This window comes from Manihot esculenta, chromosome 17 (genome assembly GCF_001659605.2).
Source record: "Manihot esculenta cultivar AM560-2 chromosome 17, M.esculenta_v8, whole genome shotgun sequence".
NCBI classification, from domain to species: Eukaryota; Viridiplantae; Streptophyta; class Magnoliopsida; order Malpighiales; family Euphorbiaceae; genus Manihot; species Manihot esculenta.
In genome coordinates, this window is record NC_035177.2 from 29,213,997 (window position 1) to 29,282,739 (window position 68,743).

The following is a 68,743-nucleotide window of genomic DNA, read 5'->3' on the forward strand; positions in this document are numbered from 1 at the left end:
TCGCACCAGCCTCGGTTTGGACTCCTTTTTCTTGATTAAATACCTTAGTGCAGCATGATCTGAGTATATAATCACCTTTGTCCCAAGTAAATAGGACCTAAACTTCTCCAATGCAAACACAACAGCCAGCAATTCTTTTTCCGTGGTTGAATAATTACATTGTGCAACATCTAGGGTGCGTGAGGCATAGTGAATGACATGAGGAGAGTTACCTTTACGTTGTCCCAATACCGCACCTACAGCAAAGTTGTTGGCATCACACATGATCTCAAATGGGAGGGTCCAATCTGGTGGCTGGATGACTGGGGGCAGAAATCAGCAGTGATTTGATCAAATCAAAAGCTGTTTTGCAGCTGTCATCAAAGTTGAATGGTATATCCTGCTTTAACAACCTGCACAAAGGCTGAGTTATTTTGGAAAAATCCTTGATGAACCTCCTATAAAAACCAGCATGTCCAAGGAATGATCGAATCTCCCTAATGCTGGTTGGGTAGGGAAGATTTTTGATGGTATTAATTTTAGCTTTGTCTACCTCAATCCCTTTTGCTGAAACAATACGGCCTAAGATTAAGCCATGGCTGACTATGAAGTGGCACTTTACATAATTGAGAACCAAATTTGTCTCTAAACACCTTTGAAGTATCTTCTCCAAGTTGGCTAGGCATTCATGGAATGAGTTGCCATACACCGTAAAGTCATCCATGAAGACTTCAATGATCTTCTCCACATAGTCAGAAAAAATGCTCATCATGCACCTTTGGAAAGTGGCTGGTGCATTGCAAAGACCCAAGGGCATCCTCCTAAATGCGAAAGTGCCAAATGGACATGTGAAAGTTGTCTTCTCTTGATCTTCAGGTGCAACGGGGATTTGATAAAATCCTGAATATCCATCAAGGAGGCAGTAATGGCTTTTTCCAGCAAGTCTCTCAAGCATTTGGTCCATGAAGGGCAAGGGAAAGTGATCCTTCCTTGTGGCTGTGTTGAGCTTCCTGTAGTCCATGCAAACTCTCCAACCATTTTGCACACGAGTGGGTACTAGCTCTCCTTCAGAATTAGGGACAGTGGTAATCGCGGTCTTCTTTGGTACCACATGGATGGGACTCACCCACTTACTGTCAGAAATGGGGTAGATTACCCTAATGTCTAGGAGCTTCACTATCTCCTTCTTCACAACCTCCATCATTGGTGGATTCAGCCTTCTTTGTGCCTCACGAACAGGTTTGCACTCATCTTCCATAAGTATTCGATGCATGCATGTTGAGGGTGAGATACCTTTTATGTCCTCTAAGGTCCACCCAATTGCTTTCTTGTGCTTCCTCAACACATCAAGGAGCTTTTCCTCTTCTTCTTGGCTAAGCTGGTTAGAAATAATTACTGGAAGTGTATTTCCAGCTCCCAAGTAGGCATATTTGAGGTGGCTAGGCAAGGGTTTCAGTTCTGGTGTAACTGCTGTCTGCTCTGATTTCTGCTATTTGTTGTTTGATTTGGCCAGTGATTTGGGCAAATCACTGGTCAAATCACTTTCTGTTAAGTCTGTTTGCTCACTGATTTGGGCAGATTGTCTGGGTGATTTGGGCAAATCACTGGGCAAATCACCTGTAACCAGCTGTGAACAGTGCTCCATCTGGTCTGTCTTGGTGTTGCTGTCCACTTCTTCTCTCCTGCAAAGACCTTCATAAAGTAAGTTTTCTTGATCAAAATCAAAAATTTCTTGACTTAAATTATCAATTATATTAAGGCCATAAACAGGAGAAACATCATTGGGGAATTTCATGGCATCATAAACATTAAATTTGATAATTTCCCCTTCAAACTCCATGGTCAATGTGCCATCATGCAATCAATTTTTGTTCTTGCTGTACTCAAGAATGGTCTCCCAAGTAAGATATCAGAGGTGGTGTTGCTCTTATCTTCCTCCATGTCAATGACTGATCAAGCATAATTTAGCCACATTTTTATTATCTTTATTATTGTTTATTTACACATTATTTAGCTTAATTTATGGTTTTTACCTTGTTTTTACAGAAAAGGAAGAAATTGGAAAAAATGGAGAAAGAGTGCAGAAAACGACAGAAAAGTGATTGGGTCAGTGATTTGCCCAAATCACTGCTCAAATCAAGCTGAAGCAGAAATCTGGAGGCAACAGGCAGAAGTGATTGGGTCAGTGATTTGTCCAAATCACTCGTAGAAACTGGTCAAATCACTCGCAGAGACAGAGACAGAAACTAGAATGAATTCCAGAGAACGATTGGGGCAGATTGGGCGAGTGATTTGCCCAAATCACTCACAGAAACTGCCCAAATCACCTTGACAGCAGAATTTACAGCAGAGGCGGGAAAAGAGCAGAAAATCTAAATTCAAAGAAAAGAAGTCCAAATCCACTTCAAACACCACAAGATCAGTCCCAAGAGCCACGCCCTTCACTTAGAGAGTTCCATTCTCAATCAAATACAAAATCCAAAGAGGAATCAAAGACTACAAAGAAGACCAAATCAAATTGAGATTCCAAAACCCTAATCAAATTGGAATTGGGATTCTCCAGCTATATAAGGGCATCATCCAAACCAGCATATCATCATCCCATCTTCAGCAATACTGTAGAAAATTACAGCAGCTTTCTTCCTTTCTTTTCTTTTCTTTCTTTTGAGATTTTGTCCACCATGAGTGGCTAAATTCCATCCTTTCCTAGTTGAAGTTGGTGAATTTCAGATTTTGTGATGAATTGGGAGATTTAAATCTCCATTGTTAAACTTCTATTTATTTTCAATATTTATACAATTTGAGCTTTCCATAATTATTACTTTGCTTTTAGTGTCAATTCCATGTGGTTCAACCCTATTGCCACTATCTACAAGTTTATTTGTTGATTGATAATAGGTTATTTTTGACGGCTTCGACAACCGCCTATCAATGACATAAAAATCAGCTGGGAAGACTAGTTGGTCCACTTGCACCAACACATCTTCAAGCACTCCTTTGGGGTAGACAATGGATCGGTCAGCCAATTGGATTATGATGCTGGTGCCCTTGAGTGTACCTGCATTCAACAAGTTAAAAATAGAAAGGGGCATTGTAATACCCGGCTAGATTCCAGCATCAGAATCCCTACTTTCCGGCGGAATCTCCGTTGGAATCGGGAGTTCTGAAGATGCCAGAGGCTTCTAGAGGGGTAAAATGTGTTTTCTAAAATGTTTTTACTGATTTCATGGTTTTAAATGGAAAAGAATTGAGTTTTAAAAGAAAAGACCAAGGAGGCGTTTGCCAGGTTCGACCGCCGAAAGTGATGTTCCGCCGCCGAACATGGGAAGTTTTCGGGAGCGCTTTTAGCCTCCGAAAGTCTTATTTTAACGAGCCAAGGTTCGGCCGCCGAACATGCATGAGTTTAGGGGGCACGTTAGGCTGCTGAAGGTCTTCGACCAGGCCACCTATAAAGAGCCCTCAGATCGGAAATGGGCGAGTTTTCTCTCCATTCTCGAGCTCAGGTGAGTTTTGGCCCTCCCTTGGTCGTTTTCATGTTTTCTCTACCCATCCCTCAAGTTTTTCATAAGTTCCACCATTGTTTTGAAGATTTGAGGCTTAAAAAGGAGTTTTGGGAGCTTGGAGGCTTTTGGAGCTTGGATCCTCCACACCTCCGAGTTTGGGATCACACCACCCTCGATCTTCAAGAGGTAAGTGTAGATCCTTGCTTCCCTAGTGTTTTTATGAAGTTTTATGAAGGTTTTGATGGTTGAGTATGGGTAGATATGCATGTTTAGGTTTATGTGGGTTTTATGCCCAATGTATGTTATGTGATGCTCATGAATGTTTATATGATGCCTTGTTGAAGTTTAAGCTAGTTTATGCATGTGGGAGAGTGTATGCATGATTGGGAAAGAGTAAGTGAGGTTATGGGTTGTTTTGATGGTTTTGGCCTATGTGGGTCACAAGCTATCTATGTATGCGTTTGATGTTGTTTTTGGAGTTTAATCAAGTTGTTAAGCTCCTTTGTGCATGGTTAAGGGTTTATGCATGTTTTAGGAGGTTGAGTACTTGTTTCGGGGTGTTTGGAAAAGGTTTGGGGTCTGTTGTGCATAAGAAGATGAGTTCTGCCCTTCTGGGAAGAACTCAGGTTCGGCCGCCGAAAGGGCTTTCGGCCGCCGAACCTGCCCGTGGATGCTTGGTTTGGCCGCCTAACCTTGCCCCCGAAAGTTGAGTTTGGCTTAAAAGCAGACTTTCGGCCGCCGAAGGTAATGTTCGGCCGCCGAAAGTGCCTGACTTTTGTCTCTGGAGTGGGACTTTCGGCCGCCGAAGGTGCCGCCGAAAGTGCCCGAGTTTCGTCTCTGGAGGAAGGGTTCGGCCGCCGAAGGTGCCGCCGAAAGTGCCCTGTCCAGCCTTTTCAAGGGTGTTTTCTATGCATGTTTAAGTGATGTTTTAGGGGTTTTTGGGTAGTTGTTTATGAGTTGTTTAGAGTGTGTTTGGCACCTCATTCGAGTCCACCTGTATAGGATCGGATTCGAGGGACCGAGGAGGCCATCAGTGTTAGCTATTGCCGAGTCAGTCCAGCGTCTGCCAGAGGTGAGTAGAATTAAACTTAATCTTTTAATTTATGAAATCAAATGCTTTTAGCATGCTTCATGCATCATGATGAATAGTAGGATTGATTGCATTAGTGTACACGAATATGAGGCATTGCATTTAACCTTGTACTTGGCACTGTTCCTTGTACATTGTATGATGTGACAGATCGGACATAGTTTTGGATACATTTGCCCTCACAGTAAAGACCTGAGGAGCCCCATCGAGGGCCGGGCACAGTAAAGTCTTGAGGAGCCTCTGAGAGGGGCCGGGCACAGAGTACTTCGGTACTACTTGATTGTACAGTAAAGACCTGAGGAGCTCCTTTGCGAGCCGGGCACAGATTCGAGGGAGTTTTGATCCGTCCGTCTGAGATGATGTGATTTACTTGTGATGTGATGCATTCCATGAGATCATGTTTTATCACATGCTTTATATGTTCTACTCACTGGGCTTTTTAGCTCACCCCTCTCCCCTAACCCTAGTGTTGCAGGTATGAGGTCGATCGGGAAGTCTCAAGAGTAAAGGTTTTGCTTATGTAATAGTATTAGATTAGTGTTTTAGTGTGGACATGTATTGTAATTGAGATCATGTATTGTAAGAAAATGTAATGCTAGTAAGTAGAGTTATGTTTATGGATTAGAACTGTGCTTGGCCCTAAGACTTGGTTAGTCCCTGTTTAATACATGATGTATGTTATGACAGGTGTTGATTGAACTTGTGGCATGTGTTGGTTACCACGCTAGATTATATGATGAGGACCCTAGTGGAGGTCTTATGTTTATGGTTTGATGCATGCACCGGTTAGGTTTGGTTCTTTGGATGTGACCCCAGCTTGATGTATGTTGTGTTGACCCAGCTAGAGTTTTGATGAGGGCTCTAGTAGGGGGTTTTCTTTATGTTTCCAGTTATGTTGCATACAGGTCAAGCTCGGTTTATACATCATATGTTAAAGTTTTGATCATGTATGGGATTTGACCAGGTGATAGGATGTATGTTTGGCTTGCTACGGGTCCCGGCGGCCTTAAGCCGATCTGGATCCTAGCGCCGGTGATGGTTCGGACCGTTACAGAGGGGTATTGGTTTCTGGGCTATTACAGATGGTATCAGAGCTTTGGGCCTCGAGAGTACGGTGTGTTGCACATCGGAAAGAGGTTGGCTTAGAGGTCATAGAAGGGCAAGCACAATAGGAAGAATCATGTCCACTAGGATAGGATGTGGAGTCCTGTCTTGTATAATGATGATGTGGAATGCCATGATTTTATGCATGTGCATTAATGTTATGTATGATATGCTATGTATACTATGTATGTTGTAGGTTCATGTGTTTTCATATGGACCGTATGATGGTAATGATTGTTTGTTTGCTTGTGTGTTGTTCTTCAGAGGAGCCAGAATGCGAGGTGCTCGTCGATCTGTGGAATCGACTGGAGTCCCATCTGAGAGGGAAGGTTTGGACACCTTTCCCCCTACTCTGCCAAGAGCGCAGTCGTGGGGAGTCAGCAGATGGGAAACATCAAGGGACCCTGGAAGGTCTTTTGATGTAAGCAGAGAAGGAATGGCTCCAAGAAGGATGTCAGCTAGTATGAGGGAAGTAGAGTCGGATGTTCAAAGAAGAGATGTCAGTTTGGGAATTAGAGTACCAGAAGAAGGTATGGGAGTTTTTCTGGATGATGCTCAGACTCAGGATTCCAGAATTTCAAGTTCAGGAGGGATTGATCCCTCCACTCTGAGTACAGCCTCCACGAAAAGTAAGAAGTTGAGCAGAACCCTGAGGGGGAAGAGGAAGAAGTTATGGAAGAATTTGAAGGCTAGTCTGGGATTAGGTGGTGGTTCGAGCTCTGGCTCAGGCAGTTCAAGATGCTTGAGGTGCGGTAGGTCGCACAGGGGAGTTTGTCTGTCTGGGACTAATCTATGTTTTAGATGCGGACAGGAAGGGCACATGGTACGTGAGTGTCCCATTGCACCTTGGTTGGCACAGTCTCAGCAGGTAACTTCAGGTAGAGCGGCTCAGCCAGCAGCTCCAGCCATGTTTCAGGATAATGGTCAAGGTAGAGGAAGGGGGTCAGCCTTTCTTTCTGAAGGTTCCCGTGGAGAAGGTTCGTCAGCTCCAGTTCGGATCTTCACCCAAGCTCAGCAGGAGGCAGACACATCGAACATGGTGGTGTCAGGTACGCTCACTTTCAAATGCTCTGATGTGTATGTTTTTGTGAACCCTGGAGTTTCTCTTTCTTTACTTGCTCTAGGAGCCGTCGAGAGGTTGAGTTGATAGCTTCTGGGCTAGGGTGTTCTCTTTGGGTCAGTGGACTCACGTGTGATCCATCTGTGGCAGAGTCAGTCTGCCGGTCCAATTCAGTGTCAGTTGAGGGTAGATGCCTTCCACTCGACTTTGAGGTCCTAGACTTGACTGTCTGGACATCAACCGAGGGATGGATGGGTTTCTGCTCGTGGTGCTATCTTGGTCTGTAGAGACAAGGTAGTCAGGTTCAGAGGACAGGATGGGTCAGAGGTAGTCTTCTGAAGGAACACAGTAGGGATGCCTAGAGGTTTGATATCAGCCTGTCAGGTTCGTAGGTTATGTAGGAGGGGTTGTCAGAGGGTTCTAGCTCTTGTTTGAGAGTTTTACAGTCAGGTCAGGGAACCAGCCTCAGTAGTAATAGTTAGAGAGAGTTCTTAGTTGTTTTCCCAGGCTAGTTGTCAGGTTTACCACCTGTCAGGGAGTTAGAGTTTGGTATGGGAGTGGTGTCTGGAACCAGAACCATTTCTTTCCTTCCCTACAGGATGGCGCCTGCGTAGAGAGAGGTAGTAGTCAGAGTAGAGGCGAGACTTGGTAGACAGGGGTCTTATCCGACCTAGTACCTCACCCTGGACTGTTCCAGTGTGGTGGTGGGAAAAGAAGGATGAATCCGTGAGCCTAGGAGGGTACAGAGGCAGAAGAGAGCAAAGAAGAGTAAGAGCAGAGAAGGAGGAAAAAGAGTAAGGATCAGAGAAGCGCAGCAGAAGCCAGTGGAGTTCAGGAGAAGGTTGGGTATTGCTAAGGTATGTTTGAAAGACCTGGGAGTTCTTACTCCAGCAGTACCCGTGTGTCTCTCTTTTAGAACAGAGGTTTTTAGGTTTTGCTTGCTTGTTTATGAATGCTTGATGTTATGTTTTTGAGATGCCTGTTTGTTTGTGGAACATTCGGGGACGAATGTTCTTAAAGGGGGGAAGAATGTAATACCCGGCTAGATTTCGGCATCAGAATCCCTACTTTTCGGCGGAATCTCCGTTGGAATCGGGAGTTCTGAAGATGCCAGAGGCTTCTAGAGGGGTAAAATGTGTTTTCTAAAATGTTTTTACTGATTTCATGGTTTTAAATGGAAAAGAATTGAGTTTAAAAGAAAAGACCAAGGAGGCGTTTGCCAGGTTCGGCCGCCGAACATGGGAAGTTTTCGGGAGCGCTTTTGGCCTCCGAAAGTCTTGTTTGAACGAGCCAAGGTTCGGCCGTAGAACCTCAAGTTCGGTCGCCGAACATGCATGAGTTTAGGGGGCACGTTACGCTGCCGAAGGTCTTCGACCAGGCCACCTATAAAGAGCCCTCAGATCGGAAATGGGCGAGTTTTCTCCCCATTCTCGAGCTCAGGTGAGTTTTGGCCCTCCTTTGGTCGTTTTCATGTTTTCTCTACCCATCCCTCAAGTTTTTCATGAGTTCCACCATTGTTTTGAAGATTTGAGGCTTAAAAAGGAGTTTTAGGAGCTTGGAGGCTTTTGGAGCTTGGATCCTCCACACCTCTGAGTTAGGGATCACACCACCCTCGATCTTCAAGAGGTAAGTGTAGATCCTTGCTTCCCTAGTATTTTTATGAAGTTTTATGAAGGTTTTGATGGTTGAGTATGGGTAGATATGCATGTTTAGGTTTATGTGGGTTTTATGCCCAATGTATGTTATGTGATGCTCATGAATGTTTATATGATGCCTTGTTGAAGTTTAAGCTAGTTTATGCATGTGGGAGAGTGTATGCATGATTGGGAAAGAGTAAGTGAGGTTATGGGTTGTTTTGATGGTTTTGGCCTATGTGGGTCATAAGCTATCTATGTATGCGTTTGATGTTGTTTTTGGAGTTTAATCAAGTTGTTAAGCTCCTTTGTGCACGGTTAAGGGTTTATGCATGTTTTAGGAGGTTGAGTACTTGTTTCAGGGTGTTTGGAAAAGGTTTGGGGGCTGTTGTGCATGAGAAGCTGAGTTCTGCCCTTCTGGGAAGAACTCAGGTTCGGCCGCCGAAGGGCTTTCGGCCGTCGAACCTGCCCGTGGATGCTTGGTTTGGCCGCCTAACCTTGCCCCCGAAAGTTGAGTTTGGCTTGAAAGCAGACTTTCGGCCGCCGAAGGTAATGTTCGGCCGCCGAAAGTGCCTGACTTTCGTCTCTGGAGTGGGACTTTCGGCCGCCGAAGGTGCCACCGAAAGTGCCCGAGTTTCGTCTCTGGAGGAAGGGTTCGGCCGCCGAAGGTGCCGTCGAAAGTGCCCTGTCCAGCCTTTTCAAGGGTGTTTTCTATGCATGTTTAAGTGATGTTTTAGGGGTTTTTGGGTAGTTGTTTATGAGTTGTTTAGAGTGTGTTTGGCACCTCATTCGAGTCCACCTGTGTAGGATCGGACCCGAGGGACCGAGGAGGCCATCAGTGTTAGCTGTTGCCGAGTCAGTCCAGCGTCTGCCAGAGGTGAGTAGAACTAAACTTAATCTTTTAATTTATGAAATCAAATGCTTTTAGCATGCTTCATGCATCATGATGAATAGTAGGATTGATTGCATTAGTGTACACGAATATGAGGCATTGCATTTAACCTTGTACTTGGCACTGTTCCTTGTACATTGTATGATGTGACAGATCGGACATAGTTTTGGATACATTAGCCCTCACAGTAAAGACCTGAGGAGCCCCATCGAGGGCCAGGCACAGTAAAGTCTTGAGGAGCCTCTGAGAGGGGCCGGGCACAGAGTACTTCGGTACTACTTGATTGTACAGTAAAGACCTGAGGAGCCCCTTTGCGAGCCGGGCACAGATTCGAGGGAGTTTTGATCCGTCCGTCTGAGATGATGTGATTTACTTGTGATGTGATGCATTCCATGAGATCATGTTTTATCACATGCTTTATATGTTCTACTCACTGGGCTTTTTAGCTCACCCCTCTCCCCTAACACCAGTGTTGCAGGTATGAGGTCGATCGGGAAGTCTCAGGAGTAAAGGTTTTGCTTATGTAATAGTATTAGATTAGTGTTTTAGTGTGGACATGTATTGTAATTGAGATCATGTATTGTAAGAAAATGTAATGCTAGTAAGTAGAGTTATGTTTATGGATTAGAACTGTGCTTGGCCCTAAGACTTGGTTAGTCCCTGTTTAATACATGATGTATGTTATGACAGGTGTTTATTGAACTTGTGGCATGTGTTGGTTACCACGCTAGATTATATGATGAGGACCCTAGTGGAGGTCTTATGTTTGTGGTTTGATGCATGCACCGGTTAGGTTTGGTTCTTTGGATGTGACCCCAGCTTGATGTATGTTGTGTTGACCCAGCTAGAGTTTTGATGAGGGCTCTAGTAGGGGGTTTTCTTTATGTTTCCAGTTATGTTGCATACAGGTCAAGCTCGGTTTATACATCATATGTTAAAGTTTTGATCATGCATGGGATTTGACCAGGTGATAGGATGTATGTTTGGCTTGCTACGGGTCCCGGCGGCCTTAAGCCGATCTGGATCCTAGCGCCGGTGATGGTTCGGACCGTTACAAAGGGGTATCGATTTCCGGGCTATTATAGGCATGACATTAATTGAAGCTCCAAGCTCACACATGGCCTTCTTTATCCCCACATTGCCTATCTTGCATGAAACTGCAAACATCCCTCTATCCTTGCATTTGACTGGAAGTTTCCTTTGGATGACAGCTGAAACACACTCCCCCACACTTACCTTTTCACGTTCAGTAAGTTTTCTTCGGTTGGTGCATAGCTCTTTGAGAAACTTGGCATACCTTGGAATTTGCTTTACAGCATCAAGTAGGGGTATGTTGATTTCTACCTTGCAAAGTGTCTCCAATATCTTTTTTTCCTCTTTCTCCTTTTAGGACCTTGCAAATCTCTTTGGGAAAGGAGGAGGTACCTTGAATTTCTCCATAGGTTGTTGTTTCTGCCCTTGACTGGATTCTGCCTGATCTGTTGATTTGGGCAGATTGCCTGGTGATTTGGGCAAATCACTGCTGGGCAGCTCAGTCTGCCTAGCGATCGGGTCAGTGATTTGGGCAAATCGACTGCCCTGATCACTTTCTGGCAGAATTTCTTCCATGGCCTGTTTTTGTGATTTTTCAGCCTTGCTGTCTTGTAGCTCTTTTCCACTCCTCAATGTGATGGCACTAGCATTTTGCCTTGGATTTATCTCAGTTTGGGAAGGTAGCTTCCCTTGAGATTCATATTTGCTCATTGAAGTGGCCATTTGGCTCACTTGTTTCTCAAGATTTTGCACAATACTTGCTAAATTCTTCACAATCTCTTCAAGAGATGCATTGGAGTTCTGAGGTGCAGCTTGAGCTTGATTCCTTTGCTGGTAGCTTGGATATTGATTTCCCCTTGCATAACTAAAATTTGGATGGTCCCTCCAACCTGGATTATAAGTATTTGCATAGGGATCATACCTTCTTTGCCCATTGAAACCTCCAACAGCATTGACTTGCTGGTCCTCCTCTTGAAGGGATGGACATAGATCAGTTGGGTGGTTGTTGGCACATATTCCACATGTCTTGGGCTGCTGAATCTGCTGGACTTGTTGGGTTTGACCCACAACAAGGCTACGGACAGCATTGGTGAGTTCAGAAATTTGGGATGCTAAAATGGATGTACTCACCTCATTTACCTTTCTTGGTGGCTGCTCTTGATCTCCAAATTGCTGAGAAGCTGCAGCCATGGTGGAAATTAAGTCCCTCATCTCTCGAGGTAATTTTCTCTCAATTGATCCTCCACAGGCTGCATCAATAAATTTTCTTTCTGAGGGAAGCAGACCTCCATAGAAGTACTCAATGAGAGATTGGTCAGAAATATCATGTTGAGGGCAGCTTGTGCACAACTTTTTGAACCTCTCCCAGTACTCATACAAGCCTTCAGAGTGCTTTTGCCTTATGCCACTTATCTCTCGACGGATGCCTATGGCTTTTGAGGTTGGGAAAAATTTTCTCAAGAATGCTCTCACCATATCAGCCCATGATATGATGGATCCGGGTGGCAAGTAGAATAGCCATTCCTTGGCATAGTCGTCAAGGGAAAAAGGGAAGGCTCTAAGTTTGATATCCTCTTCTGGAATACCTTGGGGTCTCATGGTTGAGCACACAACGTGGAATGCCTTCAAATGCTTGTGAGGATCTTCATTTTCTAGGCCTCTGAATTTGGGAAGGAGATGGATCAGACCTGTCTTTAACTCAAATGGTGCTGTCAATGGGGGATATTCAATGCATAAGGGTGCTTGGTCTCCTGCTGGTTCAGCTAGCTCTCCGAGAGTTCTCTCCCGTGGCTGTGGTGCTTGGATGGGCACGTTTCTAGCTTGATTTTCAGCTTCTACATGTGCAGCAGGTGGTGCTGCCATTGCTGGATTTTCTGCCATAACCAGAAATTCAGTTTCTGGTGCAAATTCAGCAGTAGCAGGTGCAGTGATGGAAGTCTCTGTTGGTGCAGAAATTTCTTCAATAGGGGCAGTAGTTGGTCTGTAAGATGGAGTTGCTGATGAAGATGGTTTTGAGGCTAGGTTCCTCAAATTTGCTTGCTTCCTTAAGCTCTTGGCAGTTTTCTCAATTTTCGGATCGTAAAGAAGAGTGTCTTTACGGCCAGACCTGGTCATAAAGGGAAAATACATTAGTTTAAATCAATTCCCCGGCAACGGCGCCAATTTTTGATAGGCGGTTGTCGAAGCCGTCAAAAATAAACCTATTATCAATCAACAAATAAATTTGTAGATAGTGGCAATAGGGTCGAACCACAGGGAATTGACACCAATAATTTTCCTAATAATGACTAGGTCAAGTAAATAGCAAGTAATTAAAAGAGGGGGTTTTGAATTGATGGATTAACACTAAATAGCAAAAGAAAGCAATAATTTAAAGATGAGTAAATCAATAAGAGAAAAGCTTCTAGTTGAAGTATGGATCTATTTCAGATTGTTTAGAATTGATCATTGATTCTTTAACACTCCTATTTATTCCAATAAATTAGTTTAGAATGTGGAAGACGCTTCTCACAATCCAAATTCCTCCTTAGTTCTAGTTTGATTAGGAAACGTTCCCTAATCAAACACTAGTTAACAAGTTGCCAAGGAACGTTATTGGGGCCTTTGGCATCGAACAACTGTTAACTGCATTAAGACTTAGAGAAACCTAATTCTATCCTTGCCAACCGCGTGGTCAAGTTTAGATTATGCAATTTGATTAAATGTGTATTTGAACAACCTAAGCAATTACGGACCTAAATCATTCAAACAATATTACTTAAGCAATTTAAAAACAATGAGCCCTTATTGATTCTAAAAGCAAGTAATAATTATGTAAAGCTCAAATTGCATAAATATTGAAAATAAATAGAAGTTTAACAATGGAGATTTAAATCTCCCAATTCATCACAAAAATCTGAAATTCACCAACTTCAACTAGAAAAGAATGGATTTAGCCACTCATGGTGGACTAAATATACAAAAGATGAAAAGAAAGAAAAAGGAAAGAAGCTGCAGGGTTTCTGGCGAAGGGAGAAGATGTTGAGTAGCTAATCTGAAGATGCCCCTTGCTGGTTTGGAGGTTGCTCTTTTATAGCTGAAGAATTCCATCCTTCTAGGGTTTTGAAATCCCTTTTTAATTTGGCTTGTGATTCCTCTTTTGATGTTGAATTTAATTGCAACTGGAATTCCTTAGGTGAGAAACTCTTTCGTGACTCTTGGAATTGTGTTGGTAGTGATTGAGTTGGATTTGGACTTCTGAAAAATCGAAATTTGGTTCCCTTTTGTTTTTCCGCCTCTGCTGTCAATTTCTGTTGTCAATGTGATTTGGGCAGTTTCTGCGAGTGATTTGGGCGGATCACTTGCCCAATCTGCCCCAATCGCTTTCTAGGATTCAGTCCAGTTTCTGTCTCTGTCTCTGCGAGTGATTTGGCCAGTTTCCGCGAGTGATTTGGGCAAATCACTTGCCCATATCACTTCTGCCTGTTGCCTCCAAGTTTCTGCTTCAGCCTGATCTGGGCAGTGATTTGGGCAAATCACTGACCCAATCACTTTTCTGTCATTTTCTGCACTTTTTCTCCATTTTTCCAATTTCTTCCTTTTCTGTAAAAACAAGATAAAAACCATAAATTAAGCTAAAAAATGTGTAAATAAGCAATAAAAAAGATAATAAAAATGTGGCTAATTTATGCTTGATCAACTGTATATGGTGCATTCTGTCCTCAATTCTGTTAAGGCGAGCCTCTATTGTCTGGTTTGGGGCTTCTTCTTCTGGGGCCTGATTTGCTTCCTACTGGGGTGCCACTGGAGGTGGTTCCTCCGTTGGTTTATTTGCTGCCACTTCTGCTGGGGCAGGATGCTGTCTGATTAGCTGTCTTCATCCTGAACACACGCTCATGGCCAATGCAAAACATATAAAGAGAAAAATAAGAGAGAAAGGGACTCCTTGGGGTGGTGATTTGGTCAAATCAGGTGTGGTGGTGGTCTGCAGGTATGAAGTGTTGAACCAGCAACTGCAGCATTCTTTCCATGTGTAGGGTTCAGGCCTCCATTCTGTCAAGGCGAGATTCTGTAGATTGATCAGCTGCTGAAGGTTCTGCTGATTTGGACAGTGATTTGGGCAAATCACTTGGCCAAATCACCTCTGTTGTAGTTAGGTTTTGCTGATTTGCCCATCGATTTGGGCAAATTGTCTCCACTGGGTTGCCTCCCAATAGCGCCCTAGTTTAAAGTCGCGGGCTGGACTTTTCTGACTTGATCAAGGCTCAAGTAATAGGGGGAGGGAAAATGATTCCAACAAAATTAAGTAAGAAGTGCAGCACACCTTTCATTTTGGTTATAACCCATCCTATTTCTTTCATGTACTCATGAAATAACATGATTAATTTCTCCTCTTTCAAGTGAGGTGTGCCTCTAGCCCCTATGTTTGAAATTTTGAGGTGATTGGGCAGCACTTTGAACTCCAATTCATATTTCTCCATAAAAAGTGGCTGCAATCTGGTACTGAACTTGGGCAAATCGAATTCTGCTTGCACTGATGATTTGGGCAAATCAAAATCTGTCTGCATTGTTGATTTGATTTCTGTCTGTTCAAGTGATTTGGGCAAATCAGATTCTATCTGTACAAGTGATTTGGGCAAATCACCTCTGGACCAGTCTGTGCAGCATGTTGTCTCTTCCGTTTCTTTCAAATTTTTCCTGTTTTCCTCATCTTCCTGGCTGGTGTCCCTTGGTATTTGTTTGACAACATCAAGCAAAGGTATGTTGATCTCCACTTTGCGGAAGGTTGCAAGTATTTCTTTCTCTTCTTTTTCTTTTTGTGATCTTGCAAATCTCTTGGGAAAGGGAGGAGGTACCTTAAATTTTTCTTCTAGTTGCTGATCTGCCTTGGTCTGTTTGGAGTTGAATTCTGCCTGGGTCATTGATTTGGGCAGATCAAATTTTGCCTACTCTGGTGATTTGGACAGATCACTACTGCTGGGCAGCTCAGTCTGCCTAGCGATTGGGTCAGTGATTTGGGCAGATCGACTGCCCTGATCACTTTCTGGCAGATTTTCTTCCATGGCCTGTTTTTGCAATTTTTCAGTCTTGCTGTCTTGCAGCTCTTTTCCACTCCTCAATGTGATGGCACTAGCATTATGCCTTGGATTTATCTCAGTTTGGGAGGGTAGCTTTCCTTGTGACTCAAGCTTACTCAAGGATGAAGCCATTTGTCCCATTTGTTGCTCAAGATTTTGCACGGTGCTTGCTAAGGACTTCACAATCTCTTCAAAGGGTGCATTGGACTTTTGAGGTGCAGCTTGAATTGGATTTCTTTGCTGGTAGTTTGGATATTGATTGGCCCTTGCATAACTTCTTTGCCCATTAAATCCTCCTACTTGCTGGTCCTCTTCTTGAAGGGAGGGACATAGGTCAGTAGGGTGGCTCAAGTTTGCACATATTCCACATGGTTTGGGCTGTTAAATCTGCTGGATTTGTTGGGCTTGACCCACAACAAGACTGCGGACAGCATTGGTGAGATCAGAAATTTGGGATGCTAAAGTGGATGTACTCACCTCATTCACCCTTCTTGGTGGCTGTTCTTGGTCTCCAAATTGCTGTGAGGTTGCTGCCATGGTGGAAATTAAATCCCTTATAGCTTGAGGTGACTTGTCTTCAATTGATCCTCCACATGCTGCGTCTATGAACTTTCTTTTCGAAGGTAGCAAACCTCCATAGAAGTATTCAATGAGTGACTTATCAGAGATGTCATGTTGAGGGCAGCTTGTGCACAATCGATTGAATCTTTCCCAATATTCATATAGCTCTTCATAATCCTTTTGCTTGATGCAACTAATCTCTCTTACGATGCCAATAGCTTTTGAGGTTGGGAAGTATTTTCTCAAGAAGACTCTCACCATCCCATCCCATGAAGTGATGGATCCAGGTGGTAAATAGAACAACCATTCTTTGGCAAAATCATTAAGAGAATAGGGAAAAGCTCTTAATTTAACATGCTCTTTGGAAATACCTTGAGGCTGTATTGTTGAGCACACAATGTGAAATTCTTTGAGGTGCTTGTGTGGATCCTCATTTTTAAGACCTCTGAATTTTGGAAGATGAATTAATCCGATTTTGAGCTCAAAAGGGGCTGCCAAAGGTGGGTAAGTGATGTATCATAGTGCTTGATCATCCAAGGGTGTTGCTAGTTCACGAAGAGTTCTTTCTTGTGCCATTGGAGCTCTTGCTTCAACATTTTTAGCTTCAAATTCAGCAAGGACAGCAGCTGGTTCAAGAGTAGTAGCTGCTGCATCTTCTGCCTCTTCAGGTGCTGTTGTGGCTGTCTTTATAGCAGCTCGTTCAGCTACTATTTTAAGGGCTGGTTCTGGGATTTTGTTGGCAAAAATTTTTGGTTTTTGGGCTGGTTTTGGTGCAATTTTAGGGGTTGATTTTGAGTGCAGCAGCTTGTGCAGCAACATATTCAAAAAGTGCAGCATGTACAGCAGTTTCAACAATTGGTTCAGCAACTTTATTCAGCAGGTGCAGCAGCAGGTTCCTCAGTAACTTGTGCAGCAGATTGAATGGTGGACACCAGATTTGTTGCCGATGCTGATGCAGATGGTTTTGAGGCTTGGTTCCTCAAGTTTGCTTGCTTTCTCAAGCTCTTGGCAATACGTTCAATTTCTGGATCGTAAAGAAGAGCTTCTTTACGATCAGCCCTGGTCATAAAAGGAAAATACGTTAGTTAGATCAAATCCCCAGCAACGGCGCCAATTTTTGATAAGCGATTTTCGAAGCCGTAAAAAATAAACCTATTAAACAATCAATAATAAACTTGCAGATAGTGGCAATAGGGTCGAACCACAGGGATTTGATACCAAAGATTTTCCTGATAATGACTAGGTAAATAAATAGCAAGTAAATAAAAGAGGGGGGTTTTGTTTTGATGATTTAAATCTTAAAAAGCAAGAGAAAGCAATAATTTAAATGAATGAGAATTTCAATGGGAGAAGGATTCTAGTTGAAGTATGGATCTGTTTTAGTTTGTTCAGAATTGATCATTGATTATTTAGTACTCCCATTTTAATTCAATAAACTAGTTTTGGTTGTGGAAGACGCTTCTCACAACCAAATTCCTCCTTAGCTCTAGTTTGATTAGGAAACGTTCATCAATCAAACACTAGTCAACAAGTTGCCAAGGAACATCCTTAGAGCTTTTAGCATCGAACAACTGTTGACTGCATTAAGACTTAGAGAAACCTAATTCTAACATTGCCAACCGCGTGGTCAAGTTTAGATTATGCAACTGATTAAACTTGAGTTTAAATAACCTAAGCAATTACGGACTTAAATCATTCAAACAATATATTACTCAAACAATTGAAAGCAATAGGCCTAAATTGATTCCAAAAGCAAAGCAATAATTATAGAAAGATCAAGTTGCATAAATATTGAAAGCAAATAAGAGTTTAATAATGGAGTTTTAAATCTCCCAATTCATCACAAATATGAATTTCCCCAATTTCAACTAGAAAAGATGGAATTTAGCCACTCATGGTGGACTAAATCACAAAAGAAAGAAGAAAAGAAAGAAGGAGAATTTCTGCCAAGAATCTGCAGTGATCCCGAAGCTGGAGAGAGGATCCCTTTGCTGGTTTGGGCTGCCTCCTTTTATAGGTGAGGAATTCCAATCCAATTTAGAATCCAATTAGGTTTTGGAATCCTAAATTGGATTGGTCCTTGTCTTTGATCTCTTCTTTAATTGTGAATAAATCTTCTTCTTGAGGAGGTCTATCTTGAGAGTGACTCTTTGAGATGCTCTAGGATTGATCTTGAAGTGTTTGAGAGGGGTTAGGACTTCTTTATTTTAAATCTTGAATTTCTGCACTTTCCCGCTTCTGCTGTATTTTCTACTGTCAACATGATTGGGGCGGGTGATTTGGGCAGATCACTTGCCCCAATCGCTTTTCCATGAGTCAGTCCAATTTTCAGTTTCCTGTCTCTGCAAGTGATTTGGGCGGGTGATTTGGGTAGATCGCTTGCCCAAATCACTTCTGACTGTTGCCTCCAGGTTTCTGCTTCAGTTTGATCTGGGCAGTGATTTGGCCAAATCACTTTGACCCAATCACTTTTCCAGCTTTTTCTGCACTTTTTCTCCAACTTTCTATTTTCTTCCTTTTCTGTAAAAACAAGACAAAAACCATAAATTAAGCTGAAAAATGTGTAATTAAACAATAATAAAGCTAATAAAAATGTGGCTAAATTATGTTTGATCAGGTATATCCTTCACAAAATATTTGTCAGGGAAAAATTCAATTGAAGTGTTATTTTGTGAGGTAAAAGCAGAAACTGACATTAAATTGTTAGTGATAACAGGTGAATAAAGAATATCATTCAAAAGAAAATTATGACCATTAATAGAAGTAATTGAAGAACCACGAGATAAGACAGGAAGTGTTTTACCATCGGCAATTGTGAGAGCGGTGGCATCATTGACAGGAATTGGATGAGCTATAGTTTCCTGATTAGTTGCTAGATGATAATTTGCACCGGAGTCCACAGTTCAAGCCTGAAGAGGTTCAGTTTGAGTTTGGCTACATTGGCTTGAGGATTAGTGCGAGGTGAGGGACATTGTCTTGAAATATGTCTTGTTCCATTGCAATTAAAACATGTTAAAGTAGAAGTGCCACGACCAGAAGCATAACTGGACTGCCTAGAACCGCGTCCTTGATATGATGACTATCCACCACGCCCACGGTAACCACGGCCACGCTCTCTACTGCCTCGCCTAGAATTTGCATAGTGAGCAGTAGCAGGAACGGCATAATTAACAATGAGAGAATCAAACTTCAATTGGAATTCTTCACTAAGTAGTAATGCATACAACTCATCAAAAGTAATCTGAGTATTTTGTGCTTCTATAGTACGCGTAAAAGGATGATAATCCTAACCCAATCCTTCCAAAACATCGCACACAAGATTTTTCTCTGTAACAGATCCTTTTAACGCACAAAGCTGATCATAATACGATTTCGCTTTGCGCATGTAATTATCAATCGAATCATTACCTCGCTGTAGATGCTTGAGTTGTTTATGCAGCTGCTGAATCCGCGTTTTAGCACCGGTGGAATAGATTACAATGAGCTTGTCTCAGGCATCCTTGGCAATGTCACAACAAGTGATCTGATGAAGAATAGATTCAGAAACAGAACAATTGATCCAGCTACGAACGATCTGATCATGACAGAACCAATCCATAAATGCGGGATTTGGTTTGCCAGTGGATAAAAATCGATCCGGTGTAGTAACAGTACCATCGACATGAGAAGCCAATCTGTATCCATGAAGAAGAGGCATGATTTGTACATGCCATAGTAAATAATTAGCCGAAGTGAGTTTAATGGTGAGAAATTGAGTGACGTTTGGAATCTGAAGATTGAGAATAGATGATGTGGATCCAATAGTGGTTGAAACAAGAGATTGCTCAGTGTTAACCATTGGAGATTGCTCAGTGTTAGCCATTGCTGTTACGAACAGAGGGAAGAACAAGATGAGAAAAACGTAAAAGAAAAGAGAAGAATTTGTTGTAAAGCCTTTATGGCTCTGATACCATATAGAAGGTTTATGGTATTGAGAATTCTATATGTTATTTGTATTTCTGTACATAATACATTTATATAGTATATACCAGGTCTATCAACGGTTAGCTAGTAGTTGAGTTGGATGCAGATTGTATGATAACAAATATTATCTCAACCAACTCTAAACCTTATCATAACTCTAAACCTTATCACAACTCTAATCTTATCATAACTCTAAACCTTATCACAACTCTAAGCATTATCAATATAGAAGGTTTACGGTATTGAGAATTTTATATATTGTTTGTATTTCTGTATAGAATACATTTATATAGTATATGCCAGATCTATCAATAGTTAGCTAGTAGTTGAGTTGGTTACATATTATATGATAATAAATATTATCTCAAAAAACTCTAAACTTTATCATAACTCTTAACCTTATTACAACTCTAATCTTATCATAACTCTAAACCTTATCACAACTTTAAGTCTTATCGGTGGATGATTGGGACTCTGCTTGGACAGGATCGCTTGTTTGGCCATGGGGTCACAGTTCTTTTGTTCTGATGCAATATTTCTTCCATTATTAACTCTTCTGTCGGTAGTGTGTAGTTGTTATGTGCTTTATGATCACACTGCCCGATGGAAATAATATTAGTGTGGTCACGATTTTTCTGGAAGATTATCCTCTCATTATAACCGTTTTATTTGATATCTGTGAAAGATAGAGCCCATCAATATAAAAAATAAAAGAAGAGATTAGGCTAGTGAATGAATCAATGAAAGCGTCGAACCAACGGTTAGTAAATAATATATGGGACATTTGTATAGGGGATAAGAGCTCACAGCTCAGCTCCTCCCTTTCATTAAGCTCAGCTCCTCCCTTTCATTATCATGTTAATACTTAGGAAGTGAACATCTAACTTATTTTTCTTCACTCTTGGTACAGAGTTCTTGGTTCATTTTCTAGACAAAACAATTGCAAGGTACCACTCTAAATAATGCTTAATGTGATTAGAAATTTGCATACAGGCTCATCTTTTTTTATCTGGAGTCATTTGCATGAACATCTAAATGATGTCATATTATGAATGTTTAGTAGGCATTCTAGAGTTTAGCTGAAGAAGCTTTATCTTTTTGAAGCAGTTCATAGCAGAAGATATTTATAAATTTTTTATGACTATTGGCTTCTTGGTAAAAAGAAAACTGTGTTTGATATTACTGAAGTAGTTCATTGCAATTTACTTAAAATGTTGTGCAAGTTACTTTAAAGAAGAAATTGAGCAGATGATGGATTTATTTTTGAATTTTCAGAAACTCAATATTCTAAAATTCAAGTGCATGCATGTGAGAACAGCTACAAGCTGAGACTGCATAAGCATGTAGATCTAGCAATCCAAGATAATTAACTAAGTTGAGACTGCGATCCATTTACTCTTTTACAAGGATGAATCCTAGAATACAGAAACTGGTTTCTTAAGGGATGTAATTGACATTTCAGCTCATTCAAAGGAAGAGAAATAGGGAATGAGAAGTCGATTGTTATTATTGATCTGCAACAAATTACATATAGGAACATCGATGCCCGTGGCTTAATCACCGGCTTTCAACTTTTGCAGGTAAACTCTTCTATTTGTTATTTTTATAACTTTAAAATATTCTCTCTAGCAATAGATACAACATAGAGAAACAAAGGTTTCATGACGAAAAGGGCTAGTAAAACTTCATATATGTCATAGTGGAAAAATTATACAGCACCAGACTTATATACCAATTTCTGGCGAGTCTTTTGTGAGAACTAAACTCGTGGGAGCCAAACCTCGTTTATTACATCTTCAGTCAAGGTTGTATATATCTTATATCATTGTGAATTCTATTGACGCAGGCCTACTACCCTGAACGATTAGCAAAGCTCTTCATTTTAAGTATGCCATGGTTCTTTGTCAGTGTATGGAGGATGCTTTCTCGTTTCCTTGAGAAAGCGACACAGGAAAAGGTATTTATATTGATTAGAAATCTAATTCTACTGTCTGAGTCTGTTGAATATCTGATGTAAGCTACCTTATGATTGTGTCATTTTTGCAAATGCATTTGGGTCACTTTAGATTCCCTTTGGCTAAGAACTTAGCTTTAAAAATGAAATGTGATGTTAAATCTACGGTGCTAGATTAACTGGGTTTAAAGTTTGCTTTGCTTTGTGGTGATGAATGCAGATTGTTATAGTCAGCAATGAAGAAGAAAGAAAAAAATTTATCAAGGAAATTGGTGAAGAATCCTTGCCTGAAGAGTATGGTGGTCAAGCAAAGCTTGTAGCTCTCCAAGATTTTATACTGCCTGAATTGGAGGATTGAACCCAAAAATAGTTTAACAAGGTGGCTGCTAGTGCTGATAAAATTATAGAAGTCATACATATGGAAGATAGTTGCTGTCTGTATAAGACTTGTTGTATGAGTCACAATTTAAACACATGCTAATCAACGTTGACTAGTTATGTTCTCTACTGCCGTTTAAGTTCCCTTGTCATTGACATGAATGGAAATGTTCTTAATCATTTTATTTAGAATAAAAAATTTTAGAAGAATTCAAATCAATTGATTTTTTATAATTTTTTTATATAAAATAAAAAAAATTAATTTTACGATTTTGTTTGGAATGCAAGAAAAGAATTGAATTCTAAAGAATTGTTTTCATGAATAAATAATTTTGTAATAACAAATTGCAAATGGGATTATTGAAAAGTAACAACATAAATTACTGGGGCATAGAGAAATATGAATCCTTGTATAAGTTGAAGATTTGAAAAAGGCTTAGTTTGCGATGCAAGGCATACTCCAAAGTAATATTCCATCAATCATCAATCACACTTTTTGGTCAGTTATAAAGCTGATCCAACATCTACTTTAGCAACAAGCTCACCAATTCCCCTCTTCTTGGAAGTATCTCTCTCTTACTTTGTCCTCCCTAGTGTAAATTTCAGTACCCTCTCCATTAATCTTTAGCCAAGTCAATAAGAAGTAATAGTGCTAGAGACTTGCTCTTGAAGTCGAGAGTTAAATAATATAATACAGCAATAAAAGTCTCTCTTTCACAAGGAAAAGAGTAATTATACAATATAATAATTTTACTTAGTATAATAAGATAATAAAAAATTTATAGCTCCTAACAAAACTCATGAATAAACCCTTAAAACATAATAGACAACTATCTGTAAAAAACATTTTATCCGAAGTCTTTATCCTGTCAGCTTGTGGAACGGTTGTATTCTATCATTTTCTTTGAAGGCTTGTCACTTGTGAGGTGAGAGGCGGAGATTAACGAGGAATCCAAGTACGTATGCATGGCAAAATTTAGAAACGGTGAAGCTCAGAGTAAGCTTTCAACGCGTTAAATCCCATTGGTTCTGGGCACAAAAAGTTGAGATCCCATTCTGCCTTTGTTTGTTCGAAAGCAATAGCGTGTGTTTGGGGTTGTGATTTTATTTATTATATAATTATTTTTAAAAAATTTATTAATTTATTTCTATATCAAAATCAGTCGAGTAAAATATTTTTATAAAATTAAATTATTTAATAATTTATTAAAATAATTGTTAGTCACTTTGTTTAGTCTTATTCAATAAAATTAAATAGTATATATATTTAAATTTATATATATTAAATAATATGTATAGTGAAAATTATATGGAATAAATAATATAACAATAAGTATTTATAGTAGATTTTTTATAAAAAGAAAGAATTTAATTTTATAAAATATAAAGGTAATTTAATTATATAATTTTTAAATAGAGAAAAATTAATAATTTGTTTAAAAATTTAATAATAATTTTTTTTATTTATTTAAAATAAAAAAAAATACTTAAATATAGGTAAATAATCTTAAAAAGTTCAGGGTGCATGGCCCCTGCCATTCTCCTTGTTTTCAAGAGAATTGACTACAATTGACGAGCAACAGTCTTCTCTAATCTCTTCTCGGAAGTATCTCTAGTGCTAGAGACTTATTCTTGAAGTCGAGCAACAGTCTTCTCTAATCTCTTCTTTTGCTCTTCTGTATGTGGCTTTATATTGATGGCAATCGTAGAGCTTTTTCTCTGTGTAATTGACTGGTTGCTCATAAGCTCTGCAACTATCTGGTAGGAAGACTCCTCTCCTTCCCAACGCTACACATTTCTGTTAATTCCTCTATTGCTCTCTCTGTCACTCCATGGTTTCATCTATGGCTATTTCTTCTGTTTTACTTAGATTTTTCTTGTGGATATTGGGCGTTATTTAGTTTCTGGATGCTTTCATTAAATGTGCATTAACTTGGTATGTGAATCACTGCAGTTTAAATTGATTGAACACAAAATGGCCAAGACAATCAGTCTCTATGGATTTCCTTCTGTCGAGAATCCAGAAGACATAAAAGAATTTCTGGAGGAATATACAGGAGAAGGAACCGTGCACGCTGTGGAGGTTGCGCTGCCCAAAAGTTCAGGTTCAAGAACACATGCTAAAGTTCAGTTCACTGACGTAGAAGCTGCTGAAACCATCAAATCATTAGCTGAGGATTACCTGTGGTATGAGAATTCTTATCTGAAAGCTCGGGACGCCCCCCATGACATTGTTCCAATGCCAAGGAACTTTGTGCAATGCATAGATAACATTACGTTGAACTTTGGATGCCAGATTTCCAAGGAAATATTCTCTCTTCTGTGGAAACAGGAAAATGTTTCAGCTAAATTTGGGTTTGGACTCAGAAAATTCTTCTTCTTTTTCTCTTTTCTTTCCACTGATTACAAGCTTGAGCTTTCCTATGAGAATATCTGGCAGATCGATGTACATCGTCCTCATGGTGGAGCCAAGAAATTTCTTATCATTCAGGTTTGTCAATTTAACTTTTCAGACCTCATACGTCATAGTAATCTATCCAAAATTCAATGGTGTCTCTATCCTTTGACAGTTATATGGTGTTCCCAAGATTTATAAGAAAGACACATCTGCTCTGAGCTATTTTAAGGAAGCTGCTGATGACAAGTGGGTCCGAGAAGTTGATTTTACTCCATCCTGCTGCGTTGGCCAATCGTCTGCCTTGTGCTTGGAGCTTCCACTCAGGGGTAGACTTCCAAATTTTCAGCAAAATTTTGCATACTACAAAGAAAACGAAAGCCAATTCCATTTGGTGACAGGTTCAGCTTTCTCTTGCAACTCAGATCTTGTCCCCATTGTGAGTTCACCAAACGGCCTCCACTTACCATACGAAATATTGTTTAAGGTTAATTCTTTAGTTCAGCATGGCTGTCTTCCTGGGCCTGCACTCGATGCCGATTTCTTTCGGTTGGTTGATCCACACCGAGTAGAAATTGCATACATAGAACATGCACTTGAGAAACTGCGCCATTTGAATGAGTGCTGCTATGATCCTGTAAGGTGGCTCAGTGAGCAGTACATGAAATATATTACTTCTGGCAGGCTTCCAGGGCCACCTGTTGCTACCTTAGACGATGGGTTGGTGTATGTATACAGGGTTCAGATAACTCCTGCTAAAGTATATTTCTGTGGTCCAGAAGTGAACCTCTCCAATCGAGTTTTGCGCAATTATCCTGATGATATCAAGAATTTTATTCGCGTTTCATTCGTTGATGAGAATCTAGACAGACTTTATTCAACAAATTTATCTAGTAGAACATCTTCTGTAAATGACGAAAGGCGAACTGGAATTTATGATAGGATACTGTCAGTACTGAGAAATGGTGTAGTCATTGGAGATAAGAAGTTCGAGTTTCTCGGCTTTTCATCGAGTCAACTGCGAGAAAATTCTGTTTGGATGTTTGCTTCTAGGCCTGGGCTTACCGCAGAAGACATCAGAAAGTGGATGGGAGAATTTCGTGAAATAAAGAATGTGGCTAAGTATGCTGCTAGGCTTGGCCAATCTTTCAGTTCATCAAGGGAAACTTTCAATGTTTATAGACATGAAACTGAAATAATTCCTGATATAGAAGTTAATAATAATGGAGTTAACTATGTATTCTCTGATGGAATCGGAAAAATTTCTTCAGAATTGGCTCATAGCATAGCCCAAAAACTTGGCTTCAGGAACTATACTCCATCAGCTTTTCAGATTAGATATGGTGGCTATAAAGGTGTTGTAGCTGTTGATCCAACTTCACCAATGAAATTGTCACTGAGGAAGAGTATGTCCAAGTTCAAATCAAACAACACCAGCCTAGATGTTCTAGGATGGAGCAAGTATCAAGCTTGTTTCCTTAATCGAGAAGTGATCACTCTTTTGTCTACTCTTGGAGTCAGGGACCGTTATTTTGAAAGGAAGCAAAAAGAGGCTGTAGCTCAACTTGATGCTATTTTGAAAGATCCATTACAGGCAGAGGAGGTACTTAAAATGATGGCCCCTGGAGAGAACACCAACATTCTCAAGGAAATGTTCTCTTGTGGTTACAAGGCAAGCACAGAGCCATTTCTTTCAATGATGCTGCAAACATTCCGTGCTGCAAAATTATTTGATTTGAGGACCAAAACAAGGATATTTATTCCGAAAGGCAGAGTAATGATGGGATGTCTAGATGAAACTGGGACACTGGAATATGGTCAAGTATTTGTGCAGTATTCTTGTGCCAGCAATAGGCAGTTCATCAGCTGCAATGAAACAGATGAACTGCATCAGATCTTTCAGGGGAAGGTCGTGGTCGCAAAAAATCCGTGCCTACATCCTGGAGATGTTCGTGTCCTGAAGGCTGTGGATGTACCTGCTTTACATCACATGGTGGACTGTATTGTTTTTCCACAGAAAGGAAAGAGGTAAAGTTCCTCAGATATCCTGTTTATACTATATATAATCTGTCATGAGGTTTCTACTGTTTATCCAAAATTAATTGCTGAAATCTAGTTCACATCTTTAATTAGACCTCATACGAATGAATGCTCGGGAAGTGATCTTGATGGAGATGTCTACTTTGTCTGTTGGGACCCTGACCTTATTCCTCCTTTTCGTTACCCACCTATGGATTATACAGCAGCCAAAAGTATGATTCTGGATCATGATGTTACAATTCAGGTAATTAATTTTTCAATAGACCTGCCTGGTAGAATTTTAAGATCTATATATCTCTTCTGTATCTTTTCTCTCCTAGTGTTTTCAACATATTTATATATGCAGGAAGTCCAGGACTACTTTGCAGACTACATACTTAATGACAACTTAGGAATCATTTGCCATGCCCACATTGCCTTTGCAGATAAGGAGCCTTCCAAGGCTATGAGTAAAGAATGCATTGAGCTTGCCAAGCTCTCCTCAATTGCAGTTGATTTCCCCAAGACTGGTGTGCCAGCCAAAATTCCACCACATCTTCGTGTAAAAAAATATCCAGACTTCATGGAAAAGCCTGACAAACTGAAATATGAGTCGCAACGTATAATTGGAAAGCTTTTTCGAGCTGTAAAGGACATTGCACCTAGTACTAGCCCTATAAGATCCTTCACTATGCAAGTGGCAGTTCAGTGTTATGATCCTGACATGGAAGTAGAAGGATATATGAATTATATAAATGATGCATTCTACTACAAAAGTCAGTATGATAACAAGTTGGGGAATATGATGGATTATTATGGGATAAAAACCGAGGCTGAAATAATCAGTGGATGGATTGTGAGTACTTGGAAATCTTTCGACAAGAAAAGGGATTTCGACACGATAATGTTTTCTGTAAGGTCATTGAGGAATCAAGCAAGAGCCTGGTTCAATGAGACAGAAACTGATGATTTATATGCAAAAGCATCAGCTTGGTACTATGTGACATACCATCCAAGTTTTTGGGGTAGGTATAATGAAGGGTTGGATAGAGATCATTTCCTGAGTTTTCCATGGTGTGTCCATGACAAGCTTATTGAGATCAAGAGAGGCAGAGCAGGTGATGGTAGTAATAGTGTTTCTCCAGATTTGTCTTCATTGGCACACCAGTTCAGCAACTCAGTCTCATTGAATTGGTACTCAGAGATTGAAGATTAGATGGATTCTTAGATCCTTTTTATCCATCAGCTCTAAGTTGAGAAACATAGAACTAATCACCTAAGTATGTGATGATTGTAATTGTTGTAAGATAAAAACTTGTTGTTAGTGTGGAAGTATGTGATGATTGTAATAGTTGTAAGATAAAAACTTGTTGTTAGTGTGGAAGTATGTGATGATTGTAATTGTTGTAAGATAAAAACTTGTTGTTAGTGTGGAAGTGTTTGGTTTTGGATTAATGATTGCCTGCAAACAATGTGCACATATTTGTAGATCTATGAACGACCCAACTTTATTCATTACCCAGTTTGTGAAATTCACAATTCTGCATATTTACAGGGGAGATATTTCAATGGTAGCATTTGCGTTTCAGAATAACAGTCAATTGAGATCCTTCTGCGTTGCTTGATAACAAAGATGGTATCACATCATCCATTCTCTCGAGAAATCTTTCAAACAATTCATTAATAATCTCAGCACCAAAGTGTCTTTTGATGACTCCTTCCAGCCCAGCTCGGAAGTGCATCGCGATTGAATATCCAGTAACTGTGTTGTCGGGGTCAGTTCTACAATCTGCAAGCTCCATTCTTTCAATGCTAAAACACCCATTTCGTTCTACAAGCTGCCTCATCTCCCTGGGCGTCACAGAGTACATTGGAATGTTGAAAGAGTCCACAAGAGCTTCAGATACTAATCCCTGGAGCAGAAAGAGCATCAGATCTAATTGCATTGAACTGTTGCATATAAGTTCTAGCAAGACCAGTGGCAGAGCAGAGTTCAGAGTTCATATCAGGCTTACCTCTTTCGCCAAATCCACGAGGCACGACCCTAAATGATTGAACAAAACCCCCGTTGGCACGTCGGAAAATGGGATCCCATCTGGACTCGATGGCAGGATTAGCACCATCATACTTCCCTCCACAAGCTCCTTCTCTCTGGCGTCCAAGAACATCCCCAAGTCCTTCGCAAATTGGGCTGCAAAAGCTTCGACTACAACTTCTGGGGCATTGGTGTAATGAATCCTCCCTTGGTTCCATGCTGGAGAGTCCTTGTCTAGCACCTCCGGGGGCACCTCAGAAAGCCATTGTAATGAGTAAGAGGAATGTACAAAATGCAGAGAGGAGTCGGGAAACAACCGACCGTGAAATGACCCCGGTACGCCGGCTGAAAAATATCTTTTTTCAGGATGGAGAGACTTGAAAAGGGTATTGAAATCATTGAAGGGAAGATCATTAAAGAAGACTTGAAATTGAGGAATTTGATCAGGAGCGAAGCCTTCTGATATAAACTTCTTTTCTACAGCATCAAGAATATTTTGTACAGAGTAGAAGGTGTTAGGTCCAACTGAACATCCCATATCCGCAATACAAAATGCTTTAGAAGCAGATAAAAATGGCTGTATTTCAAGCTTCTCCATGATTGTCTCGTCAATCACTTCCTTTATATATTCTGCATATGATCTCTGCAAAACGATTCAGCTGAGGCCCTTAGTTTTCCAGGTTACCAAACATCATTTTAGATAACTAATTAACATAGAAAATAACAAGTGAAGGTATAAAAAATCGTATACCTGACGACAATGGATGGTGGGCAAGACACCCATCTTCAGGGATTTCAACATGAACTACAATTCTACCAGTTAAGAGAAGCAAAAATTTATAGGCCGAGTGGATGTAGCCGTCCTTCTGACAAAGATTCGTTCACGTCCAAAAGATGGATTTAGACATTTCTTGATTCGACAACTCCGATAATGAGATTTATATTTTTCATTTTTGTATTATCTGCTAAGCTTGCGTGCAGCTTCATCTCTTACAGTTTTTAATATTTATTCTTTCACATTATTTTTACATTCTGAAAATTAAGAATGTTAAATCAGACGGTTCTCTAGATTACATCTGGTCTTCTATCTTTTTGTTTGTGTTTTTTGCCGCTTGATCCAATATGCCACTTTGGAACTAATTGGCTATTTCGTGCGGTAATGACGTTCATTGCCCAGCTTGATTCCGTATGAAATCAGACGGATCAATCAATGGCCTTGTCTGGATTTGAGCTGTTGGAACCTGCGAATTTATTGGAACCTTTAGTCTTACCAAATTGCTTAAAACCATAGTTATACTGTTTGTATTTTATCTGCCATTTAAAATCTTTTAAAATAATTAAATAAATAAATAAATCACGTAAATTATACTTCCACCCTTTTATAATTTTTCCTCACTTTATTTTTTTATAAAAATTAAGAAATAATACATATTGTAGTTAAATAGTAATTTTTTAATTAATTTTTCAACAATATCCATACTTAATATAAATGGAGAATATTAAATTTTATTGAAATAATAAAATCATTACTAATAATATACTGTTTAAATTGAATATTAACATATAATTTAAATTCTCATTTAAAAAAATAAATAATTAATGAAAAATTATATTAAAAATAAAATAAAGTAAAATTATAATAATCGATTTATATATTAATAATAATGATAAACTAAAAAACGTTAACAATATTTTAGAATAATTAAAAAAATGATAAAAATTATGAAACTAAAAAAATAATAAAATATTTTTTAATATAAATAAATTACTATTTAATTATTCAAACTCCAATATGTTTTTTCAATTAATTTACCATATAATAGAGAAAAAATAGGATAATAATTAAGATATATTTTAAGAGTGTAACAAAAACAAAAATAGGATCTATAGTGAATAGAATAGCCATCAGTTTTAATTTATAAAAAACTTTGAAATGAATTCAAATTAATAACTCAAGAAAAAAATTGAGAGTTCAGTTGAAAGTCATTTTGTATTTTTAACTTAAATTTCAATCCAAAAATGAAATTAATAAAATTAATATTTTCACTCAAAACGATAAGCAATTTCTAATAAATAAATCATGGTATAGCTAAAAATTTTTTGTGTATAAAGATATAATAAATAATCCCCTCATAATAATAATATTATTATTATTATTATTATTATTATTATTATTATTATTATTATTATTATTATTATTATTGATGATTTGATATTAAAAAAAAATCGAGTTTCTGTCTGTAATCTAAAAAGAAATTAAATTTCTGCGTGTATGAGAAAATTTAGTCTGAGTGGATCGTGTTTTCTCTTTTATTTCTTTTTTCTTTGTATTCTAGTGATACATAACCGGTACCCTATTACAGTGTAACCTGTCCATTATATAGAATCGTACTGATAAAGTCGCGGCATAATTAGACTTATTCTCTTACTTTCCGTCAAGTCAGATGAGCAAGATTCCTCTTTGATGAGTCCGAACCTTTGGTCAGCCCGACCTGCTTCAACCGCGGATTGAATGGTGTGCTGATGGATTAACTTATGTAATGGACTCTAATGGGTCTTGGATCTTGAATCTTACTTTTTTTTCGATGCTCAACTCCAACCGCGGCTTGAATGTTTTACTGATAGATTAATTTATGCAGGGGTTCTAATGGATAGTGGGTTTTGATAAATTTTGAATCTGCCTCTGTTTTTGAGGCCTCAACCTCACCCTAAATTTCAATGGTCCAGCTATTATTATTATTATTATTATTATTATTATTATTATTATTATTATTATTATTATTATTATTATTATGTTGGCTAAATGATCCCATAGTTTAAAACTTAATTTTGAACAAACACCTCCCAAAACTGGGGCAAAACTGGAATTCCTTCAGACCCAAATCCACCCAACCCGGCTGAAAAAAAAAAAAAAGGAAAAAGCTTGTTAGACTATTGATTCAAAAGAAGAATGAGGTATGAATTCACATCTACTGCAAAATAAACATAATTTTAACATAAAGTACAAGCAAATTTATTTTTGACAAATGAAAATGACCAAGAAGATAGAATTTTCATTAATTATTATAAATTCCATAGTTGAGTCATCTTCTATATATATTTTTGCAAATAGAAACGCACAAATATTTAAGGATCTGTGCATGGAAGACAAAGCCCAAGTTGACATACATACAAACACACTTATTCATTTGGCAAAGGAAGTAAAAGACCCAAAGTGATTGAAGTAGCTGCCCTTAGATTGCTGGGCAATTTCCCTTCAGACATTATTTCTTGAAGGGATCAAAACGTGTGGTTGGATAACACATAAGAGGCAGTGCCATAGCTCCACTATACCCAGTGGTCAATTTAATATCAAACTTATCTCCATCTTTTAACTTCCAATCAAAGCATTGTATTAGAGACGCAATCGTCACATTTACCACAATCAAGCCATGTGATATTCCAATGCAAGCTCTTCTTCCGCTACCAAATGGAAGGAAATGAAAATCCTGGCCATGAAAATCCATCTCTCGATGATCCACTATGAATCTCTCTGGCATGAACTTGTCAGGTTCATTGTAGACGTCAGGATCCTGCATGATGGCGTAAGCATTGACGAGGATCTTAGTGCCTGCTTTGATTTCATAGTTATTGAGCTTGGTATCTGTGTTGCATTCTCTGCGGAGCAAGGGTCCTGGAGGATATTTTCTCAGTGTTTCTTTGACAATGGCTTCCAAGTATGGAAGATTTTGGATGTCTGATTCTTTAACTAGCCTGTTTGATCCCACCACTGAGTCTATCTCCTCTCTTAGCTTCTTCAATATGTTGGGATTGTTTATTAGCTCTGCAATGGCCCATTGTATAGTTGCTGCAGTAGTGTCCACGCCGGCCAAGAATATTTCCTGCCAATCAAGATTACAATAAGCTCAAATTAAAATTTGTATAATAATATACATGCATCTCCTTTTTGTACTAATCCAATTCTTTGCTTTAATTATTTTACAAACAAAGAGAACTTTTTTACTATTATTGAACGTAATGTCACACATTTTTTTATCATAAGATTTGGGGCTAAAATAGAAACATCGGTGGATTAAAGAAAATTTAAAAGATATATATTAACCAATTTAAAAATTATTAAATAATTTAAATTAATTATTTTAACTCTAATAAAAAATAAATTTAAAATTTATTTTAAACAATTTAGATAAATTTTTTTAAAAAAAAAATTAAAGAGTAAAATACGAGATCTCTGTATTTACTCATTTCCTCATATTCACTATATTTAGACATATTTAGAAGAAAAATAATTTTTCACGTGGGTAATTATAAGAACTTATATACAGAGAAAGCAAAGATTGTATATAAATGCCTGGAAGAAGAAAATCAAAGGACTCACAAGGAAGAAAGTTTTGATCTGATTTCTGGTTATTTTCAGTTCGGCAGTTGTGTCTTTGTAGGTCTCCAACAATATGCTTATCAAATCATTCTCTTCTTGTCCTGAATCATCGACTCTGCTTTCTTCATACTCCTTAAACAGCTGCTCCATTAGCCTGTCGAACTCCCAAGTCACTGATATAAGCTTCTTCCCATTTCCAGAGAGATCAAATTTCTTCAAAGGGCCAAAGATTTGCGTGAAGCTCAGCTTCGCTGTATATTCCATGATGGCTCTAATCGATTTCCTTATCTCCACTGGTAAATAAGGGTTTTCAGCACATCTCTTGCCCAGTGCCATCTTGCAAATAATATTATTTGCCAAGTTTGATATTTCCATACCTAAATCACAAACATCTCCTTCTCCAGATCTCTCCACCAGTGATTTTAACAGCTTCAGAGTTTCTTGTTCTCGAATATGCATGAACAGGTCAAGCTGTGGGCCTGCAAATAGCTGTGTTCTGCATAGCTTCTTCATAAACCTCCAGTATGTGCCGTATTGAGAGTTGATGAAGCTATTTCCATCATATATGTTGAATTTTGAGAGACCAAAACCAAGAACATACTTAGAAGCGAAATCAACATCATGGGTTTTCAAAATTTCCTTGGCTGTTTTTGAGTCTGATACTACAACAACAGGTTTTCCAGCCATTATGATCTGCATGATTGGGCCATAGCGGCTAGCTAAGATTTGAAGGGATTTTGGTAAATTGGAACTCAGCAAGTGAAGGTGGCCTATAATGGGTAGAGATGGAGGACCTGGAGGGCTGCGAGTCCTGGTGAAAAACTTTGCAAGTATTTTGATTAAGGTTGGCACTAGAAGGGCAACAATGATCCAAGTGAAGAGAAGAACACTACTAGTTGCCATGACTTAAAAGTCTTTGGCAATAAAATCTTGAAATTTATATATAGAATGCTTCAGGCAATAATATGATATCAATTTTTCTTTTTTTGGCTGATCGTATCACAACAACCATATGTAAATCAATAACAGAAAGACAATAATGATAATAATTTTAAATAAAAAAATATTTGTAATTACATAGGAAATTTGTCACATTTCTTGTTTTAAAAAAAATAAAATAATTTTCTTTCATTTTTATTTTATTTAATTATGTTGAGATGCTGGGGCTCCTGTGTAGCCCATAAAGGACCACATGGCTTAGGCGTGTCAATTGCTGGACCACTGCTCAAGACAACTTACTCGTAAACGTCAACTTAATCAAGAACATCGGACGTCATTGCTCATGCAAATTAAGCCCAATTTTTCAATTTTAATTTTCTTTGCTAGTGAAAATATTATTAATATAGTTTAGCTTTAATCATTGAGCTAGGTAGCCTAATTAACAAGTAGAGGGGACCATAATAATTTTGATCAATAAGTTTATAACAATAATAAAAATTATTTATATTAATTAAAAAAATTAATATTGTTAATAATTATTTTTCCAGCAACGATTATAATGGTAATTTTAATATTTATTATAATTATGTATATACAGCCAGTCGTGGAATAGATAAATATATACTCAGGCTAAAAATTTTTCATAAAATTAATTTCTAAAGTATTTATTGTTGGCAATGGAAAAATCAAACTTGTTATCAATGGCATACTTATTCAACATTGGCGTTGCGTACAATATGAGAAAAACTAGATAAATAGGAGAAAACGAAGCTTATAGACTTTGGATGGATTACTTGCGTTTCAGAGCAATAAACAGAAGAGATGATTCAGTTGAGGTGGTCTTCAGTTTTCCTGCCTTGTCGGAAAACCGATCAAACAATTCATCTATAACCTCACTTGCAAAATATTTGCTTAGAACACCCTCAAGTCCGGCTCTGAAGTGCATCTTCCATGCATGGCCGCTGTTCACCAAGATTTTCGCTTCATTACTAGTTACAGGATCAAACAGCTCCAATCTCTCAATTCTGAAGCACCCATTTCTTTCTACAAGCTCTCTCATCTCCTCAGGAGAGGGAAGATACATAGGCAAATTGCAAGAGTCTACTTGAGCTTCGTTCACCAGTCCCTGTGAAAGTTGGGTGAAATTTTGATGAATACAATTCGTAGTTGTTGCATGAAATTGTTAAGATATATAGTTATTGGGCTCACCTCTTTAGACATATCCATGAGGCAGGATCCTAGAAGATCGAACATTGCATTACCTATTGCACAAGAATGAGGAATCCCATTACGGATTCCTGGCAAAATGAGCACCATCATCCCACCAACCACAAGCTCTTTCGCTCTAGCGTCAAGAAACATCTCCACGTCCTTAGCAAAGTGCATGGCATAAGCTTTCGCAACTTCATCTGGTGCACTTGCGTAGTGAATTCTGCCCTTGTTCCATGCAGGAGAGTTCTTGTCCAGGATCTCTTTTGGCACCTGGGAGATCCAATGTAAAGCAGAAGAGGAATGAACAAAATGAAGAGAGGATTCAGGGAACAGCCTGCCATGGAATGAACCTGGGACACCAGCAGCAAAGTACGGTCTTTCTGGTGGGAGGGATCTGAAGAGAGTATTGAAATCATTGAAGGTATGATCACAAAAGAAAACTTCAAAATCAGGAACTTGGGAAGCAAGACCATGGGATTGAAACTTATGTTTCACAGCTTGAATAACACTTTCCATACAAAAAAAGGTGTTGGGTCCGACAGAACATCCCAAATCTGCTATCTGAAATGGGCTTGAAGTAGCAAGGAGATCTTTTATGTCAAGCTTGTGAGCAATCGTCTCATCAACCAGCCACTTTGCATTTTTCACAGCTTCCCTCTGAAAATATAGAGGAAGATCAAGTATTATTCATGTCTCAACATTAAAAGAAGATTAATCTCTCTTTAATTTCAATGATTTTTTTACCTGAAAGGTTGAGTTTTTGGTGTAGCTGTAGGTGCCATCTCCACCATTCATCGGATGTGATTCAGGCATTGTGGCAGTGCTGTCGCTCATCTCTCTTCTGTATGTGCAATGCCTCACGTTTTGGTACTTATTTATTCTCATCATCATTCATACTTTTCAAATGTAACATCATGAATTTTCACAACCTTAGTTTTGACAATGATCAAAATTTGGGATTGAAATCTTGGAAATTCAAAATTTGCGACTTCAAGTAGTTTTACTATCTTCATAAATCACGTGTGCTTTCTTTGACAATTATTTACAAGACAAGTCAGAGTAAAAATGTGGGTTTTTTTCTTATATGAAATGGTGTTTTATTAGTTTCAACTCCACACAGAATTTAGCATGAATAAAGCAAATTAAGCATATTTATTATTGAATTACTAGAAATCACTGATAACTAGTTGAAAATTATTTATTTATTATACATATCACACATAACAAGCACAAAATTAAATCATTTGCGTTGAAGCACGTAGTAAGATTGAATTTTATCCTTGTAAGCTCTTTCCATCTTGTCGAAGACCTTGGGAAGTTGATTTACCAGTAACTGATCGAATATTTCATCCACAATTTCTTCTGAGAAGTGTTTGGAGAACATTCCTTCCATTGGAGCCCGGATGTGCCTCACGTATTCTTTCATTTCAACATGCACTGTATCTTTTAGCCAAGGAGCTGGATTTGTTAGTCCTATTGCTTCAATGTTGAAATAGCCATTCTTTTCCACTACAGCTGCAAATTCTCCTGGAGGTGCTGCATATATTGGCAAGTTGAAGGCATCCACTTGCTCTTCACTTATTGTTCCCTGTGACAAAATAACAATAGTAATAAATAAATTAAGTGCACAATAAATTTTTAGCATGCAACATAAAGCATAGGTCATGCATCCGAATTAGGTTTTTGTACTCCAACCTTTTCATGTATATGTTTATTTCAATGGTAAAAAACTCCTGCTAGTCATATGTAGGATTTGTAGACGGCATTTTTATCACTAGTTTTAAATCCGACATATATAAACTCAAGACAGGTGAATATGAGTCTATCGTCGACCAAATTGCCCAATTGAGATATATACCTTTTTTGCCATGTCAAGGAGGATGGATTCGAAACAACTGTACAGTATGCCATTTGCAAGTTCAGAATAAGGCATTCCATCAGGAATACTTGGCATGATAACTATAAGCATCCCTCCAGGAACTATCTCTTCAGCTCTGGCATTCAGGAAGTTATTCAAGTCTTCAGCCCATCTTTCTGCATACGCTTTAAGCACCTCATCAGAGGCTCCTGCATAGTGAATCTTCCCTTTGTTCCATGCGGGAGAGTTCTTATCTCCCAAACTTTCTGGTAACCTAGAGAGCCAATGGAGTGCGTAATTGGATTGCGCAACATGGATTGAAGAACTGGGGAACACTCGTCCATGAAAAGAACCTGGAACCCCTGCTGCAAAGTATTCTCTGTCTGATGGGAGAGATATGAAGAGGGTGTTGAAACCATTTGATGGCAGATCATTGAAGAACACTTGAAATTCAGGCATCGGTTCATCAGGGAACTGTGAGAGATGCTTCTTTTTTATTATATCTATTAAAGCTTGCAAAGAGACAAAAGTATTTGGACCAACTGCGCATCCAAAATCAGCAAGACAGATTGTATTATTACAAGTAGATGAAAGGGATTTTACATCTAGCTTCTTGGTGATTGCTTCATCTATTATATCCATTGTTACAGTTGCAGCTATTCTCTGCCAGTGAATCAAAATTTAATTATCAGCATTAGAAGTGATAAAAGAAATATTCATACATGTTGAGCGACACAGTTCAACAAGTAAAGGTATAGAATAGGAACCTGGTAGCGAGAGTTTTTGAAGTAGCTGTTGGCTCCTAATCCATCCACAACGGCTTTCTGTACTGTTTCTCTCACCAATGTTGCCATCTCTGAGTAGCTAGTCTCTGCTGCTTTTGCTCAGACTATGGAGAAAGTCTTATTGAGATTTTAGCAAGCTTTGCACTTCCTATATAGCCAACAGATTTGTGAGAATCAAATAATATTGCCATTGTTCTAATTAATTTATTAACTAATTAATAATCAATTAAATGACAGCACATGGCTTGTATGCATGAAAAATTCTTAAAATATAATACCTATAAAAGACTATTTAGATTCCGTAAGAAATTTTAATTAAAATCGTTTGAATAAGATAAAATAAGAAAAAAAAAAGCTAAAAAATGAAAAGTCTTATTCAAATTTCTCAAAAATTGAAAAGTGAGTTTCTAATAGCTGAGTTAGACTATTTATAATAGAAACAAAATTTTAATATTTAAAATTATAAAAATATTTAAAATATTTAAAAAATTGATTAAAATGCAAAATTGACCTCTATACTGTGAAATTTTCATATCGAACTTTTGAAAGTCGCATGTCTCGAAATTTTCTTCCCGAAAAACTATCGTAAGTTTCTATCGAATGTCAATAGTAAAAATTAGATCCGATTTAAATCTGCCGTAAAATTCAAGACTAATTGCTCATGTCAACAATAATATAAATAAATAAATCAGCTTATAAGGGATGTTTACGTTGTCAATTAAGCTTCAAAAAGAAATTGATTTGATCAATCAAATTATTTTATGATCCATTGAATTGATAATTAGATTAAATGTCAATTCAAATATTGATATTGAAATCCATTGGTTTAAATTTATTTGATTAATTAAAATTTTTAATAATAAAAATTAATATTTTAATATAAAATAACTTGCCATTCACAAATTAATTCGAATTTAACTGAAATCATTCAATCAATATGGGCAATTGGCTCCCATAATTCTGTCATATCCTTTATTTCTACTAAGGACCACACTCTAATTGAAAGAGACATTCTATGGACTATCCAATGGAATAATTAATTAATTAATTAATTAATATTTGTTGCATAACATTACTATTGTTCTTATTAGAAGATATACTTAATTAGTAGATAAATAATTAATTGTCGGTATCAACTTAATGGACCACAGTACTGTTGAAGGAAAAAAAAATTTATATTTATCTTAATTTGCATATAATCCAAAAAACAATGAATATGGAGCTCTTTAGGAGTTTATCCCAAATTGCATAAATGAATTGCTCACTTGAGCAATAGGTTAAAATTCAAAAATTCAATCGAATTAAATTAATTCAGATTTAATTTTTTATTTTTTTAATTTAATTTAATTTTTAATTTTAAAAGTTTTAATTATTTAGATTTGATTCAATTTTAATTATAAAAAATATATAAAATCAAACTAAATAGATATTAAATATAATTAAAATTAAAATATTTTAATTAAATTTTAGAATATAAAAAACAAAAAGTCTATTAAAAAAGTCAAAATTTTAAAATTAAACTGAATTATATCCGTTAGGATCAAATTGATTTTATTTAAAATCAATTCAATTTATTTTTATAAATACTAAAATTTTAATTTTTAATTAATTTAATTTAATTAATTTTAAAGCGAGCCGGCGAATGCTCACTAACAGTGATTGAGGTTGAAAGAGTTGGTTTCTTGGCATATGAGTTTGAGCCTAAAGGCATATGAAGGGAAAGCTAAAATACATTACAATGAAACAAATATTGTGGGGTATATATAATGGCTATATTATGTCTTACATCATCCATAACAATTTCTTTCCTTTTAAATTAATTTTTCTAAAATAAACAGCCCTACAAGCTTTTGAAAATCAATCCCAATTAATTTCAATTTTTTTAAATTGTATCTACAATAAATTATTTTTTAAAAAAAATTGGTTGAAATTATATCTAATTTTAAAATTTAATTTAGGATAAGCATGTATTATTCTACATGCTGATATAAATTAATTTTTTATAAAAGCAAAATAATTTGCAAAACTGATCTCAAAGCCACCAGCCTTTGTACAGAATTGTATGGGTATGGCATTGAGAATGATCCTATATATGTATATTATCTATATTATAAAATAAAAAAAATCAGGGTACTAAACTAATAAATTCTGTTTCAAGAACAGATATTTAACAAGGAGAACTTAACCTGAAGGCAAATTTTCCCTCTGTCCAAGTCCAGCTTAGCCCCAGTTACTAACCAATGTCCAGGGCAATCCTGTGGCCCTCTGCACAGCTGTGACACGTCCACAAACTTCAAAAGTTTCTGAGTCTGCACCGACACTGGAGGTCCAGATGGAAACACACTTGAATCCACCACCACTGCCTGTGGTTTCTCTTTCGCAGGATTTCCTGAAATCGATGTGCTCAGGGCGGAGAGTAAGCCTGAAGACTTTTGTGAATATTCAGAGGAAGCTTGAACCCAGCGTGATTGTGCTACGATAAAATCTGAAACCTTGGAATAGAGCAATCGAAGATGGAGAACATTCTTTGAGTCGTGCTTCTTTACGTGAAGTTGAGCTCCTGTAACAATGTAGGCTGAATCTTCTTCTCTACTAGTCCATGTTGGGTTGTATTTTACAGGTGCTGTGCATATATGAGAGAACATTTTCCTTGAAACAGCTTCAATGAATCCATCATCATTACTTTCTTCTGATCCTCTCCAGAACTGAGTCTCATCTATCTTGTTTTCAAGCATTGTTGGAGTGTTCGATAGATGTTGGAGGTGTATCGCCAACCTGCATCAGCCATTTGAATATGCTCATTCTATAGCATAGCTTGTGAAAATTCATTAGTGGCTTTCCTGTGAAGTTTAATATACCTGTTGCCTTTCATGCCTTCAAGGTAGAACCTCATTCCAGTTACAGGCATTTTTCCTACCATAACCTGATGGATCATAGCAATATTTGTATTAGATCCTCTGCCCATGAATTGGAGGAAGTTTTTTTTTTTGGCAGGGTTAGGCCCTGTTCCGCAATAATTTTAAAAGTAGTATTTAATATTTTGAATCGATCAAAATACTATTATTTAGTAATTAGAGGAGTATTCCTGTAACGAACTGCTATTGACTAGTATTGCTGAACATGACCTTGGAGAATACCTGAGTAGTGTTTACATATAATTTAGGACCCATGAAGTTGAAGTGAAGAGCTGGTGATTGACTAGCCATATTTGTAGTAGGACCCAGCGGGAGGTCGTTGTGAATAGGAGCCCAGATCTTGTGAGATTGAAAATCGAGAAAGTATTGTAAATCAGATATAGGAGGCTTATCTGCAATCACATAAAATTCAAAGTTTAAAAAAAAATTAATTTAGAAAATTTAAGTAATTCTATTTGAGAAGAGGAAATGTAAAACTTACATCGAAGATAAAGATTGATGGCGTGTGATAAGAAACCATTGCCAGGAACACCTTTAAGGAGAGAAGTTATAGGTATGAAATTGTAATGAATAGCATCTGGGTTGTTTGGAACTGTCAGAAGCCACTCGCAGTGAGTAGTTGCTGATAAATCTCCACCCCTCTTTGCACAAATCACTGTGATTCCCTGTAATGACACCACTACTTCAACGTCAGATATTTGTTGTAGAACAGCTAGAAGATAACTCGTTTTAATTTACAAAGAAAATTGAAGATTATCTTGCAAGGATGGAACCTACATCTTTTGCAGTCATGGATGAGAAGCTATTGAAGTTAACAGGTTGTGGATCAAAGACATTGAATGCCCGTGGTGTCTGCAATTCAGACACTGATCAATTAGTTAATTATTAAAACATAGTAATATAGTAAGTGTAAGTGTTGTTTTTCTAGAGGAATTTGTATTAAGAACCTTGTTCTTCTTGCTTCTAGATTTAGGTGAGAAATTGCACGTCCCTGTAAATAATTGGTCGCCAAGGTCATCTAAGTGTTGCTTGAGTTCAGATGGACCCAAGTTGGAAGACCTATCTTGCCTGACTAGGACAACGTCTTGGCCTCCAATGCTTAGCCCCACAATGATATGAGTTCCATATTTTTCAATGAATCTGTCAAAAAAAGGCAAATTTGATGACATCAATTATAGTTCTAAAGTTGAACAAGTTTTGCTCACTTGTTCAATTTTGCTCATCAAACCAACCTATCTTTTCAAACAAGAATATAAATCTAAGAACAAATACGTGTAAGGAATAAAGAGATTTAACGTGATACAATTATAAAATTTATATTATAAACAATTAGAAATAAAATTTTCTTGTATTTTTCAACAATCTCAACCGAAAAATATAATATTTTACTAGTTTATAGACTAAAAAAAACAACTATATATATAATTTCATTACCTAGATCCTATCAACATGTCCTTGTTTTCTTTTCTCCTTCTCCATAATTGTATGATTACCTAACTATTTTTGGTTGCCATCAATAGTGGTCGATGCAAATTAACATTGGAAATTTGGAATTGAATTATCAATTGGTCAAGTCAAAGTTCAGACATACATAGTATGTAAAATCATGAACAAGTTCCCCAACATTTATGACTAGGGATACTTTCAAAACAAGGGGCAAAATTAGATGAGCAAGTTCACACTTCTGCATTGCGTCATATGAAATTTACCACTATTTTTTCCTTTAATTCAGCTGATATTGTTGACTTAAGTTAAAGTAACATATAGACTCTATTCATGAATTTTTAATTAGTCAAACAAGAAACTGCAGTTTGATGAGCTTCTTTTTTAAAAATTAAAATAAAATGGCAATATATAAATAGCTGTAAATTATAATTTGCTAATGAAATGGATGTAATTTCATTGGGATTTCCTCATTAATTATGAAGTTATGATTAATTTCGATATTAGTCAATGGATAGACTTAGACAATTTCTAAGTAGTCTTTATTGTTTGGTAGATAGTTGCATCCAATTTATTCCAAATTGATAAATTTCAACTAAACTATTCATCCAATTGGTCCATCCCTACGACCAAGTCCAGTTTTTGCATTGCATTTTTCACTTATAAACTTTAAGAAAAAAAAAAAAAAAGAAAAGTGAAAAAGGCAATGGGCAACAGAAATTTAAAAAAAAAAAAACTCAGGGACCTAATAGTAATTTTCAACAATAAAGCAGATTTTGTAAATCATCGTGAACCAAAATTAAACAAGAATCCTTAAAAAGTATGAGAAGGTATGTGAATGTGATACCCGGCAAGCGCGCAGGGATCCCAAAAGGAAGGAACAGCATTAAGGAAATCGTCGGAGAGGCTTAACGGATAGCGATCAATATGAACATCAAATAGAACAATGAAGTAACCATCGAGTCCCAAAAACTTAGTGGTAGCTGCATCAGCTGCCCAGCTTCCTCCTTCAAATCCAAACATGGCATTAAACATCCCCGACGGAATTTTTCCAGGCACCGAAGATTTCTGGTTGAAAAGCTCAGACATCTGCACTAATTTATCACTCACTAATCATGCATGCATGGATTTTCAATCACACAAAGATAATATCAAGCGAGAAAGAAAGATTTATACCTGTTGAAACTCTAAGATATCAGATTGATATCGAACTCGATCACCTTTATCACACTTGATATCAATGGATACATCTTTAACAGCTCCAAAACTAGGAATCAAAAGCTCTCTTTTTTCTGCTTCATTCAGCACAACTAATCTCTCTTTGCCTTTGCAGTACTTGAGACGAAAATCAGATGTTAAATCAAAGCCTTTGCCTAGGCTGCTGAGAGCCAACTCTACTATTCCATTGCTCATCTCCGGCAGCCGCTGGCCTTTCTCTCCCTTTTCTCTCTGCTTCTTCCAGAGCTCTGTGTGTGTGTATGTGTATATATATATAAGAGAAATTCAGGAAAGGGTATATTTTTTGTGTTCCCATTTTATGCAGTAGTGTAGAACGGCGAAGTTTCATTGAAATTCTTGAGTTTAAGCAGTGATTGAGCGTTTGACCACAATTTGTCAGATATTGGAAAATTTTATTTTTTTGGGCCGCGTCTTTAACCGGAAGTGACTTGAATAACAAGGGAACAGGGATGCGGTGGTGGATTGTTCAATGGGAAAATTGTTCTTGTATGTATTGGGTCGTACAAGTTGACTTATAATACACTTGATTAATTAAATATGAAATTAGAATAATAATTTTACATGTAGATCTATCATATTTGAAAAAAAAATTAAAATTTTTAATTTAATTAATTCATTTCCAATCAATTTAAAATTTTTATTTATTAAATCCAATCCTTAGTAAATACGTTTTTAAAATGGATAGACACAAACATAAAAATATTAATTTTAGTGGATATTCTGAATTTATTTAATAATATTAAATATATTTATTAAACAGTATAGATAGGTGTGGACAGTGTGCTCAATAAATTTTCTTTATTATATAAATAAGAGTCATCACTAAATTACTTGTTGAACAGGAAAGCCGTTTATTTTCTTTTATATTAAAAGCAAATTATAATTTGAGAGGAAAGATAGCTTAAATAAAAAAAATTAAAAATTAAGATCATATGAAAATCATTTACTTTTGTTTATGTATATAATAATTTGTATTGATTTTGCACTTTTGGGTTCACATTGATTTTGAATTTGTGTGATTTGAGAATTTTGCTGAGCTGGAATTGGTAAGCTTTTGCTGAGCTGCTCTCTCCCTGTTGCATTCTGGGATTCTTGTTCTTGCAGAGTGTTTTATAAATAAAAAAAAAATAAAGATAAAAAAGGAATTTTAAAATTACCATAAACTATTTTCGGTTTGTATCAATGGCTAATTAATTAAAAAGGAAAAAAGAAATAAAATATTTATTCACGTTTATGGAGCAGTGGCTTTTTTCTTTTTTTTTAGATTCTAAGATTATTTTGGTTTTTTTAACTTCAGAAAATGTATTACTATAATTTTTTAGGCAATTTAAAAAAAATAATATTGATAAAATGAAAAATATAATTTAATATGAGATATTATTTAAAAATAAAACAACAACCGTTTGACTAAACGACAAGAAATTAAACAAAGGTTTCTGAAAACCAACAAAAAGGATAAATAATTTTAATATACAAAATATTATATGGAACATTTATTGGTTTGATTCAAAATTAAATAAAATTAAAAAAAATTAAAAATTAAAATTTTAGTATTTATAAAAATCGAATTGAATCAGTCTAATTCAATTCGATTTGATTCGGTTTAATCGATTTGAATTTTTGATAAATACACTTTATGTATTTTAAAATTTAATTAAAATATTTTAATCTTAATATGATTTAATCTCGTTATATTATTAAAAATAATATATTATTATCACTGATCGGTTCGGTTCGATTTTTTTATTTTACTGATTAAAATCGAACCGAATCGAAATAATTAAAATTTTTAAAATTAAAAATTAAATAAATCAAATTAAATAAAAAATCAAATCGAATTATTAAATTAATTTGATTCGGTCAATTTTTTTAATTTAAATTTGAAGCAATAAAATAATATGTTTCTAAAATTAATTAATTTATCATTTATTTATATTTAAGTGTATATTTATTTGAATACATATAAGAATATTTTAAAAAGAATTGATTTTGTTTGTATTTTTGATTGGTTGGATTTCTATGTAATTAGCGATGGATCCAATTATTTCTGGATGTTTATGTGATTGGGATGGTCTACCCCACAAGCAGAATGATTTATGTTGTCCAGAACTTGGGAATCGTTCACATTGAAGCTGCGTAACTGGTAAATAACGCTTCACACTTAGGCTTCTCTCACCTGGTACTCGCAGGTTCAGTAAAAGGATCAGTGTGAAACCCAGAAACCACACATACATTACCCAATCATTAAGCCCATCAATCATGATGGACAGAGTTTGGCTTGATGAAATTGAAGCTGTCCTTGCATTTGTATTAAATTTTGGGAAATCAATTATCTTATGTCAAATATACCCATGAGTAATGGACTCTATAAATCTGTAAATACGCAGCAATACATATTGAAGGGCTCAAACTAATATAATACAAATTCATAACGTGTTGCATAGGATCAAATTTAAATCAATTAAGATTTAATTTTATGAACCGAATAGAATTTCAATGGAGTTTGAGGATAATTAAATCTAATTGAATATCATCTTTTTTTTGTATAAGAACAAAACATGTAATAATAGATATTATATTTTAAAAGAGTAAAAGAAAATTAAATAATTGTTTAACGAGAGTTAAAATTTTATATATGAATAGGCTATTGAAGGTGACAGACGAGTACTGTAGAAATATGTCAAAAAAATTAAAAAAAATATAAATAAAAGTAAAATATAATAAAATAAAGACTAAATTAATAAAATTAAGAATAACCCTAAATTCATTTTATTTTATATATTTAAAAGAAATAGAAAAAAATTAATTTTTTATTGGGACAATAAATTAAAAAAAGAAAAGAGCAAATGAAGAAAAAAAGTATAATGAAGAATTTTCCTCTTATTCTATATGTAATTTAATTATGGAGATATGTAGAATGGACAAAATGGAATGAAGAATTTATTGGAAATACCTGCCGTAAAGACCTTTTGATGTTCCAATCAGATTTGAAAATTTTAAAATAAAATTTTAATGATTGGAAATATAAAGAAAAATAATGAAAAAGAGAAGAGGGGAAAAACTTCAGGATAAAAAGAGAAAGTCCATTAAAAGAGGAAATAAAATCTCTTCAAAAGAGAGCTCTTTTACTGAGGTCCGTCCATTTTTTAAAAGAGAATCCTTATTATTTTATTCAATACTATTTTATAAGGAAGTGTGAAAATATTATTTAATAATTCTATTTTTTAATTAAAGTAATATTATAATTTTGATATATTATTAAAGTGGGAGAAATTTTATTTTTTAATTTACACTCTTTTAACACAAAATATTTTTTTTAAATTTAGAGAGAAATGAAAATCATTAAAAATTATTTATATTATATTTAAATATACATATTCTTGATACTATGTAAAAAAAATATATAATTTACGGCCATAATTCGGTAGTAAATATCTGAATAAATCTAAAATTTTTAGCAAAATAGCTTTTATTCACATGAATAGAGACGTTTTGCATGTGAAAGTGAAGCTTTTAAATTAAGTAATAATTTTTTAAAATTACATTTATGGGGCAATAATTTTTTTCACTTAATTTGTGTTTGACGAAAGAAAATAAGAAACTGAAGAAGAGTTGGATCAAGAAGGTTTTATTTGAATATCAATTTCGATCGAATATAATATAATCTCCAAAATATATGTTGAATTAATAAGAAAAAAAATTGATATAATTAAAATTTATCATTTAATCTGGTTAATATAAAAAAATATATTAATTAATTTTGTATTTTTAAAATTGAGTGATTAATTAACAAAATTTTTTATAATGATAAAAAGATTCAAATTAGTGGTTTTGAATTTTCCATTTTTTGTTATAATGGATATATTTGAATAATTAGAATTAGTGTTGAATCCCATTATTTTGGGATACTGCATGCTCTATTCCACACGTATTAATGTGAAGGATATGGTGAAGAACTTGACAAGAATCCAAGAGGACCAAAACTCTTTTTCAAAACTTTTTAATAAGGACTAGTGTGAAACCCAGAAAAAAACACTCGTCAACCAATCATTTTATCAACTTGGAAGCCTATCACTCGTGTCCTGCAGGATTTGGACAAAGATCAGAGTCATTACCTTACCGCGTCGAAAACTTTCGCCAATCAGATTTGGCTGGTGTCTGCGTGTATTAAGCTCATTATGGGGTTGTGGTTTCATTTCATATCAGCACGCAACTATGAATCATTCTTCTACTACCCAGAATTGGTAGCAATTAGGAATAATCGCTTGCTCCCAGCAAACCTCCCTGACAATTGACATTGGCCCTCAGTAAAACGACTTTCGTTTTCCATGAAAATTTTTGTGGGCTCAGCAAGGAAAAGGGCTGCTTGGATTGGACCAAACCCAGAAGCTTACAGGGCCTTGGAACTTGGGACTTGTACATGATACCTCCAAATGAGACCTCCACCATGTCACCCAACATTCTAAATCCATAGCCCATTACACCATCATGTCATTCCCTTTTTCAGGATCAAAATATTGATTTTGGTCCAAAAAAATATATATTACTTTCTCCAATATTTTCCAATTATATTAAAAGGTGATCCTAAATTCTCTTTATGAAACGCTCTCTTTTTAGAAAGAAGATAATTGTGTTGTTTTTATAAAATTAAAATCATGAATTACTTGAGAGAAATCAAAATCAATTTTCTAGGATTTCTATCAATTTCGGTTTATTTTAGATTTCAATTGATTTTAATTTCTAATCGATCAAATATTAAATTTTTTTTTTTAAAAAAAAAAAAATCCAAAACTGAATCAGTTTGTTTTTTATTCCCAACCAGCCCAAACCAAGTCTAGTTTGTGTTTCTCCTTCACCATTCCTAGATATTAGTTCCCAGCAAACCAAAACCCTCCTATATATGAAACAAGGAATTCCTATTCAAACGATGAAGACAAGTACTGAAAGACAATACAGCAGTCCTCTTTTGATGGTTAACAAAGTGCCTAACTTCTCATGCAAATCATCAATGATTGAGTCGAGACTAATTCCAAATATTTTTAGTCAAAATTCAATGTCATAAAAACGACAATTTTGAGAAAGAAACATGTGGAGCGGGACCATGCAAAGGGACAAAGCCTCGCCCAAGAAAACAAAAATCAGACATCAACTTGTAGCTGTAGGCCTAGGCCATGCCAGTAGCATAGCAGGAAAGGATTTTGCATATAGACAATTTACATTTTGCACTGGAATCTATACAGATTCTAAATTTAAAACTTATGTTCGCGTAAATAAACTAAGAAAGTAGCAATTTTCAGAAAGTGCAAACATCTCTAATGTTTGATTTGTATTTTTCAAGTTAATTTTCTTGGATCAAAACACAACTGTACATGATGGTTTACCTACCCTTTCCTCCATTTGTCCTGCTGTGAACCAAAACCAACCGCAAGCAATAACGGGTAGCTTTTCCTAGGACAAGAATTTAGAGATTACTGCAGTTCAACAAGCTCAAGATTTATGGCACAAACATATATTTACAACTTCACTACAAAGAGATCAAACGCAATAAGAAAGAAAACAAAGTGTTTCTGCTCCACAGCCTCTCCAAGCAACACTATGATGATTTACACAGCAAAAAAAAAAGCGAGAAAAGCTAATGAAAACTATGTGGATTACATTGTTCAACCTACATGCTTAAACTCGGCTTACACTGCAACTGTTTGTTCTGAAACTGAAGCCAACCCTTGCATCAACCTAACAATTTCTGTCGTATCATCTAGATAATATTTAGCCTTGCTAGGTTTTCGACCGACAGTGCATGCAAATACTTCCGCCCTCGGAGCAATTGATGGACCTGCCATGGAACTGGTAATTACCTCAAACATATCTTCATCTGACCGGTCATCTCCTATACATAAAACAAAATCTGGTGACATTCCCCTTTCTTGCATTGTCGAAAGTAGTCGTTTAGCCACCAGCCCCTTGCTTACACCCTGCACAAATAAATAAAAGCTCATTAACAGCCGTTTGTGTATTATGAAATTTTTAACTGAGATCAGTGTCCTAACTTGCTTGAGTTATGAGTTCTTATACTCATGGAGTGTGCTCAAAAGAGAGTCGAGACGATTCCACTAAATATAAGAATGACGAACTAAGCAAATAAATGCATGCTTTTATCATTTCTTGGCTCTTTTTAAATGCAAGTATGCTACCTATTTCTATTAGACTTTATACAGTTTGTCTGTACTCATCAGTATGAGCACTATATTTAGTAATGGCTCGTACCGTATTTCTCCACGGCCCCAGCCAAGGGGGAGGAACTCCATGACAAGGGGCAAAATGCCCTGTGTAAATCATATTTACATCGGGAATGCTAGGTGGACAAGGACTAAATATAAATAAAGCTACAATCTCATTCTCATCAAGTGACAAATGCAGGCAACTGTCAGCAAATGCAGGCATACTTGCTGAACCACAAAAAATTTTTGTGTCCGTTTTTTTCTCTCTCTTTGTCTAATATGCATGTGTGTGTTCAATTAACATGGTATAAATCATTAACAAGACAATTACTACAGACAGACCAAATAATTAATTTAATATAAAAATAATACCATAATAATGATTTATTAAAAAATATATTTATATTAAAATAATTAATTTATAAATCATTATTTTAAAAATAATACCCGTTGCGGGTTCGGATCGGATTCGGGTTTTATGTACAGGATACCCACTACCCGAACCCGTTTATATAAATAATTAATTTAATATAAAAAATATATTTTACAATAATATTTATAAATTTTTTTTATATATTTTTATTTAAAAATTTAAATTTAAATATCCTTTAGAAATATTAGATTTTTTAAATGAAAATTATTAATGAAAAATATTTTTTATATAAATTATTAATTAAAATATATAAGATTAAACGGGTTCGGATTTTATTTGGATAATAATAATCGGGTTTGGGACGGATTCGAATAGTTTAAATTAATTTTTAATCGGGTTCGGAACGGGTTCGGATATTATTAATTTTTGCGGGTACCCTACCCGTTTACATCCCTACTTCCACCCTTAACTCCCACACTAATGGTAATATAAATCAATGAAAACTTGGTTTAAGCAGACCATATCAAAGTGGGTTGGATTTATGTGAAATTGTGAATGCTTCTCATGGGTTTGTTCCTTTTGTCATTATGATCACTACTAAAATTGGTGGACTTTACACTCGAACCAATTAATCTATCTACGGATTCAATGGATGTGATCTCAATTCAACTATTGATTGATAAATGGCAGTGAGTAGAGACAATTGAAACCAGCACTATAAACATTAAGAAAGGAATATTTGATGCAAACCTGAGGTTTAACCTCCACTATATTCTGTCCGCTCTTGACTGTTACAGGTTCATTTGCCAAAACACTTTCAAGATGATCAAGTAGTTCTTTAGCTTGGCATGAACCAAAATCAGGATCTGCATCCTCATAACACCATACTAGTGCAGTTTCCTTATCCTCAATAGTCGACCCATCAGTTGTTTCAGTGTAAAGCTGCATCACAGGTTCTGCAATTTGCTTCCAAGCAATGTCTGTTACAGGAACACAAGTTTCCCATTCCGCATCTCTTGTCAACCTGGAACCATATGATCATTAGTTTCAAGTTAAACCATGTTACAAACCCAATAAAAATGACGAGCTTCAAATTCAGACCAATATACCTTAGGAAGTATCCATGCTCTGCAGCCAATCCCAGCTTCTCACACTGTGAAAACCATTCAGTGAGTGTCTTGCGACTTCTAGCACTAACAAGGAAAACCATGTTGTTCTTATCTCTGCACAGGCTATTTAGGATGTCAATTGACTTGGAAGATGGGCTCTTATCAATCGAAGCCTGAGGCATTAGAGTACCGTCATAGTCCAGAAGAATTGCCCTAGTTGTGGTCCTCTTGTAAGCTGATACAATGTGCTCCATTGAAAGCTTCCTAAAGTTTGGATCTAGCGCCACAACTCTGAAGCTTAATCCAAATCCAATACCCCAGCATCTCCTTCTTGCATGATCTCGGCAAGTCCTCTCCAAATCCTGAAGAAAACTACGTGCCCAATAGCCAACATCATGAGTACTAACATATTTGTAATGCTTGTCATGCCGGAGTTGTTTTTCTGGCTCAGCCATCTCCAGGGCACAGTCCATTGCATCCGCGACAGCATCAATATTCCAGGGATTTACTCGAATCGCACCACTCAGAGATGGGGAACAGCCAATAAACTCAGAAATAACCAACATGCTCTTCTTCAGAGCAGAGGGTTCTAGTCTCAACACCTTATCCAATCGCTCATTCCCTTGGCGACTGATAATATATTCATAAGGTATGAGATTCATTCCATCCCTTACAGCAGTGACCAAACAGCACTCAGCAACAACATAATATGCCACTTTTTCATAAAATTTGAGTGGTGCATCAATTAAGATAATAGGATCATATCCAGGCTTCCCAAATGTTTCATTGATCCTCTTCACAGTGGAATAAGTCTCAGCCTGGACTTCTTTCACATCTTTTCCTTTGCCCCTTGCAGGATTTGCGATCTGCACCAACACTACCTTGCCTCGCCACTCTGGATGCTGCACAAGCAACTGTTCCATCGCCAGCAACTTCAAACTTATACCCTTAAAAATATCCATATCATCCACCCCCAGCAACATTATCCGGCCCTGATCATTGAACTGCTTAATGAGCTCCACAACCTTTGTTTCAGTCTCGGGAAGCCTCAACACTGACTGAAGCTGGCCCATATGAATACCGACAGGCAGAATTTTGATGCTTACAGTCCTACCACAATACTCGAGGCCTATGTATCCCCTCTTGGATTCATAGGTAAGGCCAAGCATTCTACTACAGCAAGACAAGAAATGCCTTGCGTAATCAAAAGTATGAAACCCAATCAAATCAGAATTTAATAACGCTCGCAGAAGCTCTTCTCTAATAGGCAATGTCTTATAAATCTCCGACGAAGGAAATGGGCTATGGAGGAAAAATCCAAGTTTCACCCGATTAAACCTCTTCCTAAGGAAAGTTGGCAGCACCATAAGATGATAGTCATGCACCCATACAAAATCATCTTCTGGGTTAATCACCTCCATAATCCTATCAGCAAAAATCTTATTTGCAGATACATATGCTTGCCATAGCGAACGATTAAACCGACCACCAAGGTCAGGCGACAAAGGCAACATATAATGAAACAAAGGCCACAACTGTTGCTTACAGAATCCATGATAGAACCTGCTAAAAAGATCCGGGGGAAGAAATGTAGGCACACATTTGAAGGTCTCCAGAAGTATCTGCGAGACCTCATCTTGCTCGCTAGGGTGAATTTCTTCTCTCAAACAACCAACATATATTACTTCAATATCATCATCCCCTAATCCATCTTTCAGCTGGAGGAGAAGTGAATTCTCATCCCAAGTGAAAATCCAAGACTTACTGCCATCTGATTTTCGTTGTGCCCTTATTGGCAGCTGATTGGCAACAATAATTATTCGGTCCCTCTGGACCGAAGAAGATGATGGATCAGAACATACACTGTCCGTCGGATCATCATCTAAGTCGGAAATTATGCCAGCCACCGTCATAATCCGAGGGATTCGCCGGCTCATACGGCCAAACGATGGAGACTCCCCAGACGCAAGCTCCAAAAGATTTGAGTATGACCTTGACACCATTTATATTTGTCTGTTTTTGCAACGAATCTAGCAATTTGGTCAAGAAAAATCTCTCATTTAAACAAAATCTTCCTCACTGGAAAACAACCCTCAAAAATTAAGCTTGTAAGCCACTCAGATCTTGTAATCCAAGAAATTAAGAACAACAACTATGAGATTTAAATCAGAACATAGCCTTTTCAAGCTTCATTCAAACAAGGCCAATAAGTTGCTCTAAAACAAGAAAGAGACAACCACTTCAATGTGAAAAAACAAAGAACAGCTTAGATTTTCGAGTTCATAGGAAAAAAAAATAGCAGCACAAAAGATTCTTTGAGAACAAGAGAGAGAACACCATATGAAAAGGGAAGGAAAAATTCAGTGTGGATAGATAGAAATGAATCAAACAAAGGATTGGACGGAACCAAGAAGCTTCTGGTTATCAAGATTAAAAGAGAGAGAGAAATAAAGGAATGGAATAGATTCAAGATTATTGAGCTAAAGGAAATATACTGCTGCAACGAGCAGATATCCCCACTAGAGATTGTTACAACACCAACACTATTTGATAAATTTTTATTTATTTAAAAAAAAAAGGAAGAAGAAGAGGAAGATTGAAGTGAAAGAACCAAAAAAAAAAACCTTAAATTTAAACTAAAATAAAAATGACAATAAATCAAGAACAGCTCAAGAAATTACCAGGATGGATTCCATTTTCGTTTTTTGTGGGGTAGCAGTAGCAAGGAAATCTGATTTACCCAAACTAAAAAGGTAAAAAAGAAAAAAAATCTCAGCAGCTAAAGCTAAGATTTTTATTTCCCCTCTTTTTCTCTCGGGTAGGAAATGGATAGAAAAAATTTGGTAGCTTTTTTCTGTTAGTTCTCAAAGTGAATCTATCTCATCTCTGCCCTTATAAACACACACTGCCAAACTGAGAGAGAAACATATGATAATGATATTAAAAAATTGGAACTTTGCTTTCGTTTTGTGAGCTTGAATAATTTATTTTTTCTTATATTGGCAAATAATAATATCCAGAGAGTCACAGAGACGTGGAGAAGCTGAGAAGTAAAACTGAGCGTTGGATGTGATTACAAGAAGGGTAGATCCAACGGCTAATAATGGATAAAAACATGTACTAGAGAAACACAGAAAGAGTATTTCCGGTTCTTATTCTTTGTCCTCTGGTTTGGTGTGTCCGCCATAAGACATCATGCGGGTGAAGTAGGACCCACATAGAAGAGTGAGCTATCGTCTGAAATTAGCTGTACAATTGAAGACCACGTGGCCTAATATTATTGGCTACCACACAGGTTCTCATAGGCGTACCTGTCAAAGGATCCAAGCTCCATTGACAGCTTTTTTTTTTTTTTTTGAAAAGTCCGTTGACAGCATGTTAAGAGTACAGGGATTTCATCAAGATGCGTGTCTCGGTTGACACTATTTATCGTAAGTTTCTATTTTGAAGCCCCTTCCCAATTTTTTCGACGATTCCGAAATTATCTCCTCTGCGTCTGTATTCTATCGCGTTTTAGAATCGAACAGTTACACTGTTGCAGACGTTCATCCCTCATTTTTCAAATATCAACTCTTTGCGTTTTGTGTTATAGGGTGAGTTTCGTCTCCCTTCTCACTCTCACAGTCGTAGCATGCAAAGCCTTTTATCATCACCATCTTCGTTACGGTAGAAAAACGCATACCCTAATGTGCTCCCCAAGCCATAGCCTACGATTTGCAGGGGTCACAGTCACCCGGGGCCAAAGCTCTCATCACCATCTCACAAATATTTTTCTCGTATAATACGTTGATCCTACAAATGGTGCCAGGCTGGTACGGAAAATATCGGATATGTAACGGTCGGATATAAACCAAATCAATACGAACAACAGTTTCGGCCCGAAACAGTTGGCTGGGGCGTTGGACGGACACAAAACAACGATAGCTGGATGTCACATTGACTGATCCGTCACGAAATCGATGCGGGACCCACGTGAACCACATCTACGATTATAAAAATATATTATATATGAGAAACCAATCAAAATATAAAAACAATAATTTAATTAAAGTGGATAAGCACCGATAGCTATGTGGGCGCATATACCGATTTACGTGGATGCTCCTGCAAAACGACGCGTGTAATGCGCATTATTTTTTGCTTTAATCTAATAAACGACGAATGAAACTCGAAAACGACACTGGGGAGCGGCAACGGCTTTCTCGCAGTAAACAGATGAGTTGGACAAAGGAAAAAAAGGATAAGGTTTTTAAATCTAGAGATGCCAGTCACGGCTATCCATAGAGAAAGCTAGTGAAGCCCACGTAGGCGCATTATGACCGTTGGATTAAAGTACCCACTGAATCGAACGGATGGGGAAGCACAGTAACGTATTGGGTAACGTTTATAAGGACATAAAAAAAATCATTTATTTTTATTTTTGCTATAATCTATTTAGTATTAATGAAATTTATATTTATTAGATTTTATTTAGTTATGGCAGTATATATTAATTTTAGCTGCTAATTTTTTGGATACATTAAAATTGGTCAATAAATAAATCAGAAAAGAAATTAAATAAAATAAGTCAAACTATAGACTTAAAACGACTGAATGACCCATATAACCCAACCTCTGACTTGATTTTTAAAGCGAAAAACTTTGTACCTATTGCAAATCAGACTCAACAACAATAGCTACAAAAGAAATAATTTAATGCAATATGCAAAAAAAATTCACTTTTAATATTATATTATTTTATAAAAAGAAAATAATAAAAACTCTTCATTCATTGAAGGGCCACAGATTCTTAATAAACAATATTAACGTAAGAGTTAATTAATAATTAGATATGATAGGTTGTTATTAAAAAAAAAAAATGTGAGTAACACGCATGATAAAATGAGTCGCTAGGTATTTATTTTTATTTTTATGAATTATTCAAATATTTATTAAATTTATTTTATTTTTTAGTGTGCGTATTTATTATAAATATACTTTAATATCAGTTCAATAAATTTGAGCATATAAAAAAATTGAGATTTATAATTTAATTTTTAAGTATTATCATTATTAATAAATCAGTTTTTATATTTTTAGAGATCTATTAAAATATTTTTATATTTTATTTTCGTTAATAAAATAGTCTTTTTATTTATTTTATCATTAAAACCCTCTCCTCCTCCTCCGCCTTTCCTTTTTTTTTCAATTCTTTCTCTTCTTCTGTTTTTTATTCTTTTTCAGTTTTTCTTTTCCTTTTTCTTTTTTAAGAAGCAGAAGAAGCAGGAGAAAGGGCGATTATTCTTTTTTTTCATTATCATCATATTTTTTTTTTTTTTTTTATTAAATATGAGATTTTATTTGAAAGCAAAATTAAATTTTAAAAATTTTCTTTTTCATTCATCATTTATTTTTAACTGAAAAAAGAAAGAAAGAACTATTTTGTTAATTGAGAAAAAAGATAAAAACATTTTAATAAATTTCTAAAATTATAAAAATTAATTTATTAATAATGACAATATATAGAAATTAAATAGTAAAATTTTTTAAAAAATTTAAATGGATGCGGATATGAATCGGGTATATCCATGTTAAGCAAATTAAAAATGAGAAAATCAGAGGAGGTATATCCATGTTAAGCAAATTAAAAATGAGAAAATCAGAGGAGGATTTGATCCAAGAATTGTATAATACACACAATTTCCGTATATATTGCAAGGGAATCATTATTCGTTAATTTCTTACCTCAAATAAAAAGTGAGGAATTTTAGTTAGATGCCATCAATTTATGGTATCTTTTTTTCTTCTTTCTGACTGGTAATAAATCATTGATATATATTTTAGAATGAAGCACTGGTAACAAAATTCTTTATTTATTTATTTTTTAAAAATTATCAAGTGCACAGCATTTGAGGAAAGTAAAGAAGTGTAATAGGGTAGGTCGCCACGTAAACCTCCTTTGGACGGTCTTATTCGTGAAGGAGAAAAAGAGTAAACATTTTCTTAAAGGGCCAATGCAAGGAAGTCAAGTACGTTAATAAGATTATTCTTAATTCTTTGTGTAGTATAATTTTTATTTATTTTATTTTTTTATATAAAAATAAAGTATTTAAAGATTTTAATTAATTAAATGTATGATTAAGTCTAAGGCAAATAAAAGCATGGTGGTCACTTGAAATTTTAAATTATTTTATTTTAGATAATTGGTTCTACAAAGTCAGAGGCCTAATCAACTTGAACCGAAACCATAAATTAATTAATTCTATAATTTCCAAGAGGAAATTGACCAGTCACTATCCACTCATTATACCTTCATTTGGATTTTTTTTATATGTATAATTTCTTGGTAATTGGCTTTTCATTTTCCATGATTTTGATTGAATGCATTTACTTTTTCTTACCAGATAAAGAAAAAAAAAAAGAAAAAAAGAAGAATTGTTCATGAATAATAATAATAATGAGTTCAATCAATTGCGGCGTTAACATCACCTTTAGAAGTTTTTTAATTTTAATTATTTTTTATTCTAAATGATTAACTTGATTAGAATTTTCAATATTATCTCTACTAATACATACATACATACGAAGAAAATAATTAATTTCAATGAGTTGAAATTAAGACATTCTATTTTTATTTATTAATCACTATTTTTTTTTTTACATAAAGTCTTTGGAAAACTAAAACTTGTAAGAAAATTAGAGTGCTGCGTTGAATACATAATTTCAATAAAAAAAACTAAATAAATTATAATTAATAGACCATTTTGGATTTTTAAATTATTAATTTTTTGCACTTATAAATTATTACACTTGTATTAATGTTAACGACATTTTTCCCTTGATAATGATTCTAATTCTTGAATTTGCCCTTGTTAATGACACTCATATTAACACTTGTATTAATGTTAATGGATTGATAAAAAAATTTCCCTTGGGCTTTCAGTGTTGTGTTCGTTTTTTTAGCTAATCGGGCTTTATCGTGGATTATTTTTTTGGCTGTATTTGTTCTTAGCTCAAGTATGATGTATTTGGCTAATTGATAAAGGATTTTCACCGATTAATTGATAAAAAATTTTGTAATCGAGAGTGTAAAGAGAATCTATTAGATTGTACTTGTTAATGATAACTTTTTTATGGAGTCTTACCTTGAAATTAAAAAGGCAAATCTTGTCCGACCTGTTCTGTAACGTCCGGATCTCCTTTTCTCATGGTTCCGTACACCATGGTCGTTTGGACTTTTCTTTCTATTGGTGGAATTGCATATTGATTTATCATATCCTTGCTATGTGGCCCACCCTTATAGTGACAGCTCATTGCCTACTTTAAGCGAGTCTCATGTAGCATCAGAGATCTCCTGCTGGTATTTAATTCTTTAGATTCAAAGGTGATAATTATTTTCATGATCTGGGTCGTGTGGCTTGTTTGTCCAGGTTGAGCGCATAATGTCCTTACTTTCTTCTTGCTTGCCCTGTCCACCAGTCAAGTTTAAGATCTTGTCTTGAAAAAAATTGATCCGATTGAGCGCATAATGCATTGACGAGTTTCTAGATATTTTCCAGCTCTTGCGAGCTCTCTAGCCTTTTATAGTCTTATCGTGCTTTCAAGTATTTTTCAGCCCTAACGAGCTTCCGAGCTTTTTTTTCCTAGCCTTTGTGAGCTCTTTAGCCTTTTTTAGCCTTGTTGAGCTTCTAGACATTTTACAGCCCTAACAGGCTTACATGTAGTTTTACAGCCCTGACCAGCCCTGATGAGCTTTTGGTCATTTTTCTCCTTGCAAAAAGTTTTAGATTTTCGAAAGTGATTATAAGAGCGGCGATACATACATGTGATTCTCTTTGTGAGATGAGACCAATGCTCTTGGTCACATGGCCTGGTTCATACCTGCCTTGCAGCCTGAGCATTAAATGCCTTAAAAACTTATCATGAAGTGGGACTAACATCCAGTAAGTAGGCTTGACGTGTACCCACATTGCACCCTGGCATCATCTACCTTAGAAACTTCTTGTAATGCAGAAATATCACCCGGTCTTCTGGCCTAGCATAGATCCACCTTGCAGTCTAGCATTCAATACCTTAGAAACTTATTGTGAAGAGGGAATATCACCTGGTAGGTCGACCTGGCGTTTACCCGCCTTACTGCCTAGCATCAAATACTTTAGAAATTTCTTGTGAAGCGAGATTAACACTTGGTAGGTAGGCCTAGCTTATACCCGCCTTGCGGCCTAGTATTAAATGCTCTAAAAACTTTTTGTGAAGTGGGAATATCACCCGATCTCTTGGCCTGATGTATTTCCGCCTTACGGCCTGATATTAAATGTCTTAGAAACTTCTCGTGAAGCGGGACTAACACTCGGTAAGCCGGCTTGGCTTATACCCACCTTACTACCTAGCATTAAATACCTTAGAAACTTTTTGTGAAGCGGAAATATCACCTGGTCTTCTGGCCTAGCATATTCCTGCCTTGCGGCTGGCATTAAATGCCTTAAAAACTTCTCTTGAAGTGGGATTAACACCTGATAGGTTGGCCTGTCTTATACCCGTCTTGCGGTCTAGCATCAACTGCCTTAGAAACTTCTTGTGATGCGAGAATATCATTTGGTCTTCTGGCCTGACGTATACTCACTTTGCGGCCTAGCATTCAATGCCTTAGAAACTTCTCATGACTAACACCCGGAAGATCGACCAGTATATCCACCTTGAGGCCCAACATTAGATGCCTTAGAATCTTTTTGTGATGCAAGACTAACACCTGGTCTTCTGGTTTGGCGTATACCTGCCTTGCGGTCTGGCATGAAATGTCTTAAAAACTTCTCAGGACTAACACTTGAAAGGCTGGCCTGGCGTATACCTGCCTTGAGGCTTGGCATGAAAATGTCTAGTTTTGTGGGAGCCATACCCTGATGGCTCTGTGGCCTTTTATGGATTTGTTTCCACGGACCAACTCCCGAATTATATGCGGGACCCATGTCTGGATTATCTGTGGAACCCATGCCCAGATGGCATTGTAGCTTTTTATAAATTTATTTTCGCGAACCAACGCTCGGATTATATGTGGGACCCATGCCCGGATGGCCTAGTTATTGCCTTATGGCCTATGTTCTTGTCTCTATGCTTTCATCCATCAACGATTCTGATTTTCAAAAAAGAAGCTTGAACAATATATCCTAGTTTTATAACATTATCATAAATCACAAATATTTTTCTAAGGATAAAATAAAAGACTCGGTCGTCTGACTTGACCAATTTCAAAAATCGGAGTTTAACTCAAAAGCTGGACATCTGAGGTATTCTCCTTATTGTCACCTCTATTAACACCGGTCCTTCTACAATCACATGAATAACCCCCACAGGTTCACTGTCATGGGTTGTTTATGGAATTGTTATCTTGGGCTCGGGCCTCCTATCTTTTCTACTCTTTCTAATGAACTTCTGAAGTGTGTCGTTCCCTACTAACCTTTTAATCTTGTCTTTCAATTGCCAACACTCCTCCATTAGATGTTTGTGGTCTTCATGAAAATGACAGTACCTGGTCTTGTCTCTTTTTCTGGTTTTGTTAGGGTTGAGTTTGAGAGGCCACTTGATGTTCTTGTCATTTTTTCTAATCCACATTAGAATATGCGTTCGTGAGTCGTTTGGTAGGGTATATTTTTTATATTTACCTCGACCATTCCTTCCTCAAGAGACCGGATAATTTCTGTGATCTCCTTCATACCTCTACTTTCTACTTTTGGCCTTACTTTTGACCCATCCTTTTGTCCTTTTCCCATCCTTCTTAGCACCTTTAGACAGCCCATACCAGCTTTCAGTCAGCATCCTTGAGAACATCATCTAATGGCTCCTTTTTCTCGGACTTGTCCTTTCCTTTAGACTAAGTCTGGATTGCCTCTATCTGAGTCCTTGAGGTCTCTACAGAAACTTCCTCCCTCCCCTTAGGAGCCATGAGTGACACCTCTTTCCGAGTTTTGTATTACTTGAAAATAGCCTGCAACCTTCAGACTTACTGGAGCATTTGCTCGATGCTCAGTTGTTGAAGTCTGCCTCATTGACAATAGGAGGTGTGTTTTGTCCATTACCAAGAGTGGAAGAAATGATAACATTCTCATCGATAGCAACCTTAGCAGCAACTCTTGAATTGTCAGTCATTTCTAAAGATAAAAGAGAGATTTCTTTTTGAGAGAAAAGGGATAAGAGATCGGTTTTAATCTAAATGAACAGAGAAAATTCAATGAATTTTTCGGTAATGGAACTAAATGATGTTGCTAAGACTAAATTGATGACGTGGCTGGAATTGAGCTATACTGTAATTGGCTAGAACTTGCAAGAAATAGAAATGAGATGGTGGGTGCCCACAACAGTCACTCTGATGCTTAAATTAGTATACTGGAGGATAGGTTGAAAATAGAATTTGAGTGTATTTGTGTTAGAGAATACTGTATTTTTGTTTTTGTGATCGTTGTTCTTTTATACTATAACTGTTAACGGTAACTTTCTTATAGAGTTTCGCCTCAAGTTAAGAGTGCGAGTTTTGTCCGACCTGATGCCGACTTGTCATGAAGCCCCCAGATCTCATTTTCTCTTGATTTCAGGCACCATGGTCGTTCGAGTCTTCCTTTTTACAGATGGGATTGCGTATTGGTTTATCAAATCCTTACCACGTTGCCTAATCTTATGGTGACAGCTCACTGTTTATTTTGAACGAGTCTCATGTAGTATCACTACCTTAAAAGTAGATATGACTTAATTTTATAATAACAACTCACTATCTATTTTAAGTGATTTTATAGTAACAATTCACTGTCTATTTTGAGCGATTCATATAGTATAACAATCTTAAAAGTAGATTATGGAACAGGCCATAATATCAATATTATATAATTTTACATGGTTATGGGTTCTTATTTCGTGGCTTAATTAGTGTTACGTCGAAAACACAAAATCTTCAAACCTAAAAGCTGTCGTAAATTATTAAATTTTAATATTCTATAGATAAGCTAGCTTTAATGTGTTCGCTTTCCGGGAAAACAAACAATATATTTTTTATTTTGATTTTGTGCATTAAGCCGTTGAACCCATATTGAATTGGGCCTAACATCAACTAATAAATAAATATGAGCTCATATTTATGCTTCTTAATTTTTTTACGTAAAATAAATATTTAATATTTTTTATTTTTGAAGTGCATCTATATAGTGAATTTTCGTATAAAAAATATTTTAAATCTAAAATTGGAATTTACTATCTTATAAATCACTTATTATATATATGGATGTCAAATTTCTATATTACATGCAGATAAATATTTTATACGTTGGTCAGCAATTGAATAAATTTTATAGAATCACTTTAAAATTCAAGTGATAAAATTATTCTTTAAAAATTCATTATAAATATAAAGATAAAAATGAATTGAGATATTAAACTAGAGATAAAAGGAAACGAGAACGTTGAAGAGTGAAAAAATAAAATTAAAAAATTAAAAAAAGAATTCACTAAATTGAAAATTTGAATATGCAAATTTTTCTTTTACTTTTTTAAAAATAAATTAAGTTTAAATAATTTTTTTAATTTAATTAAATTATTTTCTGAAAAGTTAAATTTTCAGAAAATATAAGAAATAATTTCTTCTCAGCCAAAATTGTAATTCTATGTCAGAAAAGCCATGCTTCTCATCAGGACAACATATAAAAGTGGAAACTGAAAATGAAAGAACATCTCATCTACCTTAAACAATACTCCAATTAAGCTGCAATATCAAGGAAAATCATGTAATAACAAGTCGCTGATGGTGATCAAACACCATATCACATTATTACAGATACCCATTATATATTAATTAATTTTCTCAATAGAGACGTCGGCATAAGGTAAGCCCATCACCGATGGAAACTTGTGAGATGTCCACTCGAGGATCAGATGCCAGAAATTGGTTGATTTCCAGTATGGCCATTCTTGTCTCCCGGAAATGCTCCGGCACTGTATCTTCTTCTTCGGCGACGAAGCCGTACCATAAGGTGTTATCATAAGCTATTATGCCTCCAATCTTTACAAGTTTCAGCAGTTGTTCATGGTATTGCTTGTAGCTAAATTTATCAGCATCCACAAATGCCATGTCAAATTCTGCTATATTAATATTATTATCCTGCTGATCAACCCCAAAACAAACAAAATTAAAATCCCTAATTAAGCAAGTGATAATCTTCTAAAAATTTTGATCATCGAGAACTTACTTTGTTCAACATTTGGGTCAAAGCTAATGTTGCATTTGAGTTGATGAAGTTGATTTTGTGCTCCACACCCGCCTGCCGGATGAATGGTAATCCAAATTCATAAGCTTTTTGATCTATGTCAATTGCTGTTACCTGCCACAAAAGATAGATGATGATTAATGATCTGCTTGATGATGCATCTTATTAATGATCTCTCCAATTTCTTACTTAAAAAGAAAAAGGAAAAAGAGAAAAAAAGCAAACCAATCCATCATCAGGGAGAGCGAGTGCAGTGGAAAGGAGAGAATAGCCTGTAAAAACACCAATCTCCAATGTCCTCTTGGCATTCATAGCCTTCACAAGCATTGACAGGAATTGTGCTTCATCAACCGGAATAGACATCACGCTCCTGCAATTCAAAATCACAACCCATTAATTTAAATTTTTATTTTTTTTTAATTTGAAAAATAAAATATTTTTGGGACTAATTATAAATACTACTTACAAGTTACCATACTCTTTTACTGTAGCTTCTCGTAAATTCTTGAGTTCCTTGTGCTCTCTAGGATATGCACTCGTTTCATACACGTACTGCCATAAAATTTCCAAAAAATTTCATCGGTTTCCTCTCCAATATCATGTAATAAAAAAAAATTAAGAATATTAATCCTTAATTTAAATTATCCTGTATTTCCTCTCCAAGAATAGGTTGGATTAATAAAATTTACAGAAATAATTAAACAAAGACTAACCTCTTCTAGAGCTACGCTCCTGAGGATCCCTTTTTGAGGTACAAACGCCATGGCTGATTAATGTGATTTCAGAAAGTTGCTTATGGTCGAAAGTATAACTAGACTATTTATAATTTTATTATTATAATTTTTTTTTATTTTGATGGTAGAAAAAATATTTATGATATTGTTAGGTGAGTGAAGAAAAAATAATTACATATTTAGAAAAGACTAAACAACTAAAATATATTGCATGGAAAAACCAATAGCAATATAGCTTGGAGAATGGAAGTTGCTTATAGTCGAAAGTATAAGTAGATCATTTATAATTTTATTATTATAATTTTTTTATTATTTTGGTGTTTGAAATATTATTCATGATATTATTAGGTGAGGGAGAAAAAAATAATTATATATTTGAAAAAGACTAAACAACTGAAATAGATTGTATAGAAAAACCAATAGCAATATAACTTGGAGAATGGAAATTGCTTATGGTTGAAAGTATAAGTAGATTATTTATAATTTTATTATTATTTTTTTTTTTAATTTTGGTGGTAAAAAAATTATTTATGATATTGTTAGGTGAGTGAGGAAAAAATAATTACACATTTGAAAAAGACTAAACAACTGAAATGTATTGTATGGAAAAATCAATAGCAATATAACTTGAAGAACTATATTGTATGGAAAAACCAATAGCAATATAACTTACAGAACGGAGGTTGCTTATAGTCGAAAGTATAAGTAGATCATTTATAATTATTTGATTATGATTTTTTTTTATTTTGGTGATAGGAAAATTATTTATGATATTGTTAAGTGAATGAAGAAAAATAATTATATATTTGAAAAAGACTAAACAATCGAAATATATTATATGAAAAAACCAATAGCAATATAGCTTGGAGAATGGAAGTTGCTTATGGTCAAAAGTATAAGTAGAGTATTTATAATTTTATTATTTTTTTTTAAATTTTGGTGGTAGAAAAATTATTTATGATATTGTTAGGTGAGTGAGGAAAAAATAATTAAACATTTAAAAAAAACTAAACAACTGAAATATATTGTATGGAAAAACCAATAGTAATATAGCTTGGAGAACGGAGGTTGTTTATAGTCGAAAGTATAAGTAGATCATTTATAATTTATTATTATGATTTTTTTTTATTTTGGTGATAGGAAAATTATTTATGATATTTTTAAGTGAATGAAGAAAAAATAATTATATATTTGAAAAAGACTAAACAACCGAAATATATTGTATGAAAAAACCAATAGCAATATAGCTGGAGAATGGAAGTTGCTTATGGTCAAAAGTATAAGTAGAGTATTTATAATTTTATTATTATTTTTTTAAAATTTTGGTGGTAGAAAAATTATTTATGATATTGTTAGGTGAGTGAGGAAAAAATAATTACACATCTGAAAAAGACTAAACAACTGAAATGTATTGTATGGAAAAATCAATAGCAATATAACTTGAAGAACTATATTGTATGGAAAAACCAATAGCAATATAACTTGCAGAACGGAGGTTGCTTATAGTCGAAAGTATAAGTAGATCATTTATAATTATTTGATTATGATTTTTTTTTATTTTGGTGATAGGAAATTATTTATGATATTGTTAAGTGAATGAAGAAAAATAATTATATATTTGAAAAAGACTAAACAATCGAAATATATTATATGAAAAAACCAATAGCAATATAGCTTGGAGAATGGAAGTTGCTTATGATCAAAAGTATAAGTAGAGTATTTATAATTTTATTTTTTTTTTTTAAATTTTGGTGGTAGAAAAATTATTTATGATATTGTTAGGTGAGTGAGGAAAAAATAATTACACATTTAAAAAAAACTAAACAACTGAAATATATTGTATGGAAAAACCAATAGCAATATAGTTTGGAGAACGGAGGTTGTTTATAGTCGAAAGTATAAGTAGATCATTTATAATTTATTATTATGATTTTTTTTTATTTTGGTGATAGGAAAATTATTTATGATATTGTTAAGTGAATGAAGAAAAAATAATTATATATTTAAAAAAGACTAAACAACCGAAATATATTATATGAAAAAACCAATAGCAATATAGTTTGGAGAATGGAAGTTGCTTGTGGTCAAAAGTATAAGTAGAGTATTTATAATTTTATTATTATTATTATTTTAATTTTAGTGGTAGAAAAATTATTTATGATATTGTTAGGTGGGTTAGGAAAAAATAATTACATATTTAAAAAAGACTAAACAACTGAAATATATTGTATGAAAAAATCAATAGTAATATAGCTTGGAGTATGGAAAAACTAATAGTAATATAGCTTGAAGAACGGAGGTTGTTTATAGTCGAAAGTACAAGTAGAAGTAGATCGTTTATAATTTATTGTTATGATTTTTTTTTATTTTGGTGGTAGGAAAATTATTTATAATATTGTAGACCATTTATAATTTTATTATTATGATTTTTTTTATTTTGGTGGTAGAAAAATTATTATTATAATTTTATTATTATGATTTTTTTTTATTTTGGTGGTAGAAAAATTATTTATGATATTGTTAAGTGAGTGAGCAAAAAATAATTATATATTTAAAAAAGACTAAACAACTGAAATAGATTGCGTGGAAAAATCAATAGCAATATAGTTTGGAGAGTGGAAGTTGCTTATGGTCGAAAGTATAAGTAAATTATTTATAATTTTATTATTATGATTTTTTTAATTTTGGTAATAGAAAATTTATTTATGATATTGTTAGGTGAGTGAGGAAAAAATAATTATATATTTAAAAACAATTAAACAATTAAAATATATTATATAAAAAAATCAATAGCTATGTAGATTGGAGAATGGAAGTTACTTATGGTCGAAAATATAACTATACCATTTATAATTTTATTATTATTTTTAATTTTGATGATAGAAAAATTATTGATGATATTGTTATGTGAGAGAGAAAAAAAAATTATATATTTGAAAAAACCTAAACAACTAAAATGGTATTGCATGGAAAAACTGTTAGAATAAAGTTTAAATTCGCCTAAACTTAATTATTTACAATATCGAATGCAATTCAATTTTAACTTTGTCTTTTTTCTAAAATTTTTAACTGGATTAAACTTTATTTTTTTATGTTTTAAAAAAATAAAACAAAAATTATATTTTATTAGAAAAAATAATGTTTTATTAGTAAAAAATGACATAATTATTTTAAATTAAAAATAGATAAACTAATATGTAATTTTTACAAACTTTGAAGCGGCAAATTGTAATTTGATAGGGAAATTGCTTTTGGTAGAAACTTTCTTCATCATGAAATCGAGCCGTGCCTGAGACCTTAGGCTTCTTCCTAAAAAAGCATCAAACCACAGGCCCATATTAATTTCCATCTCTGCCGGTTCAGCTTAGCCGTGGCTGTGGAATCGGGCCAGTTAAGATTTGAATTATGTGAATTATTGGTTTTTGGGTTGAATCAAATTTACGGAAGTACAGCATGAACCTGATATAAAAGCTTTTCAAAAGTAGATTTATTGAAATCAAAATAAATAAATAAATAACGGCCTTTAAATCAGATTAAAATAACTTAAGAAAAAATTAAATTTCTTCAGAATCCCACTTGGAAAAAATATAAAAATATAAAAATTAATATAAATGGTTGAATTATGATATTAAATTAATCAATCATTTTGATATAAAAATAACTCAATTACTTATATAAGTCCATATAAAATTTGATATACAAAATAATTAAATCACTTGTATAAGTCTGTATAAAATTAATCAATGATTAATATCTGACACCCTCATTAAAAAATAATAAAATTAAAATTAAGCTTTGATTCCAAACCAATGGTTGAACCGGAACTAAATCTAAGCTTTGGTTCCAAACCAATAGTTGAACCGGAATTGCCAATTTCAGTTTTTCATCAGCCTAGCCCACATCTAATTCAATTGCCTCGACCCTCAAAATATCTTCTTGTTAGCACAATTATTTCTTGAGCTACTATCTATTGGGAAACTTTTTTTGAGAATGGGAGCCTATTGCTTTTAGAATTCCATGCTTTCGATTTTTTTTTACTTGATCTAATTCTTTAAATTTGAGATAATAATTTGAATTTTTTAACTGCTTGCAATTTTATTCGATTAATTATCACAAATTAAATTTTAATATTAAATAAAATTGCAACCAATTTTAAAAATATAAATTATTGCACTCCCAGACTTAGTCTGATGGTAAGTGCATCCGGTTAAACCTGATAGATCTCAGGTTCGAATCTCCATCCCCCATTTCAAAAAAAATAAAAATATAAATTATTATACCAATTTTAAAAAGTTGGAGATTTTTCAAGGTTGACGTCAAATCTGAAAATTGTAGAGTAAAATTTTAATGGTGGAAGATATAAAAAAAAAAAAAAAAAGATAAGAGAAGAGAAAGAAGAAGCCGAAGCAAAAAATTAAATACAAGGGAGCTCTCTTTCTCATAGGAGGAATAAGACCCCTTAAGAGAGAGAGAAACTCTCTTATCATAGTCTGTCAGCCTTGAAAAAATGAATCCTCTTTTATCTTTTCTAAATACTATTTATGAAAAAAATATGAGAATTACCCTTAACATATTCTGAAGTGAGGCTACCATTTTAGTTAAAATAATATTATCTTATCAGACACCCCACTCCAAACTTACATCGAATTAAGAGAGTATA

General features: G+C 35.4%; 8 protein-coding genes across 10 annotated transcripts; 2 read left to right on the forward strand and 6 right to left on the reverse strand.

The window, feature by feature from the left end:
• The first annotated feature begins 19,330 nt into the window (after positions 1-19,330).
• Positions 19,331-22,427, forward strand: LOC110604924 (phosphatidylinositol transfer protein CSR1-like). The gene is made up of 5 exons (XM_021743209.2): positions 19,331-19,532; positions 20,786-20,822; positions 21,338-21,455; positions 21,722-21,832; positions 22,050-22,427. Exons 1-5 carry the CDS (start codon positions 19,331-19,333, stop codon positions 22,185-22,187), a joined length of 606 nt encoding a protein of 201 aa, XP_021598901.2. The 3' UTR covers positions 22,188-22,427.
• Positions 22,428-23,771: 1,344 nt separating this feature from the next.
• On the forward strand, positions 23,772-28,076 carry LOC110604758 (RNA-dependent RNA polymerase 1). The gene is made up of 5 exons (XM_021743049.2): positions 23,772-23,968; positions 24,162-24,698; positions 24,778-26,630; positions 26,736-26,886; positions 26,989-28,076. The coding sequence occupies exons 2-5, from the start codon at positions 24,183-24,185 to the stop codon at positions 27,835-27,837; spliced, it is 3,369 nt and encodes a 1,122-aa protein (XP_021598741.2). The 5' UTR covers positions 23,772-23,968; positions 24,162-24,182; the 3' UTR covers positions 27,838-28,076.
• A 31-nt stretch (positions 28,077-28,107) lies between these two features.
• Positions 28,108-29,557, reverse strand: LOC110604759 (loganic acid O-methyltransferase). Its single transcript, XM_021743050.2, has 3 exons — positions 29,408-29,557; positions 28,637-29,299; positions 28,108-28,534 (listed from the first exon to the last, which is right to left on the reverse strand). The coding sequence occupies exons 1-3, from the start codon at positions 29,456-29,458 to the stop codon at positions 28,187-28,189; spliced, it is 1,062 nt and encodes a 353-aa protein (XP_021598742.1). The 5' UTR covers positions 29,459-29,557; the 3' UTR covers positions 28,108-28,186.
• Positions 29,558-31,823: 2,266 nt separating this feature from the next.
• On the reverse strand, positions 31,824-33,998 carry LOC110605344 (3,9-dihydroxypterocarpan 6A-monooxygenase). Its single transcript, XM_021743846.2, has 2 exons — positions 33,035-33,998; positions 31,824-32,537 (listed from the first exon to the last, which is right to left on the reverse strand). The coding sequence occupies exons 1-2, from the start codon at positions 33,935-33,937 to the stop codon at positions 31,920-31,922; spliced, it is 1,521 nt and encodes a 506-aa protein (XP_021599538.1). The 5' UTR covers positions 33,938-33,998; the 3' UTR covers positions 31,824-31,919.
• A 646-nt stretch (positions 33,999-34,644) lies between these two features.
• On the reverse strand, positions 34,645-37,984 carry LOC110604925. The gene is made up of 6 exons (XM_043952443.1): positions 37,811-37,984; positions 37,044-37,706; positions 36,429-36,773; positions 35,930-36,076; positions 35,183-35,842; positions 34,645-35,099 (listed from the first exon to the last, which is right to left on the reverse strand). The coding sequence occupies exons 1-6, from the start codon at positions 37,895-37,897 to the stop codon at positions 34,764-34,766; spliced, it is 2,238 nt and encodes a 745-aa protein (XP_043808378.1). The 5' UTR covers positions 37,898-37,984; the 3' UTR covers positions 34,645-34,763.
• Positions 37,985-39,781: 1,797 nt separating this feature from the next.
• On the reverse strand, positions 39,782-43,761 carry LOC110605343 (MACPF domain-containing protein At1g14780). Of its 2 annotated transcripts, none has more exons than XM_021743844.2 (8): positions 43,363-43,761; positions 43,034-43,275; positions 41,691-41,883; positions 41,521-41,595; positions 41,225-41,408; positions 40,966-41,135; positions 40,687-40,751; positions 39,782-40,603 (listed from the first exon to the last, which is right to left on the reverse strand). In XM_021743844.2, the coding sequence occupies exons 1-8, from the start codon at positions 43,597-43,599 to the stop codon at positions 39,982-39,984; spliced, it is 1,788 nt and encodes a 595-aa protein (XP_021599536.1). In that variant the 5' UTR covers positions 43,600-43,761; the 3' UTR covers positions 39,782-39,981. The 2 variants fall into 2 exon arrangements, with proteins under 2 accessions (XP_021599536.1, XP_021599537.1); XM_021743845.2 differs by having other exon boundaries at positions 43,034-43,280; positions 43,363-43,503.
• Positions 43,762-48,897: 5,136 nt separating this feature from the next.
• LOC110604398 (alpha,alpha-trehalose-phosphate synthase [UDP-forming] 6) lies at positions 48,898-54,107 on the reverse strand. Its single transcript, XM_021742550.2, has 4 exons — positions 53,807-54,107; positions 51,126-53,155; positions 50,767-51,040; positions 48,898-49,397 (listed from the first exon to the last, which is right to left on the reverse strand). The coding sequence occupies exons 2-4, from the start codon at positions 53,126-53,128 to the stop codon at positions 49,110-49,112; spliced, it is 2,565 nt and encodes an 854-aa protein (XP_021598242.1). The 5' UTR covers positions 53,129-53,155; positions 53,807-54,107; the 3' UTR covers positions 48,898-49,109.
• Positions 54,108-62,824: 8,717 nt separating this feature from the next.
• On the reverse strand, positions 62,825-64,135 carry LOC110604993 (putative caffeoyl-CoA O-methyltransferase At1g67980). 2 transcript variants are annotated; one of them, XM_021743278.2, is made up of 5 exons: positions 64,063-64,135; positions 63,816-63,901; positions 63,575-63,719; positions 63,332-63,463; positions 62,825-63,243 (listed from the first exon to the last, which is right to left on the reverse strand). In XM_021743278.2, exons 1-5 carry the CDS (start codon positions 64,111-64,113, stop codon positions 62,947-62,949), a joined length of 711 nt encoding a protein of 236 aa, XP_021598970.1. In that variant the 5' UTR covers positions 64,114-64,135; the 3' UTR covers positions 62,825-62,946. The 2 variants fall into 2 exon arrangements, with proteins under 2 accessions (XP_021598970.1, XP_021598967.1); XM_021743275.2 differs by having other exon boundaries at positions 62,825-63,246.
• Between the last annotated feature and the right edge of the window lie 4,608 nt (positions 64,136-68,743).

What these genes read in the sequence shown, in the direction of transcription:
- LOC110604924 (XM_021743209.2), top strand. Translation starts at nt 19,331, where the DNA reads ATGCTTGAGTTGTTTATGCAGCTGCTGAATCCGCGTTTTAGCACCGGT. An exon ending in CCGGCTTTCAACTTTTGCAG is followed by an intron (nt 21,456 to 21,721) that starts GTAAACTCTTCT and finishes CTATTGACGCAG; the next exon opens with GCCTACTACCCTGAACGATT. An exon ending in AGAAAGCGACACAGGAAAAG is followed by an intron (nt 21,833 to 22,049) that starts GTATTTATATTG and finishes TGATGAATGCAG; the next exon opens with ATTGTTATAGTCAGCAATGA.
- LOC110604758 (XM_021743049.2), top strand. Translation starts at nt 24,183, where the DNA reads ATGGCCAAGACAATCAGTCTCTATGGATTTCCTTCTGTCGAGAATCCA. An exon ending in TTTCCACAGAAAGGAAAGAG is followed by an intron (nt 26,631 to 26,735) that starts GTAAAGTTCCTC and finishes ATCTTTAATTAG; the next exon opens with ACCTCATACGAATGAATGCT. An exon ending in ATCATGATGTTACAATTCAG is followed by an intron (nt 26,887 to 26,988) that starts GTAATTAATTTT and finishes TTATATATGCAG; the next exon opens with GAAGTCCAGGACTACTTTGC.
- LOC110604759 (XM_021743050.2), bottom strand. Translation starts at nt 29,458, where the DNA reads ATGTTGAAATCCCTGAAGATGGGTGTCTTGCCCACCATCCATTGTCGT. An exon ending in CCACCATCCATTGTCGTCAG is followed by an intron (nt 29,300 to 29,407) that starts GTATACGATTTT and finishes ATCGTTTTGCAG; the next exon opens with AGATCATATGCAGAATATAT. An exon ending in TCGTGGATTTGGCGAAAGAG is followed by an intron (nt 28,535 to 28,636) that starts GTAAGCCTGATA and finishes TTTCTGCTCCAG; the next exon opens with GGATTAGTATCTGAAGCTCT.
- LOC110605344 (XM_021743846.2), bottom strand. Translation starts at nt 33,937, where the DNA reads ATGGCAACTAGTAGTGTTCTTCTCTTCACTTGGATCATTGTTGCCCTT. An exon ending in AGATCAAAACTTTCTTCCTT is followed by an intron (nt 32,538 to 33,034) that starts GTGAGTCCTTTG and finishes CTTGATTGGCAG; the next exon opens with GAAATATTCTTGGCCGGCGT.
- LOC110604925 (XM_043952443.1), bottom strand. Translation starts at nt 37,897, where the DNA reads ATGGCAACATTGGTGAGAGAAACAGTACAGAAAGCCGTTGTGGATGGA. An exon ending in TCAAAAACTCTCGCTACCAG is followed by an intron (nt 37,707 to 37,810) that starts GTTCCTATTCTA and finishes ATTCACTGGCAG; the next exon opens with AGAATAGCTGCAACTGTAAC. An exon ending in TCCTTGACATGGCAAAAAAG is followed by an intron (nt 36,774 to 37,043) that starts GTATATATCTCA and finishes ATTTTGTCACAG; the next exon opens with GGAACAATAAGTGAAGAGCA.
- LOC110605343 (XM_021743844.2), bottom strand. Translation starts at nt 43,599, where the DNA reads ATGAGCAATGGAATAGTAGAGTTGGCTCTCAGCAGCCTAGGCAAAGGC. An exon ending in ATATCTTAGAGTTTCAACAG is followed by an intron (nt 43,276 to 43,362) that starts GTATAAATCTTT and finishes AAATTAGTGCAG; the next exon opens with ATGTCTGAGCTTTTCAACCA. An exon ending in CATCAATCTTTATCTTCGAT is followed by an intron (nt 41,136 to 41,224) that starts GTAAGTTTTACA and finishes ATGTGATTGCAG; the next exon opens with ATAAGCCTCCTATATCTGAT.
- LOC110604398 (XM_021742550.2), bottom strand. Translation starts at nt 53,128, where the DNA reads ATGGTGTCAAGGTCATACTCAAATCTTTTGGAGCTTGCGTCTGGGGAG. An exon ending in GAGCATGGATACTTCCTAAG is followed by an intron (nt 51,041 to 51,125) that starts GTATATTGGTCT and finishes ATATGGTTCCAG; the next exon opens with GTTGACAAGAGATGCGGAAT. An exon ending in TAGTGGAGGTTAAACCTCAG is followed by an intron (nt 49,398 to 50,766) that starts GTTTGCATCAAA and finishes TTATTTGTGCAG; the next exon opens with GGTGTAAGCAAGGGGCTGGT.
- LOC110604993 (XM_021743275.2), bottom strand. Translation starts at nt 64,113, where the DNA reads ATGGCGTTTGTACCTCAAAAAGGGATCCTCAGGAGCGTAGCTCTAGAA. An exon ending in GTAAAAGAGTATGGTAACTT is followed by an intron (nt 63,720 to 63,815) that starts GTAAGTAGTATT and finishes TTTGAATTGCAG; the next exon opens with GAGCGTGATGTCTATTCCGG. An exon ending in TGACCCAAATGTTGAACAAA is followed by an intron (nt 63,247 to 63,331) that starts GTAAGTTCTCGA and finishes GGGGTTGATCAG; the next exon opens with CAGGATAATAATATTAATAT.